Genomic DNA, 72089 nt, shown 5'->3' with positions numbered 1-72089 from the left:
GGAGCCAAGCGCCCCCTCTCAGTCCGCGCCATCTCACCGCCCCTCGGGGGCCTCCGTCAAGCGGTTTAGGGAGGCACCGTATCACATTGTTTTCCAATGCAGTCAGGTCCACAAATGGACCCCACTTACTTTGAATAGTGAAGCTGCAGCAGGTGCAAATAAGGTTTAAACAGTGTTACAAGAGCTGCTTAGAACTCTGAAGTATGGCACTCAACAACCAGGACTTATGCCATTTATGTAAGGCAGTGACATGGAAGCAACTCAGGGACAAAAAGCATGAACGAACATTCACGTATGAAAATCTTATTTGGAGAAGGGGTAGAATCCAAACGCCCCCTGCCAGTTCGCGCCACTATACCGTATGTGGAAAATCTGAAGCCATCATTCTACAAACTCTCAACGCTTGTTATCAGTGCATGAGTTTCATGCTCGATCGATTGAGCTAGCCGGATCGGGCAATAAAAAGTATAAAATAGTTATGTAAATAGTTATTTAATAAAATGTTTTACTCTGTTTCTTTGGTGGTGTGTTGTGTATATTTATAATATTTGCATAGGGTTTGCCGTTATTTTGGGCGGTGTGGGTGGCGGAGTCGAGCTGTTTTGCAGCCCTCATGGTGTGGAGCTCAGTTCATTTCACTATTTTCGTATTTCTCATGAAGGGTTATTCCTAATGTTTGTATTTTACCGAGGTCAAAAAGAGATCGAATTAGTGGTCTACTGATTTTGCTCGATTACTTTTATTTTTTTACACGATTTTTCACTATCTGCAAAGACTAAACAGAGTATTGCGACTTTGTGCTTGTTTGTAAATAGAGAATGATCCAAAGAGAACCAATTGTAAAATAGTAAATGCTTGGATAATAATCAATCAAATGGAGAGACAAGCAGGTACGACGGATTACAACAGGGGTAAAGGTCTGAGTTAACTACCGTTCACTATCTGCAAAGAGAGAGTACTACTAAGAGAAAAGAGGGGAGTGGGGGGGGGGCAGCGTTCAAAGCAGATCAGCGTGCATAAACACGAAAACGTTTTTACCTATCACGTACTTGACATTTGACAGCTTTTGATACTTGCTATTAAAAAAACCATTGAAATTCACAGAAAAAACCATAGGTTATACTCCATATATAGTTAGGAATTTGCATTTACAAAACCTTGAAAATTCAATGAAAAAACCATTGGTTTTAGGCCATATATAGTTAGGGATTTGCATTTAGAAAACCTTATTTTACTCGCATAAAACCATTGAAATTCCATATATAGTTATAAGCGCTAACTATATATCGCGCACCCGCAATCCACTGCTGATGATGTCACATATTACATCATTCATGACATGGTTAGGGACATCACTGATGACATCACTGATGACATCTCAAATGACATCACTGATGACATCACTGATAACATCTCATTTGACATGACTGATCACATCACTGATGATATCATTCATGTGATAATACCATGAACCTCTTCAGACTCTAATATAACCTTAGATACAATCAGTGTAAACAGACAGTCACTCATCCATGGAGTTACTCACACACCTAGTCAGTTATGCCAAAAATCAATCACACCTCCATTTTCTGATCTATACAGTTATACACATTTTACTTATTCAAACATATACTAACACATATTTACTTTACTCTCTTATACAATCTCTGATACATGTTCACAATGATCCATACAGCCACTCACACATTCACTAGCTCTTATGCACAGTTATTTATAGATGTCAACTCTCACATGTACTGTGTTTTACATATGTACTTAATTTGACATGTAGCACTGAGATATCCATTCACTCACTAATACACTCATGCACAGTCAACCGCCCATACAGCTGTTTCCACATGCAGTTGTGAATCTATACATATAGTGAATCAACTACTCACACATCTATGTACAGAGTCACACACCTCCCAGCCACCCATACACACACACTCAGTTTCCCATACAAATACTTGGACAACCAATCAATAACCCATACAGTTACTCATATAGCTACTGAACAACATATGCAGCAGTTTGTAGAACAACAGATATAATGATGCACAAATTAAAACAGTTTAGTCACTAACCCATGCACTCAGTGAGACACATTTAATCACTCACTCAATCAGTCAGTCATGCACCTAGTAAATCCTTCATCCACACACTTATACATCCACTCATTGTTCAATATGTAAGACATATTTTAACTTTACAGAAACATACAGTCACTGGATGTTGTAATCAGTGATGTCATCAGTGATGTCATTTGAGATGTCATCAGTGATGTCATCAGTGATGTCACTAACCATGTCATGAATGATGTAATATGTGACATCATCAGCAGTGGATTGCGGGTGCGCGATATATAGTTAGCGCTTATAACTATATATGGAATTTCAATGGTTTTATGCGAGTAAAATAAGGTTTTCTAAATGCAAATCCCTAACTATATATGGCCTAAAACCAATGGTTTTTTCATTGAATTTTCAAGGTTTTGTAAATGCAAATTCCTAACTATATATGGAGTATAACCTATGGTTTTTTCTGTGAATATATATATATATATGTATTACCTACTGGTGGACGCCAGTAGGTAGTTGTAGTTAGGACCTAGTTTCCATAGGAAATCTGCAACATTCTATTGGGAATAACTTTGGCGCCGGTTGTTGAATCTTTGCGAATTTCTCAAAGAAGATGGCCCGCTCCGCTCCTTCCCTGAAAGTCTCGAGAAGATTTGGCAAACGGGGGCCGAGAAAAAAGGGGGGTCCCAAAACGTGTTTTCCCCATCTTAATTTCCATAGGACGATTAGACACGGCTACAGCCCGAACCGCTGAATGGAATTACACCAAATTTGGCAAAATGGTGGAATCTGATTCACAGATCACGCTTTTGGTTAAATGGTGTAAATCCTTCCAGTAGTTTCTGAGGAAATTAAAAGAAAAAAATATATACATCTATAATCGCGCACCGTGCGTGCACCCGTGTGCGCACGGTGCGCGAATCGGGTGTGCGCGAGCTGAAGTCTGATTTGTTGTTAGACGTCTGTCAAAATTCTAATCGGTGGAAACCAGACAGTGTTGGCCGCCATTTTGTGTCAGAGGCAGAATAGAGTCAAAAAACAAAAGTGAAAAAGGGGGCAGGGCAGAGACTTCCTGACCCCTAGGCCATAGGCCTTCAAACTGAGGGGTGCGCCCCCCTGGTGGGGAGCACCATCCCCTCAGGGGGGGCGCGCACTCCACCCTTTCATTGTTGATTCCAAGCGCGCAACGCCTTTTAGGCTGAAAGTGCTTCAGCAGCCGCTGCCCCCCGCTGTTGTGTATCTCAGCCGGGCTGATGCTACAGCTCCAGCTGTTGTGTGTTTATGCACATATTTCAGGATCCCCTTATGGGCTCCAAGGTGTGAAGACAAGCGCTTCAACGCCTCAGTAGTAAGCGCTATATAAATGCAATTACAACATTGCAGTACCATTTAAAGAATTCTAAGCTGTCAAAAAACACTTGATGCAACGAGTCGCCAACTGTGAAGGACAAACAAATCTTTGCTGCCCTCTTGCAGGAGTTCAAGGGGGCTTGGTAAACTGTGCTTAGGCAAATAATGGCAGATTCAGAACTAAATAAGTGGCTGGGTAAATAACACAGTGCCCTGATCAATGGGAAGTGCCACGGCCGGCGCTGCTGTTCATGCAAATATTCATGAGCGAGGAGGAGATGATAACCCCAAAATAGAAAAGTATTTTTTATGTTACCAGGAAAACCTTTCACGATCACGTGTGTGTGTGGAGAGGGGGGGGTGATTGGCACTGCAACAGTTTGTCATCGATTTTATTAGTATTATTGTTAGTAACTGCAATATTATTACTATCACATTATTGTCATCGATAGCAGTAGTATTGTCATTATTTTGTCATCATCATCTTTAGCGGTTTGTGATGCACTTGTGACAACAAAACATGGTTTCTTTAGTTTTATACAGCAAAATCTCGACCCAAAGGCATCAGAGTGCTTTGCATGAGCACCAGTTACCAGCAGAGAGGGGGGAGTATGCGGGAATGCATTCAGGGGCCGAGGCGTTTAATGTGTAGCATGACAAGTGGACACAGTATCATTTTATTATAACTTTTCAACATGATGAACAGCAGCCACACTGCTCTACAACATAGCTTGAAGACATTGCATGTGTGGTAACAGCATCTGCAATGAGAACAACTCCAGACATGTTTGCTGCCCCTAAAACAAGCATTGGCAAAGCCAATAGGTCTCAGCAATCAGTGGTAATACATTTGTGAATATCAATAAAAACAGCCCCTGAGCCATACACAAATGCACTTACATTGCCATCATCTGTAGCTATCTGATTGCTGAGACCTATTGGCTTTGCAAATGCTTAATCTGATATCTTGTCTAGGGCAAGGATGTGGCGCAATAGCCAGAGCTGATGACTGTGGAGCTGGGGAACCAGGTTCAATTCTTGGTGTCTGCTCAACATCCTGTCATTCTGGGAATATCACTTTATCGCCCTGTGCTTACAAAAAATGAATGTGTGCTTGTGTAATGTAAAATATGCTCCTGTAAAGCGCTCCAATACCTTTGGGTCATGTTCGCACTATATAAACCTGCAAAAATAGATTACAAAATTGTAAGCACTCCTGTTTCTGGGTACTGCTCAAGACTGGAAGTGGAGCTCTTTATTTCATATTATTTGACCTTACCACTTGGGCTCTGCAGGAGGGAATGGTTATCAATGATGCAGAGTACCAGCTTCCAGAACTTTTTTGTCGGGTGGTGGTGGCGGGGGGGGGGGGCTCGACGTGTAAAAAGGTTTAGATGGGGGGCTCAGCTGACAAAAGTTTGAAGACCTCTGCCCTAGGCCTTCTCAGGGGGTCCCAGAAGGACCCAGAAGGCCAAAAAAATATTTTTTGGTGAAAAAATCGCGAAGTGCGCGCACAGTGCACGCACACTCGAGGCAGAAGAGAGCTCAAAACAAAAGTGGAGAACATGAAAAGGGGGTAGGGTAGAGACACCCTGAACCCCTAGGCCTTCTCAGGGGGTCCTTGAAGGACCCCGAAGTGCAAAAAAACGTTGTTTTTTTTTTTAATCGCTAGGTGCGCGCACGGTGCGTGCACGGTGCTCGCAGACTTTGGCCACAATTTTGTCACTCCGAGGTAGAAGAGAGCCAAAAACAAAAGTGGAGAACGTGAAAAGGGGGCACGGTAGAGACTCCCTGACCCCCTAGGCCTTCGCAGGTGGTCCCTGAAGAACCCCAAAGGGCAAAAAAAACAGTAAAAAAAAAATTGCAAGGTGCACGCACGTTGCGCGCACATTTTAAAAAAAGACAAAAAAAATACAGTTAAATAACAAGTTTGAGTGTTTATATGTTGGTTGGCTCTAAAAAGAGCTGTTGTGTTCATTGAGTGTTTTTTGTACCTACCAGTAAGTACCGATGCAGAGTCTAAAGTTACAGAAGAAGACTCTGTTCCCCTCATCTGTGAAATGTACTCCGTCTACTCTATAAATGCTTTGCATGTTGTAACGCAAGTTGTTGTGGTATATAGAACCCATACCATAGTCTCTGGGGAAAGCAGAAACAGACTTATTCACATGTTTCCTTGCTTTCTCAATCTGGTGACAATATTGGTTGGTCCAGTTCCATTTTTGCCTTTGTAATATATTAGAATATACAAACGCAGTTTGTGGAAAAAGTGACATCAATTGCCCAAAGGTGTCCTTTAAAAGCATTTCCAGACCTACCCCAGTCAAAGTACCTAGGTCATTGCCACCACAGTGCACAATTATGAGGTCAGGGTGTGGGAGATGCAAAAAGGATTTTACCAATGGCATCAATTGGTGGCATCTCAATCCTCTCTGGCCAATCAACATAATATCCACATTTGGTAAATCAAGGTTGAGAAAGCATCTATTTGCTGCATACCTTTCATTCTAGAAATTATAGCTATGTCCTACAATCCACACTGTAATCATCTTGAAGGGAGCTCTGGTTGTACTCAGATGGGCTCTGGAAATGAAATGGCAGTTTGAAAACTAGGTGTTTAGAAAAAATGTGGATGAGATTCAGTGCACTTGAAAAAAAAGAAATGATTGGTGGTTTCTGAAAATTCAACATTGAAAACTAGGGTGCATGCAACTGTTTTTTAAAAGGAGAAATGCTAATGGTTGAGAAAAAGTCATTGAAAGGTACATTGCACAGGATAAGCTGGTATTTTGAGAAGTCAAACACCCTTTCTGGTTTGGTTTGCAACATTTGGTGATAAACTTTTCACCTGTGTGTTCAGTTACTTGTTCTACGGAGTGTTACCATGGTAACAGGCCGTGAGAGCTGCGGGGGAAGGTTGAACATTTTGTGAGTTTGAAAGTGTAGAAATGTAGAACCAATTAAAATGTTAGTTTGGTTTTGAATTTGTGTGGGAAGATATTTCATTGGTTATCTACAAGAATATGTGTGTAAAATGAGACGAAAGCTATGTCATTCTATGATTCCAGTGACTGGTGCACAATTGAGAGATTCTGCTCAAGAAAATCTGGTGTGTGATTGTCAATGTTCTAAATCTACAAAAGCATTTTTAAAGGTGAGTTGAAAATTTGTGAGGGGATCTATGTTGTGCAGTTTAAGGTAATAAGAACAATGTGTTCTAATGTGGAAGCAGGAGTTTATTTGCATAGAGTGTAATTCTGAATTTGTCTGTTTTGGGAAAAACATTGTGATAGTTGCATTTGGTATGTTAATGTGTTTGAGGAGATATTTTTTTCATGTAAGTGAATTCTCATTTCTACATTCGCAGTCTCACCTTTAGCGCCTACACTGCCTAAACACAACTGCACTGTCCTAAATCCTGAAACCGCACTCCCAGCAAGACTCTTTTTCACTGTAGTAATCATTATACTGAATTGCAAGGCATAATGTCATGCGTCTAAGATCACAGTGTGAGGCAGATTTCATTTCACAAAATTGTGGCAGAATAATTTACTTAGTTGATGTGTTTAAAAATATGGCAATGCATGTAGTCATGGAGTGAGTCAGGCCTGGGTGTGCTGTAGAAATTGCATACCAACTCTTTCTGTAGCATGTAGTAATCATGTCAGTGAATTCTCCTTTCTACATTCTCAGTACCACCTTGAGCCCCTACACTGCCTGAACACCACTGCACTGTCCTAAAACCTGAAACAGAACTCCCAGCAAGACCCACTTTCACTGTAGTAATCATTTTACTGAATTGCAAGGCATACTGTCATGTGTCTAAGATCACAGTGTGAGTCAGACTTCATTTCACAAAATGGTGGCTTATTAATTTGCTTAGTTGATGTGTTTAAAAATATGGCAATGCATGTAGTCATGGAGTGAGTCAGGCCTGGGTGTGCTGTAGAAATTGCATACCAACTCTCTCTGTAGCATGTAGTAATCATGTCAGTGAATTCTCATTTCTACATTCTCAGTCCCACCTTGAGCCCCTACACTGCCTGAATACCACTGCTCTGTCCTAAAACCTGAAACAGCACTCCCAGAAAGACTCTCTTTCACTGTAGTAATCATTTTACGGAATTGCAAGGCATACTGTCATGTGTCTAAGATCATAGTGAGAGTCAGACTTCATTTCACAAAATGGTGGCAGAATAATTTGCTTAGTTGATGTGTGTAAAAATATGGCAATGCATGTAGTCATGGAGTGAGTCAGGCCTGGGTGTGCTGTAGAAATTGCATACCAACGCTCTCTGTAGCATGTAATAATCATGTCAGTGAATTCGCATTTCTAAATTCTCAGTCCCACCTTGAGCCCCTACACTGCCTGAACACCTCTGCACTGTCCTAAAACCTGAAATAGCACTCCCAGCAAGATTCTCTTTCACTGTAGTAATCATTTTACTGAATTTCAAGGCATACTGTCACGTGTCTAAGATCACAGTGTGAGTCAGAATTCATTTCAGAAAAATGTGGCAGAATAATTTGCTTAGTTGATGTGTTTTAAAATATGACAATACATGTACTCATGAAATTGATAAAGCTAGTTTTGTATTATCTTTTAGTAAAAATAATAAAATGAAGTGTTTATATTTTTCTGCTAGGTATAGCAACATAATAAAAGTTATAACTGATCAAAATCAGAACAACATTGAAGTCACTTTTGAAATTTCTAACAGTCTGATAGAGGACTTAAATGTACCTTTTGTGGACAGCAGCAATAAAGAACAACCTATCGGTGCAGGAGATATAACCTGCGATTTTTTGGATGAAAGTTTGGACAATGAATTCATTGAAGCTTTCGATGATATTGAGTTTAATTTGACAAGTTCTGAAGTTGATGAAGATGTTAATGAAATTGCTGATGACACCATGCTAGATGTTCTATTACAATAGGAAATGTTACAAGAATAAATGTATGATTACAAATTAAAAATGATTTGAGAGAGTCTTCTTGTATAATGGTAATCTTTGAGCTAGTAGCCAAATTATTGTGGTATAAACTGAGTCTTACAGCATAGTTTTTATTTCAAGGTGTATATTGTTTGACTTTTAGCAAAGTTTCTGTGATTGTTGATTTCCTATTGTACAGAGGTATTCAAGAGAATGTCTGTTTGTATGCACTGTGGTAAAAATGAGACTATTTGTGATCTTAGACACATCACAATATGCCTTGCAATTCAGTAAAATGATTACTACAGTGAAAGAGAGTCTTGCTGGGAGTGCTGTTTCAGGGTTTAAGAGTGTACAGTGGTGTTCAGGCAGTGTAGGGGCTCAAGGAGGGACTGAGAATGTAGAAATGAGAATTTACTGAAATGATTTCTACATGCTACAGAGATAGTTGGTATGCAATTTCTACAGCACACCCAGGATCTTTATTGCACAGCTTCGAGACTATTAGGGAATTCAGATGCCTGGCACGCATGCTGCTTTGGACTTTATAGCACTAAATGTCCTAAGGACTGACTCACTCCATGACTACATGTATTGCCATATTTTAAAACACATCTACTAAGCAAATTATTCTGCCACATTTTTCTGAAATGAATTCTGACTAACACTGTGATCTTAGACACATGACAGTATCCCTTGCAATTCAGTAAAACGATTACTACAGTGAAAGAGGGTCTTGCTGGGAGTGCTGTTTCAGAGTTTAGAGCAGTGCAGTAGTGTTGAAAGAGTATAGCAGCTTTTGCTAGGGATGGTGTATCAGGGTTTACGACAGTGCAGTGCTTTTCAGGCAGTATAAGGAGTCAAGGTGGGACTGAGAATATATAAATGAAAATTCACTGAAATGATTACTACATGCTACAGAGAGAGCTGCTATGGCATTTCTACAGCACACCCAGGATCTGTATTACAAAGCACGGAGGCTATTTGGGAATTAAGAGGCGAGATACACATGCTGTATAGATTTTTATAGCACTACATGTCCTAAAGCCTGACTCACTCCATGAGTACATGTATTGCCGTGTCTGCAAACACATGCACAGAGCAAGTGATTCTGTCACTGCCCAAACACAACTGCATTGTTCTAAACTCAGAAATATCAGTCCCACCGTGACCCCCTACACTGCCTGAACACCACTGCACTGTCCTAAACCCTGAAATACCATCCCTAGCAAAACCTGCTAAACTCTTTCAACATTACTACACAGCTCTAAACCCAGAAACACCATCCTCAGCGAATGCCCCTATAATGTTGAAACACCACTGCACTGCCCTATTCCCTGAAACAGCACTCCCTCCATGATCTCATATAGTGCCTGGACACTGCTGCTGTGCCTTACAATTACTTATGGAGTGAACCAGACTTTACAACATATATTGCTTCTAATTGCTATATAGTATGCTAGTAGTGGTCTATAATTGTAAAAAATAAAAATTAACATTTTTTTTCTTCACAACAGATTTTAATTATCTACAGAAAGAAAAAACAATATGCCGTCAAACATTGAGAAAAGAAAAAGATATGAACAGGCTTACTTTTCCAAGAAAAAAGAAGTACAAGATTTATCTAGACAGCAATGTGTGGAAAAAACAATGAAAGCTCCTGGTAAGTCACCAAAGGATTGTATAAGGAAAATAACACAAATTAAAAAAAGTGTGAAGAATCAGGAAACAAAAAAAATATCTGTAACTACAAAGAAAAATCTGACTAAAAAGAAAAATGAAGGAAAAATATGTGGTAAAGATATTGTTTATAGTAATAGACTAAAAAATCAGTTTGTTGAAATTCGAGTTGTTTCAAATTTATAAAAAAATATAAAGAATTGTAAAAGTAAAACAGCTTTTTATAAGAAAAATATATATAGAGACAATTGTTGAGAAAGCTTTTGAATTAAAAAAAGTTGTTCCTTTTAGTAATCAGTAGGATTCGAACACTAGATAAGCCAATCAATGATGTGAAGGCCAAAAGTAAGTGGAAAAGACTAATTAATAGAACTCATTTTTGTAATGTTTTTTCTGGAGAATGGAAACATAGTTCAAGTTGTGAGCCGTTTTTTAATGAAGAGAGTTACCTTCAGAGTAATGATTTGTTGCATGCAGTTGACACCAGCTTATGAGGTCAAGAATGGTTGTCCGATTGAAAAAGAGAAAATTGTCCTTAGAAATGCAGAAGAGGTGTTAGCTGATGAAGTTCTAGGGAGATGTCCTAAGGCTCCAGTGTACACTTGGAATTGTAGTAGTATTTGTAGTGTACGACAGGATTCAATTGATTTTTTTCGCAATTTCTTACGTAAGTATAGTAAGAAAAGTGTTAAACAAAAGATTAAGATGTTGCAAGAATTAGATCCTTGCAAAGTGAGCGAAAAATGGGGTTGCTAGGTCATTCTCGGGCTTGTCTTTCTAAAAAAGTATGTCAGAGTGTTTTTCCCCATTTCAGGATGTTAGCAGTGCATCATACTCAAGTGAGGAAATTAGTGAGAAGGTTGTATTATGCAAAAAGTCCAGCACTTAAGCTAAAACATTTAAACAGTGCTCTTTTGCATGGATCTGTATTAGATGTGATCAGCATTTGTGAAGAAATTGAGGTTTGTTACTTTGGTCCTGAAGAAGACAGTGCAGAAACAGATACATAGGCAATGTGGAAGAAAATGTACAGAATTTTAGTACAGAATATTTTGAGCAAAAAATTACAAGGTTTAAGGTCATTTCGGGTTAAAAGCCAAACTTTTCTTGTATTTGTTGTAGACGAATTCATTATAAAAATCAGACCTGGTTAGTTGAGCTATATTTAAAAAGTGAAAAGGAGAATAATAATGAGTGGAAGGAATTTGCAACTTATTTGTTGGTAGAGAATTGTTTTGATATGGGTTCAGATCAACGTATTTGTAAATACTGTTATAATAAATTAAATGAAAACAAAATGCCTGCTAGAGCTGTACCTAATAATCTTGAGTTGGTAAATATTCCTTCTGAACTGATGGATTTAAATACTTATGAGTCTATTCTTATTCAATGTGTGCATCCATTTCAGGCTATTGTTCGTATGGAGCCTAAGACAGGGAAATTGCCTCCTTCAGATTTACAGAGAGGATTAAAGGGAAGAGTTGTTTATTTGCCTCTAGATTGAAAGAAAAATATTGAAACAATTGGTGTAGAAATTGTGGAAGAGGAACCTCTAGTTATTCTAGTTAATGGCATTCCAGCGAAGAGTAAGACAATTTGGCAAGAATTAGTGGATGTTAGGAAAGTGAAAAAGGCAACGTTGTATTTGGTAAAAAATAATCCATACTATAAAAATGTATATGTAGGAGAAGAGGAAACAACTGTACAAGAGTACAGTGATTTGTCAACTGGACAAATTGAAAAAGTGGATGTGTCCAGAACTGAAGAAATTTATGAACAATATAGTGTGCATCCACTTCACTCTAAAGAAGTAATGGGGAATACTATTGAGTTATTTCAAATGAAAGAAGTGAAAGGAAGTCCCATTAGTGTATGGGAAGAAAGCTTGGAAGCTTGTTGTTTCCCTCAGTTATTTCCAACAGGCAAAGGTGGATGATATGATGAACGACCTGTGCAGATTCTTGTATCTGAATACCGGACATCAAGATTATATGCAGAAGATCCAAGGTTTCGCCAATGTATTCCATATTTGTTTCATCTTCTGTTTGAGAGTGACTTGTCTGGACTTTCCTATGCAGTGAACCATATACTAAAAAGTGGAGTACATTTGCAAAATATTTCGGCAAAGGTCTTTATGGATAAAGTCCAACAGAAAGATAATGTTTTGGGATCTCAGCTAATTAATCCCATAGCAAGTCAGCGTGGTACTAATGAGTGTTGGTACCATCGTCATGGGCAATTGAAATGTATGCTAAGAAACGTAGGAACTCCTACATGGTTCCTTACTCTAAGCTGTATAGAGTATGCTCGGGAAGACTTACTTCAATTTCTTTGAGAGGCAAATGCAAACATAGAAATTATAGAATACAAGACACCTGGAGAACTGTGTTCTTTGGATCCAGTTAATGTATGCAGGTATTTAAATCATAGATTTGAAGCTATGATGTCTTTTATCACAAACAAACAGAAATCCACCTCTTAGAGAGGTTCTGGATTTCTTTTGGAGAAAGGAGTATCAAGCAAGAGGTGCTCCTCACATACATATGTGCTATGGATCAAAGATGCCCCCAAATTTGGAACAGATTCAGATGACACAGTGATGAGTTTTATTGAACAATATTCTACATGTGATATACCAAAAAGTACAGAACAAAAGAATTTAAGACATCAAATCTTACGATTTCAAAACCATTGTTGTGGAAAATACTGCCTCGAAAGTACAAATCTAAGGATAAGTTCTACACAAAATGTCGATTTGCATTTCCACATCCAGTATTACCAAAAGGAAAAGTGAACAATTTTATGTCATCTTTGCGACATACTGTCACAAGAAAATCACCGAAAAATACCTACAACTTAATAAAGAATGAAGAGTCAAAATACATAAATGACTATAACCCAGTCATTTTGTCCATGTGGAATGCTAACATAGATATTTAATATGTTGCAGACAACTCCATTGCTGTGGCTCGATATGTAACGTCTTACATTACTAAATCTGAAAAGACGGAACTAAAGGAAATGTGGGAAGAAATTTCTCATGAAAAGAGCCTGAGTAAGAAATTGTACAGCTACAGTCTGAAGATGTTGTCTCATCGAGAAATCGGAGCATATGAATGTTCAGATCGCTTATCATCTGCAAGTCTATTCTCCAAATCTAGAACAATCATTTGGGTGAGTTTAGGTCTTGCAAGAACACGAAACCGAGATTTGAAATCTGTAGCAGAAATTGAGTATTTAGCAGAGAGAGAACCAGACAGTACAGATATTCTGAAGACAAATATGTTGGATACATACTATCCAAATAGAAGTAATCATCTTGAGAATGTTTGTCTCTAAGAAGTACTGCAAAGCTATACTTTTAAGAGGAATACTACAGAAGATATCAATAAAGGAGTATATGCTGTGATTGGATCTGAAGGATGTTTAGTGAAACCAAGAAAAGGACATTTGATTAATCACCGAAAACTGAGTTGCGAAACTCCTGACAAAAGGGAATTTTACTATTTAGCTCTTTTGCAACTCTTTAAGCCATGGCGTATAGAACTGGAACTACTTGGAGATTTTGACAGTTATGAAGATTCATTCAACGCAACTAAAAATACTATAGAATGTCCTGTTTTTACTAATTATCTGAACATGTTGAATGACGAAACACAGCTGGAAGCTACAATTGCAGCCAAGATTACTAGAGACAGTTCTCAAGACAGTCAAAGTTCTGTTTCGTTGAGTCAGGATCCACTAGGAGAACCAATTATCCAAAATGAAACAGCAACTGCCATGGATGAGGTGGAAAGAGCAATGCAACAAGCTCAAGAGGATGTAATAAACTTAGAAGAATTGGAAAAACAACTAAATGTTGAGCAAAAACAAATATACGATCAAGTGACAGAACAGATTGAGCATGGTTTATATCATGAGAAAAAAGAGTGCTCATGTACGTCATTTAAACCTGTCTGACTGTACATGAGTGGAGCAGCAGGAACTGGAAAAAAATGTCTAATTAAAGGAATTGCAACTTATCTACAGAAAAGAACTGAGTCGTCACTGTCTTGTGTTGTGACTGCTCCAACTGGATTGGCAATTGCAAACAAAACAGGTGATGGACCGAATGTGGATCAATGTCACACATTCACCCCAGTCCGAAGATCTGGGCCCAAATCCATCGTTTTTTTGCACTCCACACCACCCTGGGTTAGAAAATGGCGATATGCAAATCAGCTCTGACCCTGTGCCCCATGGGAACAGTCCAGTCCGAACTACAAAAGCCATGTCCTTCCCAGAACGGAATCAAGCATCCGAGGACCGGACCGGTTTCGAGGTAACACCTCTCATCAGCCCGGCTAGCTTGACTCCAGTGGTGTGGAGTGCCTGGGACCCACGTCTGGGCATCCCCAGCGCACTTAGGGCGGCAATTGCAAACAAAACAGGTGATGGACCGAATGTGGATCAATGTCACACATTCACCCCAGTCCAAAGATCTGGGCCCAAATCCATCGTTTTTTTGCACTCCACACCACCCTGGGTTAGACAATGGCGATATGCAAATCAGCTCTGACCCTGTGCCCCATGGGAACAGTCCAGTCCGAACTACAAAAGCCATGTCCTTCCCAGAACGGAATCAAGCATCCGAGGACCGGACCGGTTTCGAGGTAACACCTCTCATCAGCCCGGCTAGCTTGACTCCAGTGGTGTGGAGTGCCTGGGACCCACGTCTTGGCATCCCCAGCGCACTTAGGGCGGCAATTGCAAACAAAACAGGTGATGGACCGAATGTGGATCAATGTCACACATTCACCCCAGTCCAAAGATCTGGGCCCAAATCCATCGTTTTTTTGCACTCCACACCACCCTGGGTTAGACAATGGCGATATGCAAATCAGCTCTGACCCTGTGCCCCATGGGAACAGTCCAGTCCGAACTACAAAAGCCATGTCCTTCCCAGAACGGAATCAAGCATCCGAGGACCGGACCGGTTTCGAGGTAACACCTCTCATCAGCCCGGCTAGCTTGACTCCAGTGGTTTGGAGTGCCTGGGACCCACGTCTGGGCATCCCCAGCGCACTTAGGGCGGCAATTGCAAACAAAACAGGTGATGGACCGAATGTGGATCAATGTCACACATTCACCCCAGTCCAAAGATCTGGGCCCAAATCCATCGTTTTTTTGCACTCCACACCACCCTGGGTTAGACAATGGCGATATGCAAATCAGCTCTGACCCTGTGCCCCATGGGAACAGTCCAGTCCGAACTACAAAAGCCATGTCCTTCCCAGAACGGAATCAAGCATCCGAGGACCGGACCGGTTTCGAGGTAACACCTCTCATCAGCCCGGCTAGCTTGACTCCAGTGGTGTGGAGTGCCTGGGACCCACGTCTGGGCATCCCCAGCGCACTTAGGGCGGCAATTGCAAACAAAACAGGTGATGGACCGAATGTGGATCAATGTCACACATTCACCCCAGTCCAAAGATCTGGGCCCAAATCCATCGTTTTTTTGCACTCCACACCACCCTGGGTTAGACAATGGCGATATGCAAATCAGCTCTGACCCTGTGCCCCATGGGAACAGTCCAGTCCGAACTACAAAAGCCATGTCCTTCCCAGAACGGAATCAAGCATCCGAGGACCGGACCGGTTTCGAGGTAACACCTCTCATCAGCCCGGCTAGCTTGACTCCAGTGGTGTGGAGTGCCTGGGACCCACGTCTGGGCATCCCCAGCGCACTTAGGGCGGCAATTGCAAACAAAACAGGTGATGGACCGAATGTGGATCAATGTCACACATTCACCCCAGTCCAAAGATCTGGGCCCAAATCCATCGTTTTTTTGCACTCCACACCACCCTGGGTTAGACAATGGCGATATGCAAATCAGCTCTGACCCTGTGCCCCATGGGAACAGTCCAGTCCGAACTACAAAAGCCATGTCCTTCCCAGAACGGAATCAAGCATCCGAGGACGGACCGGTTTCGAGGTAACACCTCTCATCAGCCCGGCTAGCTTGACTCCAGTGGTGTGGAGTGCCTGGGACCCACGTCTGGGCATCCCCAGCGCACTTAGGGCGGCAATTGCAAACAAAACAGGTGATGGACCGAATGTGGATCAATGTCACACATTCACCCCAGTCCAAAGATCTGGGCCCAAATCCATCGTTTTTTTGCACTCCACACCACCCTGGGTTAGACAATGGCGATATGCAAATAAGCTCTGACCCTGTGCCCCATGGGAACAGTCCAGTCCGAACTACAAAAGCCATGTCCTTCCCAGAACGGAATCAAGCATCCGAGGACCGGACCGGTTTCGAGGTAACACCTCTCATCAGCCCGGCTAGCTTGACTCCAGTGGTGTGGAGTGCCTGGGACCCACGTCTGGGCATCCCCAGCGCGCTTAGGGCGGCAATTGCCAACTGGATTGGCAGCACATAACATTAAAGGGATTACTTTACATTGTTTATTGATGCTGCCAGTAGAGCATGAAAATAAATTAGAATACCACAAGCTATCTGGAGAAGCTTGTTGTGAAGTTTCTAGAGTCTTGAAAAAAACTGAAACTTCTCATTATTGATGAGGTAAGCATTGTATCAAATTTAATGCTTGCCTTTGTGCATTGAAGAATGCAACAAATCCTTAAAACAGAGTATGATGTTTTATTTGGAGGCAAACATGTCATTGTTTTTGGAGATCTACTACAACTAGCTCCTGTGAAAGGACAGCCAGTATTTAAAACAGTTACACATGAAGACACCAGAAAGTGTCTGGAAAGCATTGGAAATGTTAATATTTGCTCATATTTCGGATAAATCAAGAAATTATAAAACTGGAAGCTATTGATAGAATCGAGCATGAAGGATCTACCATTATTTTGTCACAAAGGTTGAAGTCAAAATTGGATTCTTTAGAGAAATCAATATTTAAAACTGCTGGTTTGGAAAAGAATCTATATGCATATATAAATTATATAAATTATATAAATTGTCAGATAATTTTATGACGTAATTTACATGTGGAAAGAGGTTTAGTAAATGGAGCAATGGATAATGTTGTTGATTTTGTGAATTACCCAAATAGAGATGACATTGAATTTTTGAAAATCTAATTTGATGAAATTGAAGAAGTACAACAATTGAGTCGTTGTTCAGCACGATTTTTGCTTGTAAAAGATTTATATGTCCGCCGAAAACAGTTTCATATTTGTTTGACTATTCATAAATCTCAAGGTTTAAGTGTAGATTGTGCTTTGGTGAATATTGGAAGTACTGTGTTTAAAGAGGGTATGGCATATGTTGCTTTATCTCGAGTCAGAACTTTATCTGGATTATACCTGATTGATTTTGATGACACAAAGATTAGTGCAGATGTAAATTGTGTAAAAGAGTATAATAGGTTAAGAAGAGAACATGCTCCCAATTTACCTCAATATCCAGTACTTGAAAAGCGTGTGGTAAGTCGAAAAAGAAGATATGAGAACAATTGTAGCGAGGTTGCAGAGAAAAGAAAAAAACTAGATGAACCAGTGATAGTAAAGCAAAAAGAAAAAGGATTCTATTGAAGAGGTTGTTGGTTTTCAGTTTGAAAACAGTTCTGGTGTCAACTGCTATGCTAATGTAGTGTTTCTTTTCTTGAAACTTTACTACAACAAAGAATTGAAAATCGGGACAAAAGATTTTGTTGTTTGTTGAATTCTGTGTTTGAGAAATGTAGTAGTGATAAAGCTAAAATCGAAAGTGTTTCTGATATTCGAAATGTTTTAGACATATGTTCTGTTTTAAATAAATTTTCACAGAATATTCAGCAAGATTGTCCGGAATTTCTAATGTATATGCTTGTTGTATTGCAAGATGAAGGTATAGATATTGAAAATCTTTTTGGCCTTTCTTATAAATGGCTACATGACTGTGATAATTGTTCATTTTCAAGTAGTACTGAAATAGACACTGAAAGATTTATATATTTGACTTTACCAGACTGCAAATCAGTGTCTTTTAATAAGCTAGTTAGAGAAGCAAATTAAAACATTGTCTGTACCCAATGTAACTCAGAAATGTTATCAACATTATTTATACAAAGATATGGACAGTATGTAATTTTAATGCTGCAACGATGCAGACCTGATGGAAGAAAACTGACAACTTTAATAAAAAATGTTGTGGCTTCTCAACTATCAATATCAGGAAGAACTTTTGTAAGTGTAGCAATTATTTTCCATGATGGTCCTTCTACAACATCAGGACATTACACAGCTTATTTAAAATGTACAAAAGGCTGGACTCATTGTAATGATACTCAATTGCTTTTTAAACAACATTTGCCTTATGACTTACCAAATTCTTACCTAGTATTTTTACAACACATATTTTAGGGAAAATAATTGGCCTGCGAAAATTACTGCTTTCAAGAGTAGTCTGGTGTTGAAAAGTACTTTGTGAGTGAGGGTGATGAGGTTCAAAAAATTCTTGTAGTTGACGTAGAGGTAGTGTAAGTGTATCAGATAGTGGGTGATGTGGCTATCACAGGAGATGTTGATCATCAGTGAGGCAGAGGTGTTTTAGATTTGTTGTAGTTGTCGGAGAAGTTGGTGACATTTGTTATTCCCTTGTAGAGGTTTCTTTTAATGGTATACAGCTCCTTGGTAAGATAAAGGATGAACAGAGTGTGATGGGAACACCAGATGATGTTGAGGTTCTGATAGCATGCTAGTTGTTTAAGCTTCTATTTACATGATAAATAGCATCGGGTGGAGGTATAACCATTGCTAGATGTTACAAAATATATTGGTGCCTTTGATTCAGAAGGTTGGGAAACGGACGCTTAAGAGTACGATTAAGTATCTTCCAAATGATGGATTTTACACATACTATTTGGCCATGAGGAATGGTATTTGAAGCAAAAAATGACTATTTCGGGTAAATGTTGTTAGCATATGTTTGTACATTTCTTTATTTAGAGTATATAAAAAAGAAGTAATAATGTTTTGTTACTTTGCGATTGTTGGTAACATCCCTTACTTACGTAAAAAATTGCCGTTCGCAAAATACATTAAGATATGTTTTTTTCTAATTGTTACATTCATAAAGAAAATGTTGAATGGGTTTTTTTAAGACACTCTTTTTGATTGTCTTTTTTTTGCCCGCTTTTATATAATGAGTACTATTGAACTCACTGTTTTCAGTGAAATTCAATATATTCTGAGAACAGCAAAATAAAATACATAACATATTGTACAAATTATTTTGTATTGTGAAATATATATTATAACTCACTTTTTTCTTCTCTTCCACAGATATTATATTTATTAAAAATATATTATTAACTTTTTATTACTTACAAGGTGAGTATGTCAAACAGAAAATACTTTCTCTTCTCTTTCCCTTTTTCACTTTCTTCAGTTTGTCTCTTACTCCACGTTCTTTGCTCATGTTACTCTCCTTCACTCACCCTCTTTACTCCCCTTAATTCATCTTTACACTCCTTCACTCACCATCAGTACCCTTCTCTCATCCTCACTTACCTTCTCTTGCTCCCTCTTTCCTCTCTGTGACCCTCACTTCTCTTTTCTTTCTTCCCCCATCACTACCCTTCTTTTGCTCTATCCCTCACTTTTTTCTCTCGCCCCCCTCACTCTCTTTCCTTCACACCATCTCTTACTCACTTTCAGTCATTCCCCTTCTCTTATTCCCTCACTTCCTTTTGCTCATTCCCCTTCCTTTATTCCTTCCCTCACTCCCCTTTCCTCCATTCGTCTCTAAGTCTCTTCCTCTGTCTCAGTCACTATAACTGCCTCACTCTCTCACAGTCCCTCACTCTCCCCCTCTTTCTCTCTCTCAATGTCTCCATCTCTCTCCACCAATCTTCCTTTTCATTCCTCTCTCTTTCCATAAATTCTTCTCTCTCACTCACTACTTTTTCCTCTATCTTAATATGCTTATTTTTCCCTCACTGTCACTGCCCTTCACTTAATCTCACTCCTCTTCTCCTATTTCATATTCTCCTCTTTGTGCATCACTCCCATTCCCTTTCACCTGCTCCCATTCCCTCACTCTCTTTCCCCCACTCCATCCGTCAGTCCTCTTCCCTTTCCTCATTCACTTTTGCTAACTCCCATTTGTTTGGTCCCCCACTCCCCTTCACTCCATTTCTCTCTCCCTCTCTTCCTCTGTCTCACTCAGTGTAACTGCCTCACTCCTTCTCAGTCACTCGCTCTCCCTCTCTTTCTCTCTCTCTCTCCCTCACCCTTCCTGTCTTTCTCTTTCTGTTTCCTTCACTCCTGCTTTATCCCTCAGTTCCCTTTCTTCTTTGTTAATCTCCTTCTTTCTCTCTCATTCCCCTTTTATCACCCTCATACCCTTTCTCTCAATGCTACTGCCTATAACTCACCCTCAGTACTTTTCCCTCACTCACCTTCCCTCACTCCCCTTCCTTCACTCCTCTTTCCTCACTCCCTCACTCCATCTCACCTACTCCCCTTCGTTTATTCCTTCCCTCACTTTTTTCATCCATTTTTCTCTCCCTGTCTCCCTCACTCTAACTGCCTCACTCCTTCTCAGTTCCTTGCTCTCCCTCTCTCTCATTCTGTCCCTCTCTCTCCCTTACCCTTAAACTCCTTTCCTCTCTCTTTATATCACTCCTCCTCTCTTCCTCACTCACTTTCCCCCTCTCTTAATTTTCTTCCTTCTTCCTCATTCATCTTCCCTCACCCTCACACTCCTTCCCTAACTGTCACTGCCCTTCACTCACCGTCACTCCCTTTCCCCCTCTGCACTGCATCCTATCTGTATTTCTCACCCCTTCACTTTCCAGCTCCCTTTTCCTCACTCCACCTTGCTCTCCTTCTCTCACTCCATTCCTTATTCACCTTCTCTCACTTCCCTTTTCTAACCTCCATCCCTTCTATCCACTTCTCTCTCCCTCACTCCCCATCTCTCACTTTCCCTTACCCCCATTTCTTATGCTCATACCCCTTCCGTCACCGTCACTCCACTTCTCTTACCTTCACTCCCTTTACCCTGCTCTACTTCTGCCTCTCCATCTCTTACTCCCCTTCCTTGTCTCCGTCCCCTGCTCCCCTTTTCTCACTCTTCCTCACTCACTTTCCTTTCCTTGCTGCCCTTCCCTTACTCTTTCATTCCCCTTACCTCACCCCCCTACCCTTAGTCCCCTTCTTTCAGTCACTCTTTGACTCACCTTTCCTCACTCACCATACTACCCTTTCCTCACTCATTCCATCAGTCCCTTCACTCAGTCATTTCAGTCATTCATTTATACACTACACATTCATTCAAAAAGAAAGTATGACACAGTATATAAGAGATATAGCTCTTCTTGGAGAAGTGAAGTTAGTTCTGAAAAGAACAGTTTTTTTGTCGTTTTTTTGTAGTTTGTTAACAATTTTATATATTTTTGGGGTTTTTTTAAACAAAAAAATAAACAGGTAACGAAAAACTGTTCAACAGGAGCAAAAATAATAAATGAAAAAAATTAAGTGCGGGATCATGTGTGCTGCCTAATCTTCATCTCAATCAAAGTAACACTCTGCTCTCCATAACAGAGAATCTCATTGCAGAAGTTGTAACGAATATGTACATTCTTGAAAAGTGGCCAAATTTCCAAAGGAGTGGATGAAGGAGATGCTCCAGCAGAAGAGGTGCTGGGGACAGCTTCTGGAGGGTTGGCTGCAAGGGCTTGAGTAGATGCCCTTGCAAAGTTAACTGGATGCACATTTTTTACGTGCCTAATCATGGTATGTATGCTAAATGAGAAGTGCTTCTTCGGATCCCCTCTTGAAAGCACACTTCCACATATTGTGCAGGTAACCTTGTGGGCATTAACTTTCTTCTGCCCCTCTGGATACTTGAAAAACTTCCAAATGAATGAATGTTTGCTCTTCTTAGGAAGTGGCTGCTCTGGAACAATGTCCATATCGGAATCAGATGATGAATCTTCAGGCTGGTGTTGCTCTGCCATTTCCTCAAGTTTGCAAAGCAGGAAGAAAACTCCAAAGATCCTTCTCCCATCAAAGTGAAAGGTATAGTGAGGGAAGTGGGTGGGGTGTTTGAAGATTCTGGAAAAAAAACTACTATAAACCAAAATCAAAAGTGTTGTTTTAAAGTCACATGAATTTACGTGCGCGCACGGGTGCCACCGTAGTGACGATATACCTGATTTTCGTAAATGCTTTTAAAAACGTGAAAAGGAGGCAGGGTAGAGACTCCCTGATCCCCTAGGCCTTCTCATGTGGTCCCTGGAGGACCCTGAAGCGAAAAAAAACCATTTAAAAAAAAAAAAAGCCTGCGAGGTGCGCGCACCTTGCACGCACCCTCGAGGCAGGAGTGAGTCAAAGACAATAGTGGACAACGTGAAAAGGGGGCAGGCTAGAGACTCCCTGACCCCCGAGGCCTTCTCAGGGGGTCCCTGAAGGACCCCGAAGGGCAAAATGAAACTTAAAAAAAAAAGAAAAAACAATCGGGGGAGCGCGCACGTTGCGCGCACATTGTAAAAAACAAACAAAAAAAAGTTAATTAACATATTTGACTGTTTATATGTTGATTGAAGATGTAGACTAAACTTTTCAACTTTATCCAAATCATAAAAACTAGCTGTGCCGTTGCATATTACAGGATACAGTCAATGTAATACAATATACAAAGGCAGTTTGTGGAAAATAAATATATAAAAAATATAAAAATAGATACAGAAATTAGCATTTTAAAAACCTTCGCAATTCACTTAAAAAACCATAGGTTTCACACACGCTATAGTTAGGAATTAGCATTTAAAAAACTTTCTAAATTCACTGAAAAAAACATTGGTTTCACACAAGTTATAGTTAGGAATTAGCATTTAAAAAACCTTGTAAATTCACTGAAAAAAACATAGGTTTCACACATGTTATAGTTAGGAATTAGCATTTAAAAAATCTTGCAAATTCACTTAAAAAAATCCAGAGGTTTCACACATGTTATAGTTAGCTGGATATTTCACTCATACAAAACCTTTGAAATTCCCCCGTTAAAGTTAGTTCAGCTAACTATAACTCGCACGACCGCAATGCACTGCTGATGATGTCACATATTACATCACTCATGACATGGTCAGTGACATCACTCATGTCATGAGTGATGTCACTGACCATGTCATGAGTGATGTAATATGTGACATCATCAGCAGTGCATTGCAGTCGTGCGAGTTATAGTTAGCGGAACTAACTATAACGGGGGAATTTCAAAGGTTTTGCATGAGTGAAATGTCCAGTTAACTAAACCTATGGTTTTTTCAGTGAATTTGCAAGGTTTTTTAAATGCTAATTCCTAACTATAACGTGTGTGAAACCTATGTTTTTTTCAGTGAATATAAATATATATATATGGATCCAATCCTGGATTGGCGATCAAAAGAACAGGCACCGACTCCGTGGATTTAGAATCAAAGGTTTTTAATAAAAAAAATAATATATATATATATATATAAATTTCATCCCTGAACAATCTGCAGGTATGTGAATTTGTAAAAGTTCTTTCTTTTCTTTAAATGTATGATAAATAAATGAACCCCCTTTGCTATCAGATTCTTGACACTCATTTGCTGTTATCAAATGAATATGATTAAGCTATCTAAGATTGTCTTTGAACTTAAAAAATAATTTATCCATATAAGAAGGGCACTTCGATTTTAATGTGACTATCCTCGCACGTTACAATTTTTTCCATTTTAGGCCTGACTTTAAACACCTTGGCTGCCTGGGATCTCCTTCTGCTGTGCATGGGCTAGTCATGAGCACACCAACACTGTGCCTCATGACGAGCTCAGCAAAAATGTAAAAATATATTGCAATTCTAAGGTAGCCAGGTTTACATGATGGCATGTTTTCTGTTTTTTTCCTATTTATTGAGACATACTATAACAAAAAAAAAGAAACAGCATTGCAGCAGGTTGAGAAGCCCAGACCCATCGGCTTTGCCAATATTTAATCTCTTTTTCTGGTCTCATTTCATGTTTTGGTTCTTTCTAAACCAACATCTCTTCTTTGACTCATTACCCTGTTTTATATTGTTTTCTGATTTTTCTCCTTTCATTTTGTTTTTACTCTATTATTTTCTGTTTAATTTGCCTTATATTGTCCCCTTTTCTGGCTCCCATTTTCCTTTCACCTCTCAACATTTTTGGGTTGTCTGCCATGATTGTTCTATTTTTGTTATTGATCCCTTTTTTATGCCACTGATTTTAGATTCTTTCCTGTATTTGTTTTCTAGCACTGTATATTGTCTTTTCTATTTGTCTGCCTTAGCTACTCATGTCAGTCTCACACCTCTTCCCTTCTTTGTCTACACTACTGGTTCTACTTTAAAGTCAATGTAGTAATTGCCTTATAGCACCACCAGAAATAGCCACAAGAGGGCTCCATTTCAAAATGAATTTCTTAAAAATGTCATGTTGCTGGAGTAAGAGAAGAAAGACATCCTTTTGTCTAGGGATTGATAATCCGTTCACCAGAGCTGAGTCTCTGCTTTCTGCTCTGTCCTTTTTTGCTGTTCTTTTTCATTCCTGTCCTCTATCCTTTCCTCTTTTGCCTCCAACCATTCAGCTATACAGAGATGGTGAAGTGACAAGTGTAGAATGATCTTAATGAGGCACTTGATTTTAAGATGGTAAAACTCACTGTGCAGTGTGCGTGGCATTTATAGGTCGATTAGGATCGCGGACGGACTTGAGTCCGTCCACGATCCCCGAGGAGGAGGGAACTCCCGCAGAGGCTGCGGAGTTCCCTCCATTGCAATTAGGATGTGACCGCCAGGGTCACATCCCCTATATTTAACATTGCGGCTTCAAGCTGCACCCGCCGCAATGTTAAAAATGCATGCATCGCATTTGCGTGCACAAAGCAGCAGGCACCGCGCGGTGCCTGCTGCTTTGTGCACGCAAATGCAGGGGGGTACCATAGGTACCCCCCCATGTGCACCCCCCACCCCCCTTCACGCAGGGGGCCCGCAACGGGCCCCCGAAGTGATTGTCCGTATGCTTTTCCACGGCGGAAAAGCCGCCGCGGAAAAGCATTACTTTTACACCATCCTAATACGGCTGGTGGTGTCTGATAGACACCGCCAGCCATGTTAGTGCTTTTCCGCTGCGGTCGGAAGCCGACTGCGGCGGAAAAGCTGCGGACGGAATCCAAGACCCACCAGCCATCCTAATTTGGCGGTGGGTCTTTTGAGGCTCCGCAGAGGATTCTCCGCATCCTCCGGGCCGGCGGTGGCTTCCGCCGGCCCGGAGGATGCAGAGAATCCTCCATCCTAATCGGCCCCTTAGTGTGGTCCAGGAAAGAGCTGAAGTAAGTATTTTGTGACTGGATGGCTTGGCCGAGCTAGCCTTTAGTGGTCTTGTCCAGTGATAAATCCTCCTTGCCCCGTGTTTCTGCTCCTGTGCATGACCAATGACTGTGTAAATGTTCTTTTTGTATTCTTACGTTTATGTATGAATGACGATAGTGACGATCTGCCAAAAACCTCTTACAAGAGGCAAACCAAATGGCCATTGACATTGATGCTTAGAATGTCTTAGCATGAATCCCATTTTCTAGTTTTGCATAAATAACTGACATTTTTGTCTTGGTTGCCTACATAAAGTATTCAATTCATAACAATGTATTTGCTAAAATGTTTAGATTTTGTATATGCTTAGCACAGCATCTCATTAGAAATGCTGTACTGTGCTAAGAACCAATTGTGCACCAAAATTTAAGAATGCTGACTTCCAAAAACTATAATATTAGGAGGTGAGTATGGCTGACAATACAGTTCAAACACATATACAATATTCTTAAAAGTGACTATGCTGTTGTTGAATGTGTTGGATAAGGGGCATGACCAGAGTTGGTAAGTGCATTTTTATTGCATGTGAAGAGGTGGAGAAATGTAGTAAGGAGACCAAATAGATTTGCTTTGGTGAGCTTACCCATAGGCATCTTAATTTATTTACATTTTCATGTGTATCTGATATATTAAGATCTTATTCTCGCAATCTACACAGCCTTTTCCTTACTAGAAAGTTCAGTCACTCCACGTCACTTACAAGCAGTATTGAGGTTGCCACGGAACTGCCACAGAGATTCTCTCACCAGAGAGTGTATGCGTAATATAATATAAGTATGGAATATCAAGTATGTAATATCAAGATACCTTAATATTGTTCAGAAGATGTCGAAGACCAAAATAAAGGCACTTAAGTATGTGTAGATTTGCTGTACCTAACTCCACATCTATATACCTTTACAATATCTACTGACCTATCAATAGTCACTGAAAATAAATGACCGTTACATGGACATTATAGTTAGGTTCACATTTTACCCACACAATACCATGGAAATTTGGCAGTTATAGTTATACTTGTAGTTATACTTATGTTTAGAAACTAAAAATTGTGGCCTCAAGTTATTTATTGGCATGAGTCATAGTTTCTTCAGATAAGTATAGCCATAACTGCCTATCATTTTGTGTGGGTAAAATGTGAATATAACTATAACGTCCCTGTAACCTTTGTTTTTTTTAGTGAATTTCTATGTTTTTTTAAAATGTAAAGTAATAAGTAGTAAGTATACTCTGTATATGCTACTGTAATTATAGACATGTAATGTGATGTTCTAATGTATATATATGTACATGGTTTTTAGCAGATTGTTTTTAACATGTATTCTTTTCTTTATGTTTAATTTTCGCAGGAGGAAAGGAAGGGACCTTATCGCCATCACTTTTGGACATGCACGGTTCCCTACCCTTTTCTTCAATAGACTGTACTTTCTTAGGTATTAGGCTGAAAAATCTACAAGGTAGTAATGGCACCACTTTTTTTTTCACTGTGTTACACTAGGGATTTGAGTCAAATTATTTTTTAGAGGATACTGCTTGGTACGGCCACAAGGCAAGATAGATACAACTGCTGGGTCGGTGTGCCATCTGAGAACACTTTGGGCACTAGTCCGAGTTCAAACTCTTTAATACTTATATATATATAAAAAATGGGTGCACATGACTGAGGACATTTTGGGCACTAGTCCGAGTTGAAACTGTTAAAGTAAACTTGAGGTCGGTGGCACTAGACCGCAAGAATTTATTAATTTTGAACTAATTTGCAATATTATGCAGGTCAATAAATAGGATTATTATTTTTGACCAGTTAGCTTAGCTGATTGTAGCACTGCATTACTTTTAGCTAACATGCCGATCCTTGGTTTGTGTACTCTGTCTCCGGACCTCCGATCGCACCTTTTCACTTTGCCAGTTACATTCAGTAAATCATGACATCAATGAAGGTGATTTACTTTCTACATCAGTATTATAGTTCACAGGTTTGTTCAGTGTACAGAACAGAATGTAAGTAGTATTACAGTTCTTAACCTGTCCCAAGATGGAGACCACGTTTTACAGACTGAGCAGTATGAAATGCAGTACCTCTTCTATGTTTATGACTGAACTTTATTTATGCACGTCTATGGCAACGCAATGTATCGTGTGATCAAGACACCCCCGGGTGTCGAAACGCGTAGCGGTATCATGGAATAAACTGGTGATTATCAACTCCAACTCTGAGTGCTCATTTTTTCTGGACTGTTGAACTTTATATATATATATATATATATATATCACTGCTCTCAAGTTTCACCAGATCTCGCTCATCCGGTAAAGAAACAGCACTCACAAGGGGGGGTTAATCCAACCAATTTTTATTGGAACCCTTCGCACACAAGACGCGTTTCGGCAATCAGCCTTTGTATTATATATATATATATATATATATATATATACGTGTATATATAAATATATATATATATATATATATATTTTTTTTTTACACTGACGAAGGCGGCAACACCGAAACGTTTGTAAACTTGACTTTAACTGCGAAAAAGTTTCTGCAATAAATCTCTTGGCGAAACCACGCTGTATTGGCTTTGAGTGCTCTTCATGTGAAAATCCCGAGGACTGTGGGATTTTGCGTTGTTAATATATATATATTACATATTACCTACTGGCGGTTGCCAGCAGGTAGTTATAGTTAGGACCAAGTTCCCATAGGAAGAGCATTTTTTGCTTTGCTTATAACTTTGGAGAGATGAATCTTCATGAAATCTTTAAAACTAATTAATTGTTCATATCAGCTGCTATGTTGAAAGTTTGGGGGTGATTCGTTTAGGGGGGGCCGAGATAAAAGGGGGTCCCAAAACGTGTTTTCTCCATGTTAATTCCAATAGGAAAATTTAGACAGGCTACATGTCGAACAGGTGAACGGAATTACCCCATATTTGGCAGAGAAAAGGGTCTTGGTCTAGAAAGCACACTTTTGTTTATTTGGTGTAAATCCGTTCAGTACTTTTGGAGAAATATCAAAATTTACAGGTATCGATATTTGGGAATTATGCCATGTGATTGGCTGGGGTGTTATGAGCACAAGCTTGCTGCTTATTGGCTACGAGTGGTGCAAGCGATTGCAACTAGTCAGTATTGGCTGTCATTTTGTGATTCCGTTGAAGCGAGTAAGGGGAAAAAATGGTCAAAAGAGTAGGAAAGAGGAGGATAGGAGCATTGTAACCTCTGTAGGACAGTGCAAAGTGAAGCAGTCAGACCTACTTGTCTGAAAGTGCGGTGTTGCTCAGAGTGACATGGTGCCGAGATGAGATGCTGCTACACTCGGGTATGAAACAGAGAGCCTAAACCATGAGGTAATTGCTGTAAATTAATGTGCTCTGGTCTTTGTAGCATACGTGTGCAAGTAGTGTTAGTAGGCATTTATACCATTCAGGGAATGGTAAGGGAACTACTGACCCCTATCGTCATTTATACTATACCGGAAGTGGGAAGCAAAGTACTGATGCCTACTGGTGTGAAGACTTGGGGATCAAACCGAGTGTGCTCTGGTCTTTGTAGCATTCGTATGCAAGTAGTGTTAGTAGGCGTTTATACCATACATGGAGTGGGAAGTGAACTACTGACCCCTATTGTGTGCTTATACTATACTGGAAGTGGGAAGCAAAATACTCACGCCTACCGGTGTGACGACTCGGGATCAAACCGAGCTGAGTGTTGTAAAGTGATGGACTCTGGGCGCTGTAGCAGACTGGCCACTGTAGTATAACTGTGTAAGTAGTGTTAGTATGCGTTTATAGTATACAGGGAGTGGGAATCAAACTATTCACCCTACTGGTCTGAAGACTCAGGGATTAAACCGTGATCCTAAACCGTGAGCTCATTGCTGTAAAGTGATATGCTCTGGGCGCTGTAGCATACCTGTGGAAGTAGTGTTACTTTTTCTTTATCCAATACGGGGAGTGGGAAGCAAACTACTCACCCCTACCGGTCTCAAGACTTGTTGATGAACTCATGAGCTCATTGCTGTAAAGTCATGTGTTCTGTGTAGTATTCCAATGTATGTCATAGTACAATGTTAGTATGTAATGCTAGTAGAATGTAAGTACCTAATGTTAGAATGTAGGGCTGTCATAAGGGGAATCTTAGGGAGTTGTACACGGTGCTGGAGAAGACTGTTGCCTTGATGTCTGCTCCTGTTGGTGGCTGTTTAAGCTGTCTTCTTTTCCTGCAAAAAATCTACTTATCTAATCCACTGCTGTCTGCCTCTTCACTACATAAATTTGACGACGAGCGGGAGAAGGTAAAAAGAAGGCAGCACTCACTAATATTTCGAGCTTCCTTGCGTTCTGCTGAAGACCCGTTTTTTTTGTGAAGATGTTTCTACTCATTCCAGGGTCATCAGCTCATTGAACTATGTCATCCGACCTCCGGTAGGATTTATATTTTTAGATTTTGCACTTCCTCTGCCTTTTCAGTACACTCTGGTCATTGTACTACATGTGTGCAAGTAGTGCTAGTATGCGTTTATACTAATTCTGTATTTAAGCAGTAACCAATGCATCATGGCCCTATGGAGCCCCACCTCGCAGGCCCAGCTCATCCAATGTCCTGGGGTGTGCATCCGGGGGACATTTAAGTTTGCTAATAAAGGGCGGGTGCAGGGCTTCTACCATGTGATAGCAAATCCTTGTTTGTCTCATTGAAGCAAGAGGAGGAAAATCTTGTATCGCTTTAAGTTAATAGAGCGGATACGGATGGTAAAAATGGAGAAAAAAAAATGAAGCGGGGTCTCACCCGTTCATTTAAATGAGCCCCCTGGTTGGTAATGTTCCGTGGCCAATCCTAATATTATATTGCGCGGTCTCTGCAGGACTCTGGGGATCTTATTCTCAAATGTAAATTAGGCCCGCGAGGGCACAGAGATGTTTCGCAGCGTAGTGGATCGCCACCTCTACGGGTATTGTTTAGTAATTGTGCGGGGGCTTGGAGGTCAACTGAAGTCTGGGGATCACCACCCTCCGGAACTTTACTTAAATATGCAGGGTGGGCCTCCCCAGTCCCTGAAGCCTCGGTGGTCCTAGGCAGTGCTTTATTGGTTCTGTAATCACACGGGCAGTACTCATGGTTTTGTAAAGTGATACACACATAGAACCCTTGCAGTTGTAGAATTCCGCAGCCTTCATTTATGTAATAGTCTGTTGGTTATTATTTGTTAGGTGCACAGCAAAATTAGAAATGTTTTCTCTCATAACCCCCTATAAACAGACGATTTTCACAATAAACTAGACAAGTGTTGACAAAAAAAGAAGACGTATACACTCACTTATTTATCGGTAAAAAAAATAACCTTTATTAAAACACAAATAAATGGAAACACAAGTTTATTACAACAAACAACAGTATAACATGAAATAAGTGGGTGGGTCTCCTCTGGAAGTAGCGTACAAAACCTGCAAGACAAAAATGAAACAGAAGTATGTGTGCCATGTCCAAGAGAAAAAGAAAGGTAGTCAGAATGAAAGGAAGATAGTGAGAATGGGACAGACAGGGAGTGGTTGGAAGGGTGAAGGGGAGGGAGAGTCAAAAGAACAGAGGGAGGAGGAGACAGAGGGTCGGCCTACTGCACCCAACCCTCACTGTTCACCTCCCGTCAACCGTGTGTCTGGGATGCTGGGGTTCGCGAGAAAGAGTGCGGACCAGCAAGTCCTTAAAATGAAACCGATATGAATGAGGCCAGAGATTACATTATTATCTACGGCAACATCCCTTGCCTGCACCTGTGCACCCAGGCTGCTGCATCCCAGCCCCTTCCCCCGCACTGTGGTCAATTGCAGCTCCTGCGCACCAAGGTTTCACTGCTCACCTACCACCACTGGTGTGTCCAACAACGTGCCAGTGCGAGCTCCAAGTCTGGGGTGCCTCTCAGGATGGCACAGAAGGTCTCACATTGGGCCCGGTGTCTTGATACCACGATGAAAGGCATCAGAATGGAATCTATGACGTTATTCTGCTGGCTTTTACAACGCGGGGAATCACAACACGGTTGTTACAATGACCGCGGTGTGATTCTGGATACCATTACTTCGCAAGCCGGAACAACGACTTGCGGAGGGGGGGCACTGGATGTTGGAATAGTATAATTTACTATTCAACTCCAGTCTGTGCAGACACTAGGGAAGGTATTGGATTTTAAATCCAACACCTCCCCCCCTCCGCAAGTCGTTGTTCCGACTTGAGGAGTAATGGCATGCGGAATCACAATGCGGTCGTAGTAATGACCGTGTTGTAATTCCCGGCATTGTAAAATTTTCGGGGAAAACGTTGTTTACCATCAGAATGCCCAGGTCACCTTGACAGGGTGAGCACCCGCTCCGCCTATTTTGGCGCAACCAATTCAGTGTTTGAAAAGGGAGAAAAAATATAATGGTGGAAACGTCTGGAGGTAAATGAAGGTTTATTTGAAGCTTAATAGAGAACACCAGTTGAGTGCATTCTTCCTTCTTGAAGTACGATCTACCAACTGTTAGTGGTAATCGTGGTTCAAAGAGTAGTTGGAGTGCACAAGAATACACAAGGTTTAATGATAATATGTTATGCCAACGTTCACATACAAAGGAACAGAGCGCATGCTAGAAACATAATGTGCGCGTGTAATGCAGTGGCGCAAGTATGTGTGCATGTACACTTAGTAATCAGGTCACTACAGTGCCCCAAATGCCAACGCCACATGTCTGTAGGGCAGCGCTGCGGCTGGCTCAGGTCTACAGTATGGTCCAGCAGGTCCTTAAAAGGAGACAGAGATGTGATTGAATGAGGTCAGAGAGCACATCATTACACAAGACAACATCGCTTGTTTGCACCTGCGCACCCAGGCTGATGCACCCCACCCCTCCCACAGCACCGCGCTCAACACGTGTCTGTAGGGCAGCGCTGCCCGCTGGCACAGGCTGACAGTACGGTCCAGCAGGTCCTTAAAATGAGACAGAGATGTGACTGATTGAGGTCAGAGATCACATCATTACGTACGGCAACATCACTCGTTTGCACCTGCGCACCCTGGCTGATGCACCCCGCCCCTCCTGCAGCACCGCGCTCAACATGTGTCTGTAGGGCAGCACGGCCCACTGGCTCAGGCCTACAGTATGGTCCAGGAGGTCCTTAAAATGAGACAGAGATGTGACTGAATGAGGTCAGAGATCACATCAATACGCACGGCAACATTGCTTGTTCGCACCTATGTACTCAGGCTGCAGAACCCCAGCCCCTTCCCCGCACTGTGCTCAATTGCAGCTCCTGCGCACCGAGGCTTCACTGCTCACCTGCCACCACCGGTGTTTCCAACGAAGTCCTGGTGCAAGCTCCGACTCCGGAGTGCCTTTCAGGGTGGCTTAGCAGGTCTCCGGTTGGGGACGGTGTCTTGATACCATGATGGAAGCCACCAGAATGCCCAGGGCATCATCACGGGGTGAGCACCCGCTCCACCCATTTTGGAGCAACCAACTCAATATCTGAAAAGGGAGAAAAAATATAATGGTGGAAACGTCTGGAGGTAAATGAAGGTTTGTTTGAAGCTTAATAGAGAACACCAGTTGAGTGCATCCTTCCTTCTTGAAGTATGATCTATCAACTGTTAGTCATAATCATGGTTCAAAGAGGAGTTGAAGTGCATGAGAATACACAAGGTTAAATAATAATATGTTATGCCAACGTTCACATACAAAGTAACAGAGCACATGCTAGAAGCATAATGTGCACGTGTAATGCACTGGCGCAAGCCTGTGTGCATGTACACTTAGTATTCAGCTCACTACAGTGCCATAAAAGCCAATGCAACGTGTCTGTAGGGCAGCGCTTCCTGCTGGCTCATGCCTACAGTGCGGTCAAGCAGGTCCTCAAAATGAGACAGAGATATGACTGAATGAGGTCAGAGCTCACATCATTACACACAGCAACATCGTTTGTTTGCACCTGTGCACGCAGGCTGTTGCACCCCACCCCTATCTCAGCACAGCGCTAACACGTGTCTGTAGGGCAGCGCTGCCCGCTGGCTCAGGCCTACAGTACGGTCCAGCAGGTCCTTAAAATGAGACAGAGATATGACTGAATGAGGTAAGAGATCACTTCATTACACACAGCAACATCGATTGTTCACAACTGCGCAGCCAGGCTGATGCATGCCACACCCTCCCGCAGCACAGCGCTCAATTGCAGCCCCTGTGCACCCAGGCCCCACTGCTCACCTGCTGTCATTGTTGTGTGTTCAAACACGGCGGGCAGCAGTATTCATAATTCAGATGCAGTTTTGATGGCAGGATGGTGTACGCCTTATGAATCCCGTCTTTTATTGCGCATTGTGATATGCGAGGTGGATGCGGCCATATCACCTGAGGCAGTGTGGAAGAACTGGGACACGTGGCATTGTTGTTATCCTATTTATACGTACGCAAAATAGGCTGGGCTTGTGTTCGCCAGGTCAGCGTAGGGGTGTGAATAATTGTTCCAGGGACCTGGGCATTGTTCAGTTCCGGCCTGGCCAGGAAGTGTACTTATGTGTGTTTCTGTTGCAGTTTTGATATATCGCAGAATGCCCAATTTTCATTAATGTAGGATGTACCGGGAGGACGGTAACTATCGCTAATGAGATGCTGTTTGAAAACATTGAATGGCCAACATCACATGTCGTTGTCAAGGTTATGGATATGCACAGACATGCATGTGAATGGTGTGCGGTATTATTGAAAGTGTTGCTATTGCGAAGCGCACACATGTGAATGTGCTCGGACATAGGGAGGATCAGCAGTGAGGCTACGTCATACATAGTGATAACGTTTATTACAGTCAAGCAATGCAAGTCAAATGTGAATCTGAAAGTCTCACATATGACACACTACTACACTGGTAAAGCCTGACAACAGAGAATACAGCAATAAAAATCTACACATTACTGTTTACTGTTTGTCACATGTGGTCTAGGATGCACACTCTGCCCGTGGCTGATGATAGTCCTTAGAGCCACCAATACCCAGGCCGAAAGGCAGCACAATAATGTGCATACACACACCAGGGGGATCGTGTAACACACAATTGTTTTTTGATGTAACGTTTCAGATGCATGGCCATCACACATGGAAGGCTTACTGTACAGACCATAAATATTGATCAAGATGATCATTGCATGTTGCTTATAGTAGAAGATATGTGTACACAGATTTTTTTTTCTTCCAAAAAAGCTCTGTAAGCAGAAGGGGTGTGTCTCATCAAACGCTGTAGAGAGAATGACAGAAATGGGTGGGGTGCTCCAACTGTTGCAATGGGAAATGTTATGACCTAATTAAATGTTTTTTTTAAGGTTACAGGGCAATCGCGGATCAAGGGCGCAAGGAGTCCGCACCCAACAAGATTTTGAGAAAATATATTTATCATAATATAAGTTTATTACAGTTTGAAATATATAAATGTTGAAAGTATTTTAGATTCTCGCTTGCTCTCATATACAGTTTAAAGTTATATAGATATATTTTTGAGACATAAAAAAAAATGAGGGAATGGTGTATCCGGCGCGACACCATATGACTATGACGTAACACAAGGCCTGGCAGAGTGCACTCCTTGCAGATGAAACGCGCAGCTGGCGCGACCTCATACGTACATGACATAATGGGTGGCTTCGCACTGGGTAACCATCGCATACCAAATTAGCAGCTGCCGCAACCTCATAAGTATATATGATGTTACACGGGACGCGGTACCGCAAACTCGTCGGATACGAAATGCGCATCATATATGAGTTTAGCAATATGGTGCATAGGATTCGCGTGGTGATGGAGCTTGGTACACTACTGGTATGGGAGTGCAGTTTTCTCAACATAAAAAAAAGATATACTTATTTTTTTGGGAAGATATAAAACATTACGGGCCATATGTAGGTGGGGTAATACCGGTCGGTAATGGTGAAATTCGGTAGACTTCACCGTTTCCGACCGGTATTTATGGATTTGAGATGTAGGAGGCTGCAAATAAGGAATCGGTAATTTACCGATTCATCATTTTAAGGAATCTGTAAAATACTGATTCTTTATTTCAAGGAATCGGTAAATTACCGATTCCTTAAAGCCTATGTAGGTAGCACTCAAGTTAGTGCATTTTAGCCTTAAGGATTTGTTATTTACCACCAACTATAAGATGATGGTAAATAACGAATACCTTTGAAAAAGCAATTTTTTGCTTTTGTCTCAGTGCCATGTGGCAGACATACATGCCCTTAGGGCATGTATGTGCGCCACATGTGCACACATGCACAATTCAGATTTGCAACAGGGTGTCAATGTGACACCCTGCCACCCTTGAATATGTTCCCCCTATTAAGATTTGGTATTTACTGAATCGGATGTATGACGTTACAACACATGCTTTTCCCACGCATGCCGTTACAACGCAGTTTTTACAACGCATACCATTACAACGCATAGCGCTTTGGGGTGCTGGATAGTGAATAGTTTAATTTACTATTCCAACTCCAGTCCCCGTGGATAGTAGGGAAGTTGTTGGATAGTAAATTAAATCTATTCCCTATCCTAGAGCACCCCCCAGCGCAATGCGTTGTAATGGTTTCCGCTGTAATGGTTGCATCGTAATGGTAGTGCGTTGTAAAAGTTTCGTTGTAAAGGCTGTTTACCACTGAATCGGTAATAGTGAATGGCTTCCCGATCTTTCCTATGGGCCTCCAGGCCATAGGAATGAATGGGAATTACCGAATCGGTAAATACTGATTCAGTAATACCGAATATTACCGAATCTGTAAAATGTACAGAATTTTGACCTACATACTATTTACCGATTCTAAAATACCGAATTGGTAAAATTCGGTATTTAAGAATCGGTAAATAGAGATTACTTCATATGGCCCTACATCATTTTTAAAGTTAAAAAGAAAGAAGAATAATAGAGTTCCAAAACAATACAAAAAAATAGAAAAATATAGGTTTTATAAACATTAAAATATGAAATTAACTTTTAAAAAACCTTAGAAATTCACTGAAAAAAACCATAGGTTTCAGGGTCGTTATAGTTAGTTGGACATTTGACTCAAATAAAATCAGAAAAAATCGCCCGTTATAGTTAGTTGAGCTAACTATAACTCGCACGCCAGCAATGCACTGCTGATGATGTCACATATTACATCATTCATGACATGGTCAGTAACATCCCTGATGACATCACGAATGACATCTCAAATGACATCACTGATGACATCACTGATGACATCATCCACGTGATAATCTGATGCATATACTGATGCCCTAATATAAACTTTGATACACACATTCTAAAATGCAGACTACTATTTTTTAAACCATACACACAACAATGCCAGATACTTCATACCACCCAATATGTCCTAGGTCTACACACACATCCAGTCACCTATACATGCAATTACTCATCAATACAGTACTATAATATGCAGTCATACACTTATACAGTCACACTCCACCACTCATCCATAGAGTTACTCACACACCTAGTCAGTCATGCAAAGAATCAATCACATACCCATTTACTCATGTATACAGTTAAACACACCAACTCAGTTATTTATACACACACCACATCACTTATTTATGCAGATACTAATTTTTATTTATTTTATTTAAAGGAGCTTGTATAGCGCCTGGTGACGCCTCCCGGCGTGTCCCCGCGCTGTGGAGAGAGTGTGCGAAGGAGTAGAGGAAAACCCATCACTAACACATACTTACTGTCTTATACAATCACTGATTCAAGCAGATACTAATTTATACACCCACTGTTCAAATAACTTACTCTCACGTATAGTCATTTATGTAGTCCAACACTCACATATACTGCCTTAAAACATATGTAGTTACTCACACCTATACCACTGAGACATTCCTGCACACACCAACACACCCATACACACTCTAACTCATCCATACAGCCCTTCCCAGATGCACTTTTGAATCCATACAACCAGTGAATCACCCACTCAGACATCTATGCACAGAGTCCCACCCACCCACACAGACACTCAGGCACCCATCCAGATACTCAGACAAGAAATCAATAACGCATATAGACACTCATGTAGCTACTCACCAACCCATGCAGCTGCTTACACACCAACTGAGAGACTAATACAGACTTTCACACAGTTTAGTCACTAACCCATGCATTCAGTAAGACATGTTCAATCACTCACTTATACAGTCAGTCACGCACCTACTAAATAATACATTCAGGCACTTGTAAATCCACTCATTCTTCAATACACCTTGCCATAGATATATGAAAAATATTTAAACTTTACAGAAACACACATTCACTGGATGATGTCATCAGTGATGTCATTTGAGATGTCATCAGTGATGTCATCAGTGATATCACTGACCATGTCATGAGAGACGTAATTGGTGACATTATCAGAAGTGCATTGCGGGCGCACGAGTTACAGTTAGCTCAACTAACTATAACAGGCAAATTTCTCTGGTTTTATATGAGTCAAATGTCCAACTAACTATAACGTCCCTGAAACCTATGGGTTTTTTCAGTGAATATATAAATATATATATATATATACACCTGGCGGGTGCGTAAAATATTTTCAAACTACGGTTCCCGCCAGTGTTTTCAAGTGAAGCCTTATTTAATTAGCCATAACTAGCAATGTCTGCCGCTGTGTTGAGACACAGGGAGCAGGCTGCAGAATCGGTCTTTGAGACCCCCGGCTGGGGGAGACTCTGCTACTATCACACAACAACCCGACATGGGAAACACGAGCCCGACGATTAAGGATTTATTTCGCAAATTGGAAAAGCTCACCAAGAAGGAACAGGCAAAATGGTGGGAGAATAAATACCCCTCGCGGTATCTTGAAGTGGGACGGGTCCCGAGGGGTCTCCGCATTACGCTGGCACCAAGTTATGACAGCCCGGACCCGCTAATGCTGGAGGAGTGGGCTACAGTGAACTTGGAGTCTTCAGCAAAGCTGATGAGGATTCTAGTTAAATATGCGGAAAGTGATAGGATAAAATTACAAACGGAAATTGAAATGTTGGAAGTGGAACTGGCAAATGTCGACATTGATGATAATATCAAAAAAATGAGGGAGGACTTGGAAATTCGATTGGCCAAAGAGGAAGATATTATCAAGAAACGTAAGGCTTTTAAGTTTGAGCGGGATAGATTGGACTATTTGAATGGCCATATTTTCACCTTTGCACACAGATATGATGGGATAAAAGCCCGAATTGGTAAGATGGGGCAAAAACCGTGGGAAGCGGCGTCTATATCGGCATCTTTCACTGACTTGAGCTCAGCTGCAGAGAGTGAAGCAGAGGAGGGTCCCTCAAAAGGACAAGGATTGGGGTTTACAAAACTTACCCCTGCACAGGAGGTGAGCTGTCTGTGTGAAAACCAAAGGGACACTCTGAGATCAAGTTCGCACCCAAAAGCCTCACAAGGAAACAAAGGGCAAACCGCAAACGGCTCGAGCGCCGGAAATGCCATAAAAGTAGGTGGAGAGAGGAAAAGCAATCGGGCAGATGGAACAAAAAACGGGGACAGACGCCAGCGCCCCTTGACCGCAAAGGAAATTTCCATCCTGTCCCTTGAACTGTCATACTGTCCACCCAGGGATTTCAACTATGCAAACACACGGATGGATGCTTTTAGATATGTCAGGAAACTTAAACTTAGCAAATTCCACTGCTTACAACCCTACAAAAAACCCAAAATGGCAACAGTACAAAGTCCCTCATTACTGACTGCTGGGGAAGGGGCTGCATTCCAGGAAATATGAACGCTACAACGTGAGAATGTTGATACAGTTTTGGGTGCTGAAACTAATGAAACATGTGGTACTGGGATCAGTACTACACCATTCAAACCTAAGTCCACCTTTTTGCCAATATCTACCCATGATAACCTGGATGTCTATCACAAACTCATCATAGAAGATTTGAAAAAATTATACACTGCTTCCAACAAAAAGGAAAGGGCTATCAACAGACAAAACCAATGCTACCACAATTTGGTCAAAAAACTGAAAGCCGAAAATAAAATAATAGTGAAACCAGCCGACAAAGGGGGAAATATCGTCCTTTGGAAACGAGAGAAATACATTAAAGAGGCTGAGCGACAATTGGGGGATATGGAATGCTATAAAAAGAGCAACCTTTAAACAATCAAGTCGGCATGGAATGACCAAAATTCGAAGTTGATGGCGTGGCGAAGCAGTGGCTTGATTTCTTTTGATGAATTCAAATATTTGAAAAAAGATCATCCGGTCATCCCCACTTTCAACCTTCTACCCAAGGTGCACAAGGATGCTTCAATGCCACCTGGGAGGCCAATCATTTCGGCTATAGACAGTTCCACGGAAAATATTTCTCACTACATTGACTATTTCCTACAGGAATGGGTGAAAAAAACTAGACTCCTACGTAAGGGACACTACTGACTTCATTTGTAAATTGGCCTCAATTGACTGGAATGATGATTTTCTGCTTATGACTATGGATGTTACCTCTCTTTACACATCGATTAAACACTGTGATGGTGTGAAGGCAGTGGAGCATTACCTTGATAAACGCCCCATGGAATGTCTACAACACAATAAGATGATTGTTGGTATGCTAAGACTGAGCCTAGAACAAAACTTTTTTACATTCAACAATCAAATATATCAGCAAGTGAGAGGGGTGGCTATGGGGGCCTGCTTCTCCCCCAGCTTCGCTTGTTTGCACATGGGGCTGTGGGAGGAGCGGGTCCTCATGGGCCAACACAGAGACACTATGTGCAGCAAGGTGATACTATACCTCAGGTATATAGATGACCTGTTTATGATTTGGAATGGGTCATCTGAGGAAGCCACTGAATTAGTGAAAGGATTAAATGTTAATAATCTGAATCTACACTTTACTTCACAGATCAATAAAGAAACTGTGAATTTCCTAGACGTAGAGGTTTACCTCAAAGATAACACACTGCAAACAAAACTACATAGAAAATCAACTACTGGGAATACATTGCTTCACGCAACGAGCCAGCATCCACAGCATCTCATCCGTAGCATCCCCTATGGGGAGATGCTGAGACTACGGAGAATATGCAGTTCTGACACTGAATGTGACCTGGCCCAGCAAGCTAGTAAAGTCAGATTCTTGAATAGGGGGTACAGTAGTGTAGCATTAGATGGGGCAATTAAGCGCACTAAGAAAATCTCAAGAGAATAAGCCCTAGTACCCAGAGTCAGACCTAATACAATGGGGAGTAACAATGAGCAAATACAAGCTAGAGCTATTGTTACTTACAGTAATCAGCATTCAGCAATCAGGAAAATCTTCAACAAAAATTGGAACCTGGTCAAAGGGGATCCGGTTATAGGGGGTCTGGTATCCAACAAACCAAACCTCACATTTCGTAGATCCCCCTCCATGGCCAATGCATTAGTCAGCAGTAGTCTAGAAACCTCTAAAACTTGGATGGATCACATTACGGGTTTTAAGAAGTGCCAAACTTGTAAGGCTTGTCACCATAGGATAAATAAGACACACGTTTCGAGTCCCTTCCTGGAAAAAACACTTGCCATTAACAAGAGACTCACATGTAAGACCGAATATGTGGTCTATGTTTTGCAATGTCCATGTGGGCTCCAATATGTGGGCAGTACACGCTTGCCCGCCCACAAGCGGATTTTACAACATCTTAGGGCAATATCCGAAAAGTATCAGACTTACCCAGTGGCCAGGCACTTCGAATCTGTACATAATAGTGACCCCAGCAGCCTGCAATATTTTCTCGTTGACTCAATTTTGCCTCTTAAGAGAGGTGGAAATAGGGACGCAAAGTTGCGTCTATTGGAGACGAGATATATTTTAGAGCTTAACAGTAAGAATCCTGGAGGTTTGAATGCCAGCGAGGATATGTACACCTGCCTCTAATATCTGTTAACCAGTTCCTGTAGTTTTCCAGTCAAAAAATAGTTATACTAGTATGAGCTCCTCTGAAAGCATTTGTTTCGAGACCAGAATCTGTAACCTGCTATAATCTGTAGTATGTTTTTAATGTTAGTACTTGCACTTTCACTTGATTAACTTTAAATATCTGCAGTACCCCAAAGAGGGCATTATGTAGGGGCCCTAATGAATTGGGTTTTCAGTCCGTGCTTGATATGATTCTGCTTTTTGTACCTACATGGGTTAAATGTGTATAACAGTGAGAACTTTGATTGGTTCTTCACATGGTCAAGAATACTATCAGAAGGTTCGTCTATCTTATATTATTGAAATTATTTTGAACGTAGTGTAGATAGCTTACATGTAAATGTAATGTACATATATGAATTCTCTGATTGGGTTTGGATTTTTAACTAAAATGTAAATATATGAATTTAATCATCTGCATTTTATAATTAGCAATAACCCAGGAATCCTTTGATTTATATTTATTAGTTGAACCTTATGGGCACCATGCCCCTGACTGTTGTTGGAATCACGGAGTATTTCCTCACTGTTTATGCTTGTTATTAACACAGCTGAACCCACTTAAACATTTGAACTACAAATGCCCTTGTTTGTGTCCATGACATGCTATGTGATCAAGCCTCATTGGTGGAGGCGAAACGCGTCATGGTGGATTGCAGGCTGCAACTTTGGCACAAATAAAGCACTGAAAACTGCACTTACGTGGTGGTTCCGCTCTTTTTCGTTGTTCTGCGCGAAGCAGCTGTGAATGGCGACTTTCTTGATATATATATATATATATATATATATATATATATATATATATATATATATATATATATATATATATATATATATATATAAATATATTACCTACTGGCTATCGCCAGTAGGTATATATAGTTAGGATTAATTCCCTATGGGATTTTTGAAAATTCTATGTCTAATAACTTTGGCGTTTGTGGACGGAATCGGCTGAAATTTTCAGGAAAATGGCACATTTTGTTTCTGAGCAGCCCCTGATAATTTGGTGGGGTTTCGTCAAGGGGGGGCTGAGAAAAAAGGGGGGTCCCAAAACGCGTTTTTTAGTTTTCCATAGGGCGGTTGGACTCACTTTTAGCTCGAACGGCTGAATGGATTTGCACGAAACTTGGCAAAATTGTAGGGACTGTTAGCCCGATGTGCCTTTGCTAGGCCTTTGCTAGGTCTCAATATATGTGCTTCAGTGGATTTTGAGAAATTAACGTTTAAATCAAGATATATATCTGTAACAGCGCTCCGGGCAGCGATCCGGTCCGCTTACTTTTCGCGTTTCTGAACTTTGCGCGCAGAAAGCTGATTGGCTCTCCGGTGTCTGTCAACATTCTAAACAGTCCGGAGTGGCCGCCATCTTGTCTCTCGGTAGGATCGAGAGAGAAGAAGAGGTGAAAAACGAAGGGGGAATTTAATGAAAGGGGGCAAGGTATCCCCCTCTTGACCCCCTAGGAATGTTGTTGGGGTTATTAAAGGGTCCCGTGGGGAAAAGAAAAAAAAAATGATTTTTCACGGTAGAAGCGCTTCACGGGCCGCGAACTGGGCCGCAAACTGGTAGCGAAACGGGAATTCGCCATTTTGTGCTTCGTTAATTAAATTACTAGGTATAAGGGGGTGCGGGAGACGTATCCTAATCCCCTATGTTTCCTGAGGGTGGCTGAGGAGGCTGATATATGTTGATACATCTCTTCCAGCGGCTGTGCGTGAGCTTTTTTTTTTTTTGCTGCGTGACAGTCCGGAGTGGCCGCCATCTTGTCTCTCGGTAGGATCGAGAGAGAAGAAGAGGTGAAAAACGAAGGGGGAATTTAATGAAAGGGGGCAAGGTATCCCCCTCTTGACCCCCTAGGAATGTTGTTGGGGTTATTAAAGGGTCCCGTGGGGAAAAGAAAAAAAAAATGATTTTTCACGGTAGAAGCGCTTCACGGGCCGCGAACTGGGCCGCAAACTGGTAGCGAAACGGGAATTCGCCATTTTGTGCTTCGTTAATTAAATTACTTTAAATTACTAGGTATAAGGGGGTGCGGGAGACGTATCCTAATCCCCTATGTTTCCTGAGGGTGGCTGAGGAGGCTGATATATGTTGATACATCTCTTCCAGCGGCTGCGCCATCTTGCCTTTTTTCCAATGCCACAATTTTGTCGTGCACGGCAGCCATTTTAGATGCCAGGCTGGTCCCAGGCTATCACCTACCCCTGCGGATGTACTTTATGGCCCCAGCTGTAGAGAATTCAGACATGCCAACCCTCCCGATTCAGGCGTGAGACTACTGATTTCAGTGCTAGTCTCCCGCCTCCCGATTTCTGCAAGCAAAAACCCGGGGGCATATTACGAACAACTAGCGATAAATTTTGTCTCTAACTTGTTTAGAGACAAAAATTATCGCCGCACATCGGCGATTTTTATCGCAGATAAACCTTGCTATTATCGCAGAAAAGTCAGCGATATTCATGTATTATCGAGCAAATGCTCTTAGCCATGTTATCCACCTCCCATTGGATAACATGGCTAAGAACTGCTCAGGGCAGGTGTTAGATTTTGGAGATATTCGCGCTTAGCGCGAATATCTCCAAAAGTTGGTAATAGGAGATAGCGATGTTAGAGACTGTTTCCAGTCGCTAACATCTTGGCACGCCACTTTGCATGTCATTAGTGATAAGTATCACTGACATGCAAAGCGGGGCCCAAGATGGTCGCTATCTCCTTTTAGCTGTCACTAACTGGTGTTAGCGACAGCTTGGTAATAGGGAGATAATTTTATCTCCGCTTTCATGGCTTTTAAAGCCAAAAAAGCGGAGATAAACCCCCTTGATAATATGCCCCACGATTCCTTGGGGGTTTCAGCTGACAGGGCTTGGTATTGTGTTACATGGTAATTTTTCCAGGAAACGTCAGAGGGTCGATGCAGGGGTTCTAGAAGAGGTGATAAACCATTTAAGCCTCATGAACAAGCGCATGGTCTTTTAAAGATTTGTGAAGTACTCGGGGCGGCGGTGTGTGTGTGCCCTCTTTCAGGAGCGGGCGGGGGGGCACTGCCAGCAACTTGCCAGGTCAGGTAGTGTTCAACACGTGCATCACCCTTTCTCTGCCTGCTATTGCGCTCCATGCTTCGAAAAGGTAAGAAAAAGAACGTGCATTTGAGTTTGAAATGTCCGATCCTGCAGCAGCACACTTCCAAAGCCCACACATGACAATAACCCGATTCAAGGCCCCATTCACCCGTTTTAAAAAAAATAGATAACACTCCAACAAAGTAAGATTATAAAACTTTATTAACTTTTAACTATAATGAACGGAACAAAAACTAAAAACATTTAAACATTTTTCAACCCAAAAAGCAACAATGGTTAGAAGCTGTCTTTTGTGCGAATAGTCCCAAGGCAGCACAACGTGCAGAGTTCTGGACGGCACCCAGGTGATGTCGCCTGGGTGCCGCACTGGTTTTGGGATCCTACAATGCAGCACAGAAAAACAGCGTGGGGCGTCCCGGGTGGTGCGGGGGGAGGCCTCGTCAGTAGCGGTCTGTTGTGCGAATAGTCCCAAGGCAGCAGAACGCGTTGAGATGTTGATGGCACTGTGTCCAGTGTCCCATGGCTGACACAACATGTACGACAGGCACCCAGGTGATGTCCAGTAAACTGCCGCACTGGTTTTGGTATCCTACAATGCTTCTCCGAAAATTGGCGTGCGGCGGCCCGGGGGGGGGGGGGCCTTGGGGGAGGCGGCGTGAACGGGCCTCCCCAGGTGGCGGCCATCCAGCTGAGTTGTGCCCGCTCTTGCGGCTACAGCGTCTCGCTCACCATGTTGTTGAGTTGCTCCCACTGTTGCAGTGCAGCGATAGGCGGCTGCCACATGACTCTCAAAATGGCGGACGGCTCCTCGGTTTTGGGCCTGGTCCACTGAAATGGCCCTGGGACACCTTGGAACTCGGACGCTTGCCTGCTAGGGCTTGGGCTCCATTCTCGAAAAGCGTCCCCTCAGCCGTGAAGATTCTACAAAAGTCTTGGGGGCCCCCGACTCCCGCAGGCTTCCGGTGGGGAGCGGCTGCCATGATTGCTCGCAGAATGACCACGACGGAGCCACGAGATGGTGGTGCTCTCATGCTGACGCCAGCTTCAGTCTGAATGATCCAGAAACAAGGTGGGGCTTTCATCGTTTGGGAAAAAAAAATGTTCTAAACCAAACGAAAGTGTTATTTTTAGGTCATATGACCAAGCCTTCCATCTTTAGGAAACCAAAAGTAAAATGAACCAATGAAAAGTTTTATAAACAAGTCACATGACCTGTTATGCGGCATAGGGCTACAAAAAGCGTAGAAAATCCGTTGGCACGTGAGGCGGCGTCAGTAGCGGACCGATGTGCGAATAGGCCGAAGGCAGCACAACGCGCCGAGATCCGGATGGCACCGAGGTGGTGTCCAGCAAATTGCCGCACTGGTGTGGCCATCCTACAATGCTGCGCCGAAAGACGGCGTGTCCAGCTGAGTTGTGGTCACTGTTGCGGTACAGTGACTCGAACGCGCCGAGATCCGGATGGCACCGAGGTGGTGTCCAGCAAATTGCCGCACTGGTGTGGCCATCCTACAATGCTGCGCCGAAAGACGGCGTGTCCAGCTGAGTTGCGGTCACTGTTGCGGTACAGTGACTCGAACGCGCCGAGATCCGGATGGCACCGAGGTGGTGTCCAGCAAATTGCCGCACTGGTGTGGCCATCCTACAATGCTGCGCCGAAAGACGGCGTGTCCAGCTGAGTTGCGGTCACTCTTGCGGTACAGTGAGTCGAACGCGCCGAGATCTGGATGGCCCCGATGTTGTGTCCAGCAAGTTGCCGCACTGGTGTGGCCATCCTACAATGCTGCGCCGAAAGTCGGCGTGGGGTGCCCCGTTGGCTTATGAGGTGATGTCAGTAGTGGACCGATGTGTGAATAGGTCGGAACCAGCACAAGGCGCCAAGATCCGAATGGCAAGTCCTGGATGTTGAGTGCCTCAGTTGAGAGTTCTGAGCAGTGCTTGTAAGACTGTCTGAAGTTTATTATAAGAATCAGAGTAAGTTGAAGACTGTCTGAAGCTTATTTGCACCTTTTGCAGCTTCACTATTGCCCAAGGTGGTGTCCAGCAAATTGCTGCACTGGTGTGGCCATCCTACAATGCTGCGCCGAAAGACGGCGTATTCAGCTGAGTTCCGGTCACTCTTGCGGTACAGTGACTCGAACGCGCCGAGATCCGGATGGCACCGAGGTCGTGTCCAGCAAGTTGCCGCACTGGTGTGGCCATCCTACAATGCTGCGCCGAAAGTCAGTGTGGGGTGCCCCGTTGGCTTATGAGGTGATGTCAGTAGTGGAGCGATGTGTGAATAGGTCGGAACCAGCACAAGGCGCCAAGATCCGAATGGCAAGTCCTGGATGTTGAGTGCCTCAGTTGAGAGTTCTGAGTAGTACTAGTAAGACTGTCTGAAGCTTATTTGCACCTGCTGCAGCTTCACTATTGCCCTGGTGTGGCCAAAGGTCGCACATGACATAGGCGGCCGGCTCCCGAGGTCCGGCGGAACTTTTTTCCTTTTCCTTTCTGCTTCTTTTCCTACAATCCGTTTCATCTGAAGACACGACCAGGTCCCTGAATGTGTGCAGGGGGACGCTATTGATTGAATGAAAATGGCGGCTTGACACAAAGCTGACTCAAGCGTTACTGTTGATGCTATACAGACAAAAATTGGTTTTCAGTTTGTACATTCTTCAGGTTTTTTTTTTCCATCCAAGTCTGATTGAGAGTTTGTAGAAAAATGGCTTCAGATTTTCCACATACTACTCTTCAACATTCTTCCTAAATGTAACAATGTGAAACTCACTAGGAGAACGGCTGTTTCTGTTTCCTTTCAAAATGCTGCCAACAATATTTTCTGAATGGAAGACACCATCTTGTAGCATAAAGGGCCGAAAGGGGTTCTGGTCTGGCCGATGGTTGGTGGAGACATTTTGACTATATCTTGGACCTGCCCGGCCTCGCCCAAAATGGCGCCGGTATAAATGGGACTCGTAACTCCTTGCCCGCAAATGTATATCTAGAAAATGTTATTGTAAGTGGCCCTGTCTTATTTTAATTAAAAAATGTACGTCCACCGATTCCGCAACTGTTAGACACCTTTGTTCTTGCAACCTAATGGCCCGCTCGTTACGTTCTTCTACAGTGTAAATGTCTTCTCATCATATACGATTTCAGTTTGCTCCGTGGCCGGCCCACGTGGTTATAGGCCCGTATTTGTATACTGACATTTTCACAATAAAGGTTTTTAAAACAAAACACGGTAGTAGTATTTACATTGGTAAAGTTTTTACTTTTAGTCACTGTTTTCGAATCAGTAAAAGGCAAGTGAAATAAAGCAGTCCAATTACATGACGGATAAAAGGTATAATATGTAGGAACGCAGTAAAGATAAATGGTCAAGGGCAGTTGTGTTTTTCATGTCTGCAACATAAAGTGATCGATAAGAATCTGATAATCAGGCGTATCGGCGACTAAGACAGCAGGCGGAATCTCTTTTACTCAACGGCTCCGTCATGGAAGGAAGAAACGCCCTTTTTCTCGAAAAAGCAATATATTTTACTTGCAAGACAGTTGTAAATTTTCCGGGAAAGTACATTAGCCTGGAATATTATAACATATGTTTGAAAAAAATATATTGTTGGAAAACAATAAAAAGCGTAATTTTTAGGTCATATGACCAAGCTTTTCATCATTAAATTAACAAAAGTAAAATGAACCAATGAAAAGTTTTATTAACAAGTCACATGACCTGTTATGCTTACGTTACGCGCTGCGCGCCGCGCCTCGGATCACTTCCGGGTGCGCTAACGCGGCGTGTCATATAACGCATTACGCGACAACGTAGGTCAAGAATATAGTCAAAATGTCTCCACCAACCAGCGTTCGGAACACAACCCCTTTCAGCAGTCCAAAAAGTTCTGTTAAATGACAACAGAGGGGACAGGCAACAAGAACCATCAGTCAAAGATGGGAGGGCAAGTTCTTCTCTTCCGGGTCATGTTGGGGCGCTACCGGAACTGATCGAATTGGTAGTCTACAGTGTTTCTGGATGTTTCAGACTAAAGCTGGCATCAGCATGAGACCACTACCATCTCGTAGCTCCGTCGTGGCCATTCCACGAGCAATCATGGCAGCCGCTCCCCACCAGAAGCCTGCGGGAGTCGGAGGCCCCCAAGACTTTTGTAGAATCTTCACGGCTGAGGGGACGCTTTTCGAGAATGGGACCCAAGCCCTATCAGGGAAGCGTCCGAGTTCAAAGGTGTCCCAGGGCCATTTTAGTGGACCAGGCCCAAAACCGAAGAGCCGGCCGCCATTTTGAGAGTCCTGTGGCAGCCGCCTATCGCTGCACCGCAAGAGCGGGAGCAACTCAACTACATGATGAGCGAGACGCTGTAGTCGCAAGAGCGGGCGGTAAACAGCTGAATGGCGGAAGAGGCACAGTGTAGCAAAAGCGGGCGGAATGGCAACTGAAACGGTAAAGTGGCGCCTCACTACAGCGTGTCTTCAGGTCAAACGAATTGTGGGACAAGGTTCAGAATTGAAGAGTCATCAAAAGGCAAAAAGTTCCGCCGGACCCCGGGAGCCGGCCGCCTATGTCGGGGGCGATCTCAGGCTACACCAGTGCTATAAGACTTGGGGAGGGTGTCGGAGCCAAGCGTCTTCTCCGAGTCCATGGCCATCACACCGCCCCTCAGGGGCCTCCGTCAAGCTGTTTAGGAAGGTAACATATCACATTGTTTTCTAATGCAGTCAGGTCCACAAACGACACTCACTTACTTTGAGAATAGTGAAGCTGCAGTAGGTGGAAATAAGCTTCAGACAGTGTTACAAGCACTGCTCAGAACTCTTAACTATGGCACCCAACATCCAGAACTTATGCCATTTGAGAATGGCAGTGACATCGAAGCAACTCAGGGACCAAAACCATTAACGTACTTTCACGTATGAAAATCTTACTTGGGGAGGGGGCAGGAGCGAAGCGCCCCCTCCCAGTCAGCGCCACCACACCGTATGTTGAAAATTTGAAGCCATCGTTCTACAAAGTCAACCAAACTTGGATTGAAAAATCTAGAAAAATGTACAAACTGAAAACCAGTTTTGGTCTGCATAGCATCAGTAGCAACGCTTGAGTCAGCTTTGTGTCAAGCCGCCATTTTGATTCAACAAAGCACAGGCATTGAAAAAGGCTCAAACTCAGAACTCTGAACTATGGCACCCAACATCCAGGAGCTTGCCATCCGGATCTTGGAGCCTTGTGCTGCTTTCGACCTATTCACACATCGGTCCACTACTGACATCATCTTATAAACCAACGTTATGTAAATAGTTTTTTAATAAAAATGTTTTACCCTGTTTCTTTGCTGGTGTGTTGTCTATATTTTTAATATTTGCATAGGGTTTGTCGTTATTTTGTGCGGGATGGGTGATGGAGCCGAGCTGTCTTGCAGCCCTCATGGTGTGGAGCTCAGTTCATCTCACTATTTTCGTATTTCTCATGAAGGGTTGTTCCTAATATTTCTATTTTAGCGAGGTCAAAAAGAGATCCAATTAGTGGCCTACTGATTTTGCTCGATTACTTTTATTTTTTTACACGATTTTTCACTATCTGCAAAGACTAAACAGAGTATTGCGACTTTGTGCTTGTTTGTAAATAGAGAATGATCCAAAGAGAACCAATTCTAAAACAGTAAATGCTTGGACAACAATCAATCAAATGGAGAGACAAGCAGGCACAACGGATTACAACGGGGGCAAAGGCTTGCGTTATCTACCGTTCACTATCTGCAAAGAGAGAGTACTACTAAGACAAAAGAGGGGAGGGGGGGGGGGTGCAGCGTTCAAAGCACATCAGCGTGCATAAATACGAAAATGTTTTTATCTATCACGTACTTGACATTTTAAAGCTTTTCATATTTGCTATTAAAAAACCAATGAAATTCACAGAAAAAACCATAGGTTATAGTGGATATATAGTTAGGAATTTGCATTTACAAAACCTTGAAAATTCAATGAAAAAACCATTGGTTTTAGGCCATATATAGTTAGGGATTTGCATTTACAAAACCTTATTTTACTCGCATAAAACCATTGAAATTCCATATATAGTTATAAGCGCTAACTATATATCGCGCACCCGCAATCCACTGCTGATGATGTCACATATTACATCATTCATGACATGGTTAGTGACATCACTGATGACATCACTGATGACATCTCAAATGACATCACTGATAAAATCACTGATAACATCTCATTTGACATGACTGATCACATCACTGATGATATCATTCATGTGATAATACCATGAACCTCTTCAGACTCTAATATAACCTTAGATACAATCAGTGTAAACAGACAGTCACAGACTGTCACTCATCCATGGAGTTACTCACACACCTAGTCAGTTATGCAAAAAATCAATCACATCTCCATTTTCTCAACTATACAGTTATACACACCATACTTATTCAAACATATACTAACACATATTTACTCTCTTATACAATCCCTGATACATGTTCACAATGATCCATACAGCCACTCACACATTCACTGGCTCTTATGCACAGTTATTTATATATGTCAACTCTCACATGTACTGTGTTTTACATATGTACTTACTTTGACATGTAGCACTGAGATATCCATTCACTCACTAATACACTCATGCACAGTCAACCGCCCATACAGCTGTTTCCACATGCACTTTTGAACCCATACATATAGTGAATCAACTACTCACACATCTATGTACAGAGTCACACACCTCCCAGCCACCCATACACACACACTCAGTTTCCCATACAAATACTTGGACAACCAATGAATAACCCATACAGTTACTCATATAGCTACTGATCAACATATGCAGCAGTTTGTAGAACAACAGATATAATGATGCACAAATTAAAACAGTTTAGTCACTAACCCATGCACTCAGTGAGACACATTTAATCACTCACTCATACAGTCAGTCATGCACCTACTAAATCCTTCATCCAGACACTTATACATCCATTCATTCTTCAATATGTAAGACATATTTTAACTTTACAGAAACATACAGTCACTGGGTGTTGTCATCAGTGATGTCATCAGTGATGTCATTTGAGATGTCATCAGTGATGTCATCAGTGATGTCACTAACCATGTCATGAATGATGTAATATGTGACATCATCAGCAGTGGATTGCGGGTGCGCGATATATAGTTAGCGCTTATAACTATATATGGAATTTCAATGGTTTTATGCGAGTAAAATAAGGTTTTGTAAATGCAAATCCCTAACTATATATGGCCTAAAACCAATGGTTTTTTCATTGAATTTTCAAGGTTTTGTAAATGCAAATTCCTAACTATATATCCACTATAACCTATGGTTTTTTCTGTGAATATATATATATATATATATATATATATATATATATATATATATATATATATATATATATATATATATATATATATATATACCAGTTTCTCGTACCAAAAGTACAACGCACTCCACACAGACAGATTCGGACACAATAGCGTCTGCTTAGTCAAATCACGGGTTTATTCCATAACCACAAGCCAAAAACAAACCCTACGCGTTTCGGCGGACAGCCGCCTTGCTCACGGGTAAAGTGTTGTTGTTTCACCATTGGTTAAGTAAAGTGCATATGACACATCAAAACAAACAACATCAAAAGAGGACAGACATGCTAGTAGGAGTCAGCCATCTTCCAATGGGTTAACTGTAATGCGTGAAACATTATTGTATGTACATTTGAGCCAGGAATTAATGGTAGCGCTGACATGAAATAACAAAGTTAAATTAATACCATGTTAACTGCACTTATCAACAAATTAATACAACCGATTACATTATCCAAGATGTATTAAAAAATATATCCTTAAGTAGAACCTCCCGCATTAATTATATCGGATGGCAATGGGACACGTCTGCACATCTAATTCATTGCCTGTGGCATATTACCTGCTGGGAAAACTGGTATTTTCAAAATGATATTTAGCCAAGTGACAAATCCCAATACCAAGGGTTGAAAACATTTGCATATGAGATGCCTGGTAAAAATATTTTTGCCAAGTGGCATAACCGAAAACAAGGGAGCGAATATACCTATTATGAACAAGGCCTATTCCATATCCCAATCCTAGTGGATATAACGTTCATAGCAATATAAGCATTTAAAACACAATTCCAAAATCAAACCCAAGTGGGTTAGGCCATGGTATAAAGCTACCAAGTCTCTTAATTCTTAAGTCCAGGCAGATAAACATGTATCAATAGTTCAATCAAAATTTCTTTCGTTCCCATGTGGTGCAGGTAAATTCCATGTCCAATAATTATCCATTCCATATAATGGCCGGAGTCCCAATCTGCAAGAGAAAAACCCCTGGCTCATTAGATATACCAAACCGTTTCATCTATAACCCAAAGTGTGGACATTACTCCTATTCTTCATTGATTACATTAAAAACAAGTGAGAATTAGTGAATGTTAAAAATACAGCGGAAAACATTAGACTCAGTATATATACAACAGCATAATAGAGCATTTAAGTACCAATTGGACAGGACGGTCAGTGGAGCATGTCCCTGAGCTGGATCCATATCTCGAGAGACCAAACTGCCAAACTTACTCTCCCAGAAACCATGCCATCTCTTCCTCAGAGTTCAACCCTTTCGGGATCTTAGAATCTAAATTGAGAATATATTGGGATTCTAGTTGTCTTAGACAGCAAATTCTGTCTCCTCCCCTGTTGCTAGCTGGTATTCTGTCTACAACAAAGAAACGTAACAGATCCCGATTACTGTGGTGGTACTCTTCAAAGTGTCGGGCAATGGGTGAGAGCTTATCTTTATTTTGGATGGCTCTCATGTGCTCCAATACACGTTTTTTGGCAGCAAACATGGTGCTGCCCACATATTTCTTGGGACAAGGACAGGTCAGTATGTAAACACAATGATCCGAGAGACATGTTAAATGTTTCTCAATTACCCTCTCCACATTCTCCACCGGGTAAAATACTTTCTTTACATTACAGCTGTATTTGCATGCCTTGCAGGCCATGCAAGTAAAGAAACCCTTAATATCCAATGGAGAGTCTTTCTTTTTTACAGTGTCATTGCTGCATAACCTATCCTTAAGAGATTGTCCCTTCCTGAAGGTTATATTGGGGAAATTCTGTATCACTCCCTCAATGGTTGCTTCTGTTTTCAACACTTGCCAGTGTTTAGCCAAACACTGTCTGACCCTCATGGATCCTGTGTTGTAAGTTGAAATGTACCTGATATTCATGTTGTCTTGTTTATCATTAGACGAATCTAACAATTCACTTTGGGAGAACTGACTGGCCTTTAATCTAGAGAGTCGCACGGCCTCCTTGTTATACCCTCGCTCCACAAATCTAACGGTCATAAGATTGCATTCTTCCTCAAAGGCAGCCTGAGTTTTACAATTCCTTCGGGCACGAAGGAATTCCCCGTAAGGAATGCTGCGGATAAGCGAGGGTGGATGACTGCTTGCCGCGTGCAAGAGGGTGTTACCCGCCGTTTCCTTTCTAAATAAGGTAGTCACCAATTTATTTTCTGACACAGTTATTTCTAGGTCTAGAAATTTGGCATTAGTCATACTTAGGGTATGTTCAAATTTTAAATTCCAATCATTTTCATTCAGACTATCCACAAATGATTCAGCTAACTCCGCACTGCCATTCCAGATTACAAATAAATCATCAATGTATCGCAGCCATAATACCACATGGCTGCGATACAGATGATGCTTCATGGGCACTGCCTGCTCCCATCTGCCCATGAATAGATTTGCAAAACTGGGAGCAAAGCAAGTGCCCATGGCAGTCCCCTGCTTCTGTCTGTAAAAATTTCCATCAAATACAAAAAAAATATTTTTCAGACAAAAATAAATCATTTGAACAATCATCACATTGTGCTGTTGGAAAGAAATGGATCTGAATTTCAGGTAGTGTTCACACGCTTCTACACCATCATCATGTTTGATTGAGGTGTACAGGCTGCACACATCTAGAGTTAACAGTAGGAAATTCTCATTCCAAGTGACATTTTCTATTTTTTTCAGAAAGTCACGACTGTCCTTCAGATAAGAGGGCGATGTCTCAACGTATTGGCGTAGAAAAAAGTCAATATATTTAGAGCTGTTTTCTAGCAATGAATTCATGGAGGAGACTATGGGTCTCCCTGGTGGTCTAGTTGGATTTTTGTGCAGCTTAGGTAACAGATACAGTATCGCAATTTTGGGATTCCTATTCAGGAGGAATGCGTACTCATCATATTCCAACAGTCCATTTTTGTGCCATTCTTTCAGCATGCCATAATAAGTATTGTTGGACTCCTCAATACGAGATTTTGGTACTGTTTCATAGCACTCATGGTTACTCAATTGGTTACACCCCTCTGCGATATAATCCGATAAGTTCTGAACAACGACATTTCCACCTTTGTCGCTCTGGCGTATCACTATATTGGTGTCTTGTTTAAGTGATTTAATGGCCAGTCTTTGGGCTTTGGTCAAGTTATCCTTAGACCAGGTTTTATTCTTGGCTATATTTTTAAGATCTTTTATAACCAAATCCTCAAAGGTGTCTATTCCACTAGATGGTACCACTGGGTTGAAGGTGGATTTAGATTTAAAATTATTGCAGCTGCTCAGATTTGTTTTATATCCCATTGACTGTGCATCAATAGGTGGTAAGTCAGGATTATCACGCTCCAGTTCCTCAAGGGCTATTAATGTTTCTACCTCATTGATGGTTTCTATTACAGGAACCTCGGTGTTTGGGCCTTTATTGGTTATGCCCCCCTTAGCTTTCAATTTATTCCATTTATGGAGGCGGAGTTTTCGTAGGAAACAAAATAGGTCAATACGTTCTCGATGATAGGAGAACTGATTAGTAGGACAAAAAGATAAACCAAATTGCAGAACATCAAATTCATCGTCAGTTAAAATATGATTTGATAAATTTACCACATTGTTGATGTTCATCTTCCACGTCGTTTTTGGCCCCGTGTTTCCACTCCCATAGGGGTTGCAGTCGCCTTTCCAGCCACCTCTCCTGACTTGTTTCCGGATGTTGCTGTATTTTCTGTAATTTTTCCTTTTCCTTTGCCGCGTCCGGGGAATCCTCTTCCCCTCCCTCTTCCTCTGTCCTTTTGCCAATTCGATTGATTCTGCGTTTGGTTCATCACCTGAAATTCCTTCCAAAAATTTGTCGATTGAGGGGTGGCAGTATCATTTACCGGGGTTCCATCTTCTGAGACATCACTCTCACTGACCTCACCATCCGCTATTTCAGTGCCTTGTAGTTTGTCCAATGTGCCTTGTATACCTTTCCTAGTCAGGTTGTCATACTTATGACTAAAGGTAAAAACTCTTCCAGAGCGATAGTCGATTTCATCCCTCAAGAATTTGCGTTCTTTCTTGGCTATAGTTTCTTCCTCGTGTTTCTCAATCCTTGTTCTTATTTCTTCCATTTTACTCTTGAAAACGTCATCTTTCTCTTCTTTTTCAATTTCATTTCTTAGCTCATCTATAGCCAATATTAGAATGCCTCTATTCTTCCATGCGTGCTTGATTAATATTGATAACATCCGATTTGAGCAGTCCATTAGGTTATCTGCCCATTCTCCTGCCAGTTCTTCATCGGCATCTTCATAAGAGGGGGCTATCAGAATCCTCAAGCCGCGTGGCACGCGTTTTTCTTCCTGGTACTTCTCTAGGGTGATCGCCTCCCACCACTTGGATATCTCTTTGCGCATCATTTTCTCCAATTTAAAGTACTTTTGCTGTAGTGATGTTGGTTTCACGACTGGGTCTTTGCCAGATGTGATGGTGTTTTTCACGGCAAACATTGTAGTTGCCCTGAGTCTTCTCTTCGCTTCCATTTCCTCTCCCATACTTAGGCTTGCAAATATCAATGGTTCAGATATTAAAGTCCCAGACGTCACACAGACAAAAGCTGTAAACCCACTTACAGCGTTGGTTCAGGTATATAGTCCTCTGTGTGCCACAAGTGCAAACACTCACCCGATTATGGTTTGGTTTGCACGTGGACCGTGGCGCTTCTGTCAGGTTGCTAATTTGGCCGACGTGTGTTTGTATTGCGCGAGTTCCGCTTTTTTACCGGTAGTAATTTTCTTCGCCGCCTTTGCTGAAATCATTCATGTGAAACACTCCGTTCGTTTCAGAAATTACGTAGCAGCGTTCCTTACATATCCTGAAGAGCTGGAAACAGGGCGCAGGCTTCAAGTACCTAGACAGAGCGCGGTCTACCGGTTACTTGAAAAACTTCACTTTCACTTCCTCCATGAAGACCGGGACTCTTCGCTGGCGGTGCGAGTCGGGTTTGGAGGCTCCCGAAATAATGCCAGTTTCTCGTACCAAAAGTACAACGCACTCCACACAGACAGATTCGGACACAATAGCGTCTGCTTAGTCAAATCACGGGTTTATTCCATAACCACAAGCCAAAAACAAACCCTACGCGTTTCGGCGGACAGCCGCCTTGCTCACGGGTAAAGTGTTGTTGTTTCACCATTGGTTAAGTAAAGTGCATATGACACATCAAAACAAACAACATCAAAAGAGGACAGACATGCTAGTAGGAGTCAGCCATCTTCCAATGGGTTAACTGTAATGCGTGAAACATTATTGTATGTACATTTGAGCCAGGAATTAATGGTAGCGCTGACATGAAATAACAAAGTTAAATTAATACCATGTTAACTGCACTTATCAACAAATTAATACAACCGATTACATTATCCAAGATGTATTAAAAAATATATCCTTAAGTAGAACCTCCCGCATTAATTATATCGGATGGCAATGGGACACGTCTGCACATCTAATTCATTGCCTGTGGCATATTACCTGCTGGGAAAACTGGTATTTTCAAAATGATATTTAGCCAAGTGACAAATCCCAATACCAAGGGTTGAAAACATTTGCATATGAGATGCCTGGTAATGAATTAGATGTGCAGACGTGTCCCATTGCCATCCGATATAATTTACTTAACCAATGGTGAAACAACAACACTTTACCCGTGAGCAAGGCGGCTGTCCGCCGAAACGCGTAGGGTTTGTTTTTGGCTTGTGGTTATGGAATAAACCCGTGATTTGACTAAGCAGACGCTATTGTGTCCGAATCTGTCTGTGTGGAGTGCGTTGTACTTTTGGTACGAGAAACTGGCATTATTTCGGTAGCCTCCAAACCCGACTCGCACCGCCAGCGAAGAGTCCCGGTCTTCATGGAGGAAGTGAAAGTGAAGTTTTTCAAGTAACCGGTAGACCGCGCTCTGTCTAGGTACTTGAAGCCTGCGCCCTGTTTCCAGCTCTTCAGGATATGTAAGGAACGCTGCTACGTAATTTCTGAAACGAACGGAGTGTTTCACATGAATGATTTCAGCAAAGGCGGCGAAGAAAATTACTACCGGTAAAAAAGCGGAACACGCGCAATACAAACACACGTCGGCCAAATTAGCAACCTGACAGAAGCGCCACGGTCCACGTGCAAACCAAACCATAATCGGGTGAGTGTTTGCACTTGTGGCACACAGAGGACTATATACCTGAACCAACGCTGTAAGTGGGTTTACAGCTTTTGTCTGCATGACGTCTGGGACTTTAATATCTGAACCATTGATATTTGCAAGCCTAAGTATGGGAGAGGAAATGGAAGCGAAGAGAAGACTCAGGGCAACTACAATGTTTGCCGTGAAAAACACCATCACATCTGGCAAAGACCCAGTCGTGAAACCAACATCACTACAGCAAAAGTACTTTAAATTGGAGAAAATTATGCGCAAAGAGATATCCAAGTGGTGGGAGGCGATCACCCTAGAGAAGTACCAGGAAGAAAAACGCGTGCCACGCGGCTTGAGGATTCTGATAGCCCCCTCTTATGAAGATGCCGATGAAGAACTGGCAGGAGAATGGGCAGATAACCTAATGGACTGCTCAAATCGGATGTTATCAATATTAATCAAGCACGCATGGAAGAATAGAGGCATTCTAATATTGGCTATAGATGAGCTAAGAAATGAAATTGAAAAAGAAGAGAAAGATGACGTTTTCAAGAGTAAAATGGAAGAAATAAGAACAAGGATTGAGAAACACGAGGAAGAAACTATAGCCAAGAAAGAACGCAAATTCTTGAGGGATGAAATCGACTATCGCTCTGGAAGAGTTTTTACCTTTAGTCATAAGTATGACAACCTGACTAGGAAAGGTATACAAGGCACATTGGACAAACTACAAGGCACTGAAATAGCGGATGGTGAGGTCAGTGAGAGTGATGTCTCAGAAGATGGAACCCCGGTAAATGATACTGCCACCCCTCAATCGACAAATTTTTGGAAGGAATTTCAGGTGATGAACCAAACGCAGAATCAATCGAATTGGCAAAAGGACAGAGGAAGAGGGAGGGGAAGAGGATTCCCCGGACGCGGCAAAGGAAAAGGAAAAATTACAGAAAATACAGCAACATCCGGAAACAACTCAGGAGAGGTGGCTGGAAAGGCGACTGCAACCCCTATGGGAGTGGAAACACGGGGCCAAAAACGACGTGGAAGATGAACATCAACAATGTGGTAAATTTATCAAATCATATTTTAACTGATGATGAATTTGATGTTCTGCAATTTGGTTTATCTTTTTGTCCTACTAATCAGTTCTCCTATCATCGAGAACGTATTGACCTATTTTGTTTCCTACGAAAACTCCGCCTCCATAAATGGAATAAATTGAAAGCTAAGGGGGGCATAACCAATAAAGGCCCAAACACCGAGGTTCCTGTAATAGAAACCATCAATGAGGTAGAAACATTAATAGCCCTTGAGGAACTGGAGCGTGATAATCCTGACTTACAACCTATTGATGCACAGTCATTGGGATATAAAACAAATCTGAGCAGCTGCAATAATTTTAAATCTAAATCCACCTTCAACCCAGTGGTACCATCTAGTGGAATAGACACCTTTGAGGATTTGGTTATAAAAGATCTTAAAAATATAGCCAAGAATAAAACCTGGTCTAAGGATAACTTGACCAAAGCCCAAAGACTGGCCATTAAATCACTTAAACAAGACACCAATATAGTGATACGCCAGAGCGACAAAGGTGGAAATGTCGTTGTTCAGAACTTATCGGATTATATCGCAGAGGGGTGTAACCAATTGAGTAACCATGAGTGCTATGAAACAGTACCAAAATCTCGTATTGAGGAGTCCAACAATACTTATTATGGCATGCTGAAAGAATGGCACAAAAATGGACTGTTGGAATATGATGAGTACGCATTCCTCCTGAATAGGAATCCCAAAATTGCGATACTGTATCTGTTACCTAAGCTGCACAAAAACCCAACTAGACCACCAGGGAGACCCATAGTCTCCTCCATGAATTCATTGCTAGAAAACAGCTCTAAATATATTGACTTTTTTCTACGCCAATACGTTGAGACATTGCCCTCTTATCTGAAGGACTTTCTGAAAAAAACAGAAAATGTCACTTGGAATGAGAATTTCCTACTGTTAACTCTAGATGTGTGCAGCCTGTACACCTCAATCAAACATGATGATGGTGTAGAAGCGTGTGAACACTACCTGAAATTCAGATCCATTTCTTTCCAACAGCACAATGTGATGATTGTTCAAATGATTTATTTTTGTCTGAAAAATAATTTTTTTGTATTTGATGGAAATTTTTACAGACAGAAGCAGGGGACTGCCATGGGCACTTGCTTTGCTCCCAGTTTTGCAAATCTATTCATGGGCAGATGGGAGCAGGCAGTGCCCATGAAGCATCATCTGTATCGCAGCCATGTGGTATTATGGCTGCGATACATTGATGATTTATTTGTAATCTGGAATGGCAGTGCGGAGTTAGCTGAATCATTTGTGGATAGTCTGAATGAAAATGATTGGAATTTAAAATTTGAACATACCCTAAGTATGACTAATGCCAAATTTCTAGACCTAGAAATAACTGTGTCAGAAAATAAATTGGTGACTACCTTATTTAGAAAGGAAACGGTGGGTAACACCCTCTTGCACGCGGCAAGCAGTCATCCACCCTCGCTTATCCGCAGCATTCCTTACGGGGAATTCCTTCGTGCCCGAAGGAATTGTAAAACTCAGGCTGCCTTTGAGGAAGAATGCAATCTTATGACCGTTAGATTTGTGGAGCGAGGGTATAACAAGGAGGCCGTGCGACTCTCTAGATTAAAGGCCAGTCAGTTCTCCCAAAGTGAATTGTTAGATTCGTCTAATGATAAACAAGACAACACGAATATCAGGTACATTTCAACTTACAACACAGGATCCATGAGGGTCAGACAGTGTTTGGCTAAACACTGGCAAGTGTTGAAAACAGAAGCAACCATTGAGGGAGTGATACAGAATTTCCCCAATATAACCTTCAGGAAGGGACAATCTCTTAAGGATAGGTTATGCAGCAATGGCACTGTAAAAAAGAAAGACTCTCCATTGGATATTAAGGGTTTCTTTACTTGCATGGCCTGCAAGGCATGCAAATACAGCTGTAATGTAAAGAAAGTATTTTACCCGGTGGAGAATGTGGAGAGGGTAATTGAGAAACATTTAACATGTCTCTCGGATCATTGTGTTTACATACTGACCTGTCCTTGTCCCAAGAAATATGTGGGCAGCACCATGTTTGCTGCCAAAAAACGTGTATTGGAGCACATGAGAGCCATCCAAAATAAAGATAAGCTCTCACCCATTGCCCGACACTTTGAAGAGTACCACCACAGTAATCGGGATCTGTTACGTTTCTTTGTTGTAGACAGAATACCAGCTAGCAACAGGGGAGGAGACAGAATTCGCTGTCTAAGACAACTAGAATCCCAATATATTCTCAATTTAGATTCTAAGATCCCGAAAGTGTTGAACTCTGAGGAAGAGATGGCATGGTTTCTGGGAGAGTAAGTTTGGCAGTTTGGTCTCTCGAGATATGGATCCAGCTCAGGGACATACTCCACTGACCGTCCTGTCCAATTGGTACTTAAATGCTCTATTATGCTGTTGTATATATACTGAGTCTAATGTTTTCCGCTGTATTTTTAACATTCACTAATTCTCACTTGTTTTTAATGTAATCAATGAAGAATAGGAGTAATGTCCACACTTTGGGTTATAGATGAAACGGTTTGGTATATCTAATGAGCCAGGGGTTTTTCTCTTGCAGATTGGGACTCCGGCCATTATATGGAATGGATAATTATTGGACATGGAATTTACCTGCACCACATGGGAACGAAAGAAATTTTGATTGAACTGTTGATACATGTTTATCTGCCTGGACTTAAGAATTAAGAGACTTGGTAGCTTTATACCATGGCCTAACCCACTTGGGTTTGATTTTGGAATTTTGTTTTAAATGCTTATATTGCTATGAACGTTATATCCACTAGGATTGGGATATGGAATAGGCCTTGTTCCTAATAGGTATATTCGCTCCCTTGTTTTCGGTTATGCCACTTGGCAAAAATATTTTTACCAGGCATCTCATATGCAAATGTTTTCAACCCTTGGTATTGGGATTTGTCACTTGGCTAAATATCATTTTGAAAATACCAGTTTTCCCAGCAGGTAATATGCCACAGGCAATGAATTAGATGTGCAGACGTGTCCCATTGCCATCCGATATAATTAATGCGGGAGGTTCTACTTAAGGATATATTTTTTAATACATCTTGGATAATGTAATCGGTTGTATTAATTTGTTGATAAGTGCAGTTAACATGGTATGAATTTAACTTTGTTATTTCATGTCAGCGCTACCATTAATTCCTGGCTCAAATGTACATACAATAATGTTTCACGCATTACAGTTAACCCATTGGAAGATGGCTGACTCCTACTAGCATGTCTGTCCTCTTTTGATGTTGTTTGTTTTGATGTGTCATATGCACTTTACTTAACCAATGGTGAAACAACAACACTTTACCCGTGAGCAAGGTGGCTGTCCGCCGAAACGCGTAGGGTTTGTTTTTGGCTTGTGGTTATGGAATAAACCCGTGATTTGACTAAGCAGACGCTATTGTGTCCGAATCTGTCTGTGTGAAGTGCGTTGTACTTTTGGTACGAGAAACTGGCATTATTTCGGGAGCCTCCAAACCCGACTCGCACCGCCAGCGAAGAGTCCCGGTCTTCATGGAGGAAGTGAAAGTGAAATATATATATATATATACACACACACACAAACACACATACATATACTTAGCCTATGAAAATAAGATATCTTGAGAAAGCTGCATTGATATGCTAGACGAAAACCGTGTTGTACTTGACTTTGTGAATTACAGGTGCATATCTCAACCTCCACTATTTACGGGCACTCAAATAATGCTTACTATTACAGAATGAGAGTGAAAAAGGTCTCACTCGATATACACACACCCGTGAGTGTATTGAGAGTCTTGTCTCATCTGCATAAACAATACTTCAGCCCAATCCTAGGTTTCTGCAGAACAAGACCCTGCAGGGTTCTTGACTCTTTCTCACTGATATAATTGATTACCCTTGCGTTCTTTGGTGTCTAATGCATAATGCGTGGCTCTATAGAGGTCATTATGATTTAAACGACTGTGTGTGGCATAAGCAAGGACACTGCCAAATGAGATTGAGCAGCAATGACTATACCCCATAAATATGATTTTCCATTCTCACTACACAGTCCACTCTCGGCTGCATATTATGGCAGATTTTCAACAAAGAAACACAATTTTGCTTCTTGATAAATCAGAACAAACGTTTTCAAGAATTACTGCACACAAGGTGTAATTTTGCTCCAGACACTTTTCAAATGTTAACTGCTAACTTTCTGCTGCTCAGGGCTGGAATCAACAACAAAAGAGGTGACAATGTTGCTCGCCTATTATAGATGTTCTCAGATGATTGGCTAAGGACGGGTTTTTGTTTGAAGGAATAACCAAGAATCTAGAGATCTTATATATAATAAAAAAAGCAATCTCAAGAAACTATTCTGCTTCACCATTCTCATCAAGTGGTATACTTCACAGATACTGCTCTCAAAGACACTGGCGTTTTGTTCCCATTCTCCGACTAATTAGCTGCCATTATTAGCATTATCTGGTTTTAATAATCATCAGAGGACATGAAAATACATCTTAGCACACACACGCACACACACACACACACTGCAGAACCACTTTTAATGATGAGGGGTGGTACATCATTATTGTGTCCTAAACGTTGTTTACCAAAATACTTTCCCTTAGTAGTTAATGATACACATTTTACTCCCAGTTGGTCAATATATTTATATACATTATTTAAGATGTAATATTTATGTCAAACAATATTTCTCTGTACAGTATTCTGACGTATGGCCAAATATGGGTCATGGACCAATAGTATGTTAATACTATGGTTGATGCCAGCATCCATTACTTTGCCTCCCAAGATCCCCAAAAATACCAATGCTTTATTGGTTGAACAAGTACTATAAATCAGATCCAGGTGAAATAGGGAAGAAGGGGTATGTAATGGAAGAAATACAGCCAAACCCCAGAGGCAACACCACCATCTAGAAGAAAATTACAAAATAGATATTTAGATGGTGTGGATAAATATAGTAGCATATGACAGTTGGTGACATTTTGCAGTCATCATTGCAGGTTTCATAGTTCCTTGACCCGCAGCAGGAGCCACATTAGTCTCCAGACAGCAGCGTTGAGGAGTTGATAGAAAGCAGCAAGAAGGTATGTTTTTTCACAGGTAACAGCAATTGAGGATAAAGAGGAAGAAACTCAAAAGGGGCATTAACAAGTGTGGTATTGGAAGGAAGGCAGGTGATGGAATGGACAAATATTAGAAACGTGCAAGATGTACAGTTGCTAGGTGACTTGTTGTGGCGAGAGCTTGGTCCTTTATACCTGTTCTGTTAATTCTGACCCAGAAGTTCCTGCACACATCACCAGTCGCCAATTACCAATTTTGTTTGGGAAGCCACATGAAATTTATCATGTTGGTCTTAGACGAACACCATATCTACACCACAGCTGGAAAACTGGGTACCACAGATGGCATGTTCTTCTTGTACAATTTCTGTGACAAAAAATACTAGGATCTCCTAGCAAATCAGTAAGACTGATTCTTGAAACCAAAACAGGAACATTTGTGAACAATTAGCAAAATGGTAAAGACAGGCTGTAAAGAAAAGGTAAATGTAATGCATTAGCAACAGACTTTGGAGGTCATTTAGAACTTTGTAGCATGGGAGAATCAGTGTAAATCAGCATTTCTACGCTGTGAAACTGATGGTTCCCCCATCTCAGACCTGAGGGGACTGCTGGGCTTTGCAGGCTTCTGTAGGTTAGAAGGCCAGCCATTTTTTAGGGCAAACCTTCAAACTATCATTTTCCTAACAATGACAGGCATGGTGGTCATGCACAAGAAAACCAAATAATGGTCTCTTGCACATGAAAACCCCTCCCTGTGCATCACGTCCTTTGATTTTATTGTTTTGCAGACAAAAACTCTTCTTTGGGGGTGGGGGGTGGGGTGTTGTTGTAAAAAAAATACAATGCCAAGTGGCCTCTAGTGCAGGCAGCTTGCATTGCAGGTTTGCCAGAATTGATTCCCCCCTCACCAGCGGAAGCAATTTCAGTAAAGCAATTCCTGTTGACAAAGAGGCGACCTCTAAGTATGGTGGGCAGTCTTCAGTTGGGAGTGCAGGGGCGAAGAGCTCAATTGAACCTGTGGGGCGCTGTGCCACCCACCATGCTTGAAATTACCCCTTTTATTTCTTGTCAAAAATACATAGATACTTGGGGACATATTTACAACAGAATTGAGAAGCGTGGCATTAAGCAAACATTGCAAACGCCATGTTTCTCCATTCTGAAAATGCAGGGATGCGCTGTATTTACCAGAATGCAACACACCCCTGCGTTTCCCCTAGTGCTTACGCTGAGTTCAGCTGCCTAGCGCCAACGCAGGCACACTTGCACCATAGTGCAAGTGTGCCTGCGTAAGGGGAAATGATTGTTTACGTGCAGGAAGATCTGCCTTCCTCCACATAAACAATCATTCATGATGTTTTAAAATTTCTATGAGTGCTGCTTAATGCAGCACACATAATAGTTTCAAACGTAATTTTTGTTGTTGTTGATTTTTTATGTGGATGGGACGTTCACCTGTCTGTACATACAGAATTAACCCCTTCCATGCGGCCGCGATTCCCCTGGTGTGCTGTAAACAACACGAACAGGGGCGGGCCGTGACGAACCCCAGCCGTCATCAGCACACGAGCACCGTAGTGCATGACGGCTGGGGTTCGTCATCAGCATGGAAGGGTTAATGGCAATTTGCTGTTTCTATGTGTGCTGCAAGGCAGCACACATGGAAACAGAAAAACGAGGAGAAATAAAGCATTTCTCCTCATTGCACCAAGGTAAGACCAGATTTTCCCTGGTCTTAAATTTCGGCGCTGCCTCCTATTTACGCCACCCTTGTAAATAGGGGGCAGCGACAACATCAATGGATGTTGCAGAGTAATGGCCACCACAACACCCATTGCCCGCCCCTTTCACACTGAGTACAGCTTGAAAGAGTGCCTTATTTACAAGGCAGCGTTAAGCCACATTATGTGGCTTAACGCTGCCTTGTAAATAAGGCGAAGCCCCCATCACCATCACAACATCACTGAAAGTGAAGCTGTGGTGACGACAGGGGCTTGAAAAAATGCGCCCTTAGATTTATGTATTGACTATCTGCTCAGAGGCTTTGCTACCTGGTATGTGCTGACAGAAAGTTCAGTCGTTCTCTGGCCGTAGGAAAGTGGATTATTGGAGGGGGTAGATGGTAGTCCACCACAAGTAATAAAGTATGCAAGTTAGGTGCAGGCAAATATTTCAGAAATGTAAACCTGTATCACAGATGCACTGAGAACGTTTTTCACTCATACCTTCTGTGCCATTATACCATGTATTTATAAAGAAACATTTTGCTTATTAATGTTTGGAATAAATACCAATTTGGTTGGTAGGATTGTTGCAATCATATGTCTAAGGGAGATTTGTTTGTATTACAGTCACAATGATCCAGGGCAAAAAAGTATGACCTCACTGAATGCATTTATGTAGAAAACATGTATGCATAGCAGGAACATTAAGTTTAGTGGGAGCCATTAGAGAGCATATAGGTGAAGCATAGTCAAAATTGCTGGCTCCAAATACCGGTTGTGGATAGAGATGCTAAACATCTTCCAAACGAAGCTGAAGGGAGTCCATAATAACTGCTAGGATTTTTATTATCCTATCTAAATTACTGCTCACAGGAGTATATGCACTTCAGTGAGTATTTCTTTGGCAAACATCTTAGAGTACACGAGATTCCATTATGCTTGTCTTTAATTTATTTACAAATAATGATGTGTGAGCACGCAGTCGACATTACACAGCCACCCAAATGGAATAATTTATCACACCTGAGTTCTGACATCACAATCTCTGCTGCCCGAAAGCCAGCAGCCAGACAGGTTAGGTCAAGAACATAATCAAAGCATCTGTTTAAAGAACATAAACAAAACATTGCTTTTTTTTCTTCCAGATGTACAATGACAAGGATAAATTAGATATTTATGGCAACATGTTTATTTTTCACTACTTAGGTAATTATAGAAAAGTTAGAATCTCTCTTCATGTTTCTAAGCATTTCCTGATACTGTGCCTTTTAAAAAAAATAAAAACAGACTTGTATTAGCCCAATTCTAACATCTTTTTGCAAAAAATATCTCCAGTTTTTTTAGATGTGTTTAATTTATAGGAATTCGACTTTTATACTTTTAAAAACATGCTCTCTCTTTCATGTGAAAGAATTAAAAACCAAGGCATTAGGTGTTTTGTTGAAAAGCTGATGGTGTGATCATGAATTATATGTAATAAATTACCCTGTGTAATTCTTGATAAGGATATTGCAAGTCGCATTAGTGTTCCATAAACGTATGGATAAACTCAGCCTTCTGCTTCTTTCCTCTATAACTCATCTGTGACTTGTAAAAATCTTATAATGTACAACAAGGGGCACATTATCCCATATATAATTCTATGCAGGATGTATAGCTATAGTTAATATGATTGCGGCTGGAACCCTCGATACCGCTAGGTCTACACTGTTCTCATTAGAGCTGGGTCAAGATTGATTTGCATATAGCTGGGTCTAATCTGAGTTGACATGGTTTGTAAAATAGCAATGGATTGAGATACAGCCTAGAGTAATTACCACTGGCTGAGTTTACTATAAGCATTCCATCCATATTTCCTTTTTATACCTTGAGAAAGTTGGCATTTTCTTATTCAAAGCATTTTTTGCCTGCAGTCTGTGTCCTGGGTCACATGATCAGGTATAGCTGGCAGTTGGCCTTTGTGTATTCTTTCTAGACAATGAGGCACAGGGGGACTAGGTGTTGGGAGGATGGTCCATTCTGCCAGGATGGAAGGGGCAGTGCTGTTCCTTGCCCCATTTACAAATCCAAGCGACTGCCTCAGCACGCTCACACAAGAACTTGATACCATGGACCACTTGGAACCTGGGAAGAGGAGGAAGGAAAATCCAGCACTAGATGTGGGGGGGGGGGAGACCATATGTTACTCCCACTTGAAAGGCTGGCACCAGGTATAAATACTGGATACTCAAGACCAATTCTTCAGTTCACTCCTGGACCTGAAGAGGATATCCAGAAGGGCTAACTTGTAATTCAGAGTACTTTCCTGCTGCTTGAAGACTGCTTTGTACCTCAGAGGTCTGCCCTGTTGCTACCAGAGAACTGTCCTGCTGCTTGAAGCTTTCCTTGTATCGTCAGGAGACTTCTTGAGTCCAGACTTGCTGCTTGATCACAAGACTATCAGAGTGACTTTAAGGGCCAGGTGGCTAACCTCCTGTTCTTAGCTACAAGGACACAACAACCTCCAGGGGATACCCTGCAGCTGCCCAGCGGATGTACGTCATTACGACGCACACTTTTACAACGCGTTCCATTACAACGCGGTTGTAACAACGCAAGTCGTTACAACGACTTGCGTTGGGGGGGCGCAAATTAAAAAATTTTAATTTACTATTCCAACACCAGTCCCCGTGGATAGTAGGGAAGGTGTTGGGATAGTAAATTAAATGATTTACTATCCTTGAGCGCCCCCCAGCGCAATTCGTTGTAACAACTTTCGTTGTTATGACCGCGTCGTAATGGAACGGCGTTGTGAAAGTTGCGTTGTAAACGTCGCATACCCTGCCCAGCTGAGCTTCTGCACTGGACCTGCAATTGAATCTGCATGAACCCTGCTTGCCTCTACTGGAGTTACTTTTGGATCGCCAAGTGGTGCCTCCTCAGGTCCTGGATCTTGGCTAGCATCAATTGAGCTCTTCCTGTGTTCCTACGAAGAAAGGGAGAAATCCTTAAGATTTAAGGTCTTCTTGACTGTGAATAGGTCAGTTCATGCTGAGATCTTTTTCAGCAGGACTTACCTGGCACCTGTATCCGACCCACAGTGCATCACGGTCAGCCTGAACTTCTGACTTTCCCATGGTCCAGCACAACTAGATGACCATGAGTGGTCATTATGCTTTTAGGCGCTATAATTATACTCATTGCATATCAATGTATTACTGTTTGAGTCCTGCATAAATATGTTATACATTGTCTCTAAGTTAAACCTGACTGCTTTCGTGCCAAGGGTCTTGCACCCTTAATCAAAAACCCAATTTTCTACACAGAGCCACATTCCAAATAAAATACCAGCACGTACGATGTCCATACAACTCTGGCAAGTGGTTCCCCATTCTAAAATAATTATGTTACCTAGATTATTGATTTTTTTAACACCATTCCAAATTTTGCGGCCCAGAAATATTGTTAAAGATCTGGATGTACTACTATCAGGACTTCTGCACTGTGAGTGGCAACATATGGCCAACCTAGAAGAGCTGGCCTAGGGGTACATAACTTCAAACAATACTAATTTGCAGCTAAGCTATAATATTTAGCAAAATGGCTGCCAGACTTTGAGGACCCAGGAACAAAACTATTGATGCCAGCCATCACTCTGACCACTCTGGGGAATACTGTGTTTGGCATGAGAATGATTACTAACACCATGGCCAAAGCAGTTGCAGTTCTGAAATAATGTTGGATAATATACCTCAAACTAAGGGGCCCATGCCAATTCACAAGATAGGTGAGGGCTTAAGAGACCATGAAGAGAGGGTACTTCAAGAAGATTGAGAACAGTGTAGCATCCTACCCAGCCAACGCCAATGACTATGCCACACACGGAGAGTAGTTATATGCATCTTTATTCTGCAGCGTGCAAGCAAGGATGCAACCTTCTAAACCTACATTGACTTCATTACCCTTCAACGCTTACGTCACAGGTCTGTGGAGTCCACCAGAAACCCACTGTTCTATCATTCTTTGTTTACACAACACTACATCTCCCCATTGTTAAATAAAAAGTTATTTTTTTTACAATAAATAAATAAATAAAATAATACAGAAATAATGACAAATACATATGCACTTATAACTCTTCAATAAGCCTTGGTAGCACTTGGATCACACGTCCGGATCGGGTCTTCGGTAACCCTGGGCACTAAACCCCGCTCCTCTCGCAGAGTTTGCGGAATTTTGCATAATCCGCATTCTGCGGAGAACGCAAAGTTTCTGCAAAACGTCCGACTCCGCAGCGGAGTGGAGTTCAGTCCCAGACCCTCCCGCCTCCCATTCCCCACAATAAATATTTTCTAAATTCAATCTTCAAATAATGTAAAATAAAACCACACATACCTTATTGCGGTGTCTCAGGCTGCCCTCCTCCTCCTTGCCGTAATCTCCTACGTTGTTCATACGTCATGGTAGGTCTGCGCATGTGCATGCATGCATAGTCCCACCATGGATTACGGCGAGGAGGAGGATGGCAGCCTGGGACGCCGCAATAAGGTAAGTGTGGTTTTATTTTACATTATTTGAAGATTGAATTTAGAAAATATTTATTGCGGGGTGGGAGTCGCGTAGCCGAGCTCCACAGAGTTTTTGGCGAACTCTGTGGTGCTCTGCGTAGAGCAACTCGCCCGCTACGCCCAGCCTTAGTCTTTGGAAACCAGGAGCTGGCAGTGGAAGTGTCAGTGATCTACATAAGTATTGTGGAAACAACAGCAGTTGCAGGATCATTAACTGTCTGTCTGTACCCAGTCTCTACCGTGACATTAATGTTTGGTGAGTGATGAACCACATGTCTGAAGTGAGAAGAATCTCTAGTAAGGGACCTCCCAGGATGTTGGGCAGTCACCAAGTGCCCTTTGTTGGTTGTGACAGTGAAAGCCTCAGCCTCGAAAGGAGCATCAGATTTACATTTTGGATTGTTAAACTAGTACTCAATCTCCTCTCTTAAAAGTGCTATCTTTAACATGACATCACTTGTCAGCAAAGATTTTCATATTTTGTTTGTGACCAGAAACTTCTGTGCAATTATCTTTCTCAGCTCTGAGGCTGAGGTAACTTGGTCGTCATGGCTTTCCCAAACATTAAGGTTGCAGGGCTTTCCCCTGTAGTCGAGTGAGGGGGTTGATAGGTAAGCTCGAATAGTTGTATTCAAAACAAACTTGAGGTCGAGCTTCTCTAATACAGCACCCTACACAGCTTTCATTAGACTACTCAAGAATTGTTCTACAAGGCCATTGGCCTGGGGTCAAAGATTTCAACAAGCAATGAATTCAACAAGCGCGAAGCCTATTTGGATACATGCTGCACTGCCGCTTGTGAGAAGGAGGAGGGGGACAAGTACTATCAGTCCCAGCCTCCCTCGCAGCCACCGTCATCGCTGATATCGTCCCACGCCCAGAGGCACTTTAAATTTCACGCTGGGCTCCGCAGTGCTGGACGCGCGCGGGCCAAGGGTGGGCCAGTCTGCGCCCGTCCGCAACTGTTCGTGGCTGGGCTTGGACAATGCTCTTGGCTGCAACTTCTGGACCAGGTCCTTGTCGCCCGTAACACCCTATTGGTAAACATAAGTTACATCCTAACTCTGACGGGGCGAAAGTCAAAGCCTAAATACCCAGGAACTGCGCCTCTATCATTTCTTATCTTACAACAGATGTCGGGGCATTAAATGAGGAAATCCATGTTGTTGAGGAGCAGCTGAGCACAGGGGGAGGAAGCAGACCAGATGAGGTCTTACAGAGCGTCCCGGGGGTGTCATCAAGTGAAAACGTGGCATCCACGTTAAATGGCATTAACTCTGTCTCAGAACTCGGGAACAAGGAGGCAATGGCTACAGAAGTGTTTTTAGATATTTTGCCTAGTATCCGCAGATGCAGGACACCTACTACTGGAAGGCTAGGATTTGCAGTACCTGGCGCCTCAACGGGGGCTATATTGAAGAAAATACGCAGAAAGTGTTTGAAATTGGGGCCGAATAATGCTGACTCTTGGAATGGGGGATCAATGGACCTTTTGGGAATCTTGTTACTGTTGTGAAAAACGCTATTTATTCACATCTCGAGACCACTGTGGGGGCATTTAAAGAGGGTCTAATAAATTGCCTTAAAAAT

Source organism: Lissotriton vulgaris, chromosome 6, assembly GCF_964263255.1.
Source record: "Lissotriton vulgaris chromosome 6, aLisVul1.2, whole genome shotgun sequence".
NCBI lineage: Eukaryota > Metazoa > Chordata > Amphibia > Caudata > Salamandridae > Lissotriton > Lissotriton vulgaris.
This window is presented reverse-complemented; position numbering follows the sequence as displayed.